Raw genomic sequence first — 72089 nt, forward strand, 5'->3', positions numbered from 1 at the left:
GGACAAAGACAACAGGCATATAAAAGTTATGACACTGGAAGATGAGCCCCTCAGGTCGGAAGGTGTCCAACATGCTACTGGGGAAGAGCGGAGGACAAGTACAAGTAGATCCAGAGCTGATGAAGCGGCTGGGCCAAAGCCGAAAGGACGCTCAGTTGTGGATATGCCTGGAAGCGAAAGGAAAGTCCAATGCTGTAAAGAAAAATATTGCATAGGAACCTGGAATGTAAGAACCATGAACCTGGGTAAGTTGGATGTGGTCAAAAATGAGATGGCAAGAATAAATATTGACATCCTGGGCATCAGTGAGCTAAAATGGACGGGAATGGGCGAATTCAGTTCGGATGACTATCATATCTACTACTGTGGGCAAGAAACCCGTAAGAGAAATGGAGTGGCCCTCATAGTCAACAAAAGAGTGGCGAAAGCTGTACTGGGATGCAGTCTCAAAAATGATAGAATGATCTCGATACGAATCCAAGGCAGACCTTTTAACATCACAGTAATCCAAGTTTATGCACCAACTACTAGTGCTGAAGAAACTGAAATTGACCAGTTCTATGAAGACTTACAAGACCTTATCGAAGTGACACCAAAGAAGGATGTTCTGCTCATTATAGGGGATTGGAATGCTAAAGTAGGGAATCAAGAGATAAAAGGAACAACTGGCAAGTTTGGCCTTGGAGATCAAAACGAAGCAGGGCAAAGGCTAATAGAGTTCTGTCAAGAGAACAAGCTGGTCATCACAAACACGCTTTTCCAACAACACAAGAGACGACTCTACACATGGACATCCCCAGATGGGCAACATCGAAATCAGATTGATTATATTCTCTGCAGCCAAAGATGGAGAAGCTCTATACAGTCAGCAAAAACAAGACCTGGAGCTGACTGTGGCTCAGATCATCAGCTTCTTATAGCAAAATTCAAGCTTAAACTGAAGAAAGTAGGAAAAACCACTGGACAGGTAAGATACAATCTAAACCAAATCCCTTATGAATACACAGTGGAAGTGAGGAACAGGTTTAAGGATTTAGATTTGCTGGACAGAGTGCCTGAAGAACTATGGATGGAGGCTCGCAACATTATACAGGAGGCAGCAACTAAAACCATCCCAATGAAAAAGAAATGCAAGAAAGCAAAGTGGCTGTCCAACGAGGCCTTACAAATAGCGGGGGAGAGAAGGCAAGCAAAATGCAAGGGAGATAGTGAAAGATACAGGAAACTGAATGCAGATTTCCAAAGAACAGCAAGGAGAGACAAGAAGGCCTTCTTAAACGAGCAATGCAAAGAAATAGAGGAAAGCAACAGAATGGGAAGAACCAGAGATCTGTTCAAGAAAATCGGAAATATGAAAGGAACATTTCGTACAAAAATTACCATAATAAAGGACAAAAGTGGTAAAGATCTAACTGAAGCAGAAGACATCAAGAAGAGGTGGCAAGAATACACAGAGGAATTATACCAGAAAGATATGGATGTCTCGTACACCCCAGGTAGTGTGGTTGCTGACCTTGAGCCAGACATCCTGGAGAGTGAAGTCAAATGGGCCTTAGAAAGCACTGCAAATAACAAGGCCAGTGGAAGTGATGGTATTCCAGCTGAACTGTTTAAAATTTTAAAAGATGATGCTGTTAAGGTGCTACACTCAATATGCCAGCAAGTTTGGAAAACTCAGCAGTGGCCAGAGGATTGGAGAAGATCAGTCTACATTCCAATCCCAAAGAAAGGCAGTGCCAAAGAATGCTCCAACTACCGCACAATTGCACTCATTTCACATGCTAGCAAGGTTATGCTTAAAATTCTACAAGGAAGGCTCAAGCAGTATGTGGACCGAGAACTCCCAGAAGTGCAAGCTGGATTTAGAAGAGGCAGAGGAACCAGAGACCAAATTGCAAACATGCGCTGGATTATGGAGAAAGCTAGAGAGTTCCAGAAAGACATCTACTTCTGCTTCATTGACTATGCAAAAGCCTTTGACTGTGTTGACCACAGCAAACTATGGCAAGTTCTTAAAGAAATGGGAGTGCCTGATCACCTCATCTGTCTCCTGCGAAATCTCTATGTGGGACAAGAAGCTACAGTTAGAACTGGATATGGAACAACTGATTGGTTCCAAATTGGGAAAGGAGTACGGCAAGGCTGTATATTGTCTCCCTGCTTATTTAACTTATATGCAGAATTCATCATGCGAAAGGCTGGGCTGGATGAATCCCAAGCCGGAATTAAGATTGCCGGAAGAAATATCAACAACCTCAGATATGCAGATGACACAACCTTGATGGCAGAAAGTGAAGAGGAATTAAAGAACCTTTTAATGAGGGTGAAAGAGGAGAGCGCAAAATATGGTCTGAAGCTCAACATCAAAAAAACGAAGATCATGGCCACTGGGCCCATCACCTCCTGGCAAATAGATGGGGAAGAAATGGAGGCAGTGAGAGATTTTACTTTCTTGGGCTCCATGATCAGTGCAGATGGTGACAGCAGTCACGAAATTAAAAGACGCCTGCTCCTTGGGAGAAAGGCGATGGCAAACCTAGACAACATCTTAAAAAGCAGAGACATCACCTTGCCAACAAAGGTCCGTATAGTAAAAGCCATGGTTTTCCCAGTAGTGATGTATGGAAGTGAAAGCTGGACCATAAAGAAGGCTGATCGCCGAAGAATTGATGCTTTTGAATTATGGTGCTGGAGGAGACTCTTGAGAGTCCCATGGACTGCAAGAAGATCAAACCTCTCCATTCTGAAGGAAATCAGCCCTGAGTGCTCACTGGAAGGACAGATCGTGAAGCTGAGGCTCCAATACTTTGGCCACCTCATGAGAAGAGAAGACTCCCTGGAAAAGACCCTGATGTTGGGAAAGATGGAGGGCACAAGGAGAAGGGGACGACAGAGAATGAGATGGTTGGATGGTGTTCTTGAAGCTACTAGCATGAGCTTGATCAAACTGCAGGAGGCAGTGGAGGACAGAAGTGCCTGGCGTGCTCTGGTCCATGGGGTCACGAAGAGTCGGACACGACTAAACGACTAAACAACAAAACAACAACATGTATATCTAAGGATGGTTGAACCTGTCAATCCTGGTTACTCTGTTTTGGTTTCCCAATTTTAAGCTCAGTTCTCCAAATATGCATATCAACTTGTGATTTTTTTAAAAGTCCTTGTGAAAATTCATCAGCATTTTAGAACAGCTTTCTTACAATATGCACTTTTTGTATGCAATTTTGCCCGAAATACACATTTTTGTAAAGCACTTCCCTCCTAATACAATGCATATTTGTATGATGCTGTCATGAATAGATGAATTTTAATGCACTTTTTGCCCCAGCAGATGTGCTTTGGGGCACACAAGTTGGCTGGAGAGCTGCATTGCAACATTCAGGATCAGATTATCAGAAAAGTTGACTATTTCTCTTCTTGCACTGCTAGTACAATTGAACCAAGTTTGCCTTTAAAGGCAAACTGAATCAAATTTCTCCCCCATCTCTCTTTCTGCCACAGGGTTGTCATACACCCATTAAACTGTCTCCTCAGGTTCACTGAATGCTATTTTGTCGCCAGTATTGAAGGAGGACTCAATTGTCAGTGCTGTCAGGCTTAGTACATGGACTGGAGAACTGCCATCTTTTCCTTCATGTCAAGCAGCAGAGCGTTACCTTGGGCTGGCCCTGGGCTGAGTCCTTAAAGAAAACAGTTTCTTTTTTAGGGGTTTTGGAATTGTCTACTCTTTAACCACACTCTGTTTGACATGGTCCATGGAGCGGTTTTATTACCAGGAAAAACCACTGTGACAAAGCTTTGTGGAAAATATTTTTTTATTATAAAACATACAGTATACTGATCTTAATATTTATATAAAACACAGTAGAAGTATCAGAGTCTTGTAAAGACCAATAATTTATACACTGAGACACAGGTCACTGTATTCTTCCAGTCTCATAGTCCGAAACAAACACCATACAAAATACAGAAGGACTGAAGTCAGCTAGGGGTTCCCCTGCTGTGAGGCATTTGCATTGTTACAGTAATTATTGCTGTGCTGTGGTGGAAAAAAATCAGGGTTGTTGCTAACTGAAGAGTTGATCCCAGAGAGCTGATAGAAGAATGGTTAGAGAGTAAGTTAGTAATCATATTCTATAAAGGCTTGGCTATGTCAAAAGTATTGCAGGGGATTATGGAAATAATTTTGTGTCCAGCAAAAATAATAATGAAATAACTTCTCTTGCATCAGCTCTTTTGTTATATTTAATACTACTTTGGTACGCTTTAAGGTGCATGTTGCATAAAGGAACAGATTTGCACTATCAGTGGTCATAGTACTTTATATCATAGGCAGAACCAAAATTGATTGGGGTAAGGAGAATTATCAACATGTTTCTCTCAGTTTGAGCTTTCTTGCGAAAGATGCACATTTATGTTCCTATTTTCTCCCTCAAAATAAAGCCATAGGGCATGGAAAGGGAACATGTGGCCCTTTAGGTGTTGCTGGACTACAACTCCCATTAACCTGACTATTGGCCATGCTGCCCAGGGCTGATGGGAGTTGGAGTCCAACGATTGACTGGCTAGAGGTTTCCCAGTCCTGCCACCGGAGTTTTAAAATAGCACAAGGTGTGAAAATATTAATTTGACAAGCTAATGCTATACTTAGGACAGAATTACTTGTTACATGCCCTACAAGACTGCTTCTGAGAATAGCATTCCTGGATCAAGTATTCTCCTCTTCCCCAATACCACCCAATGATGTTGAGTAGGAAACTCACATTAGGGTAAGTGTTCTGAGAAGTTATCCAGGAGAGGAGAACTTGACAGGGGGATTCAGTGGTCAGGGATGATGGGAATTACACTCCATCAACATGTGGAGGGTTACAGGTTCCCCACCTGCTTTGTGCCCCCCTAGATGTTCTTGAGTTACACCTCTCATCATTTCTGACTGTGTTGGCTGGGACCAATGAGCAGTGTTGAGTCCAACAGTGGGGTTCCTCATTCCTGACCTTAAGGTTGTGCTCCACAATCCAGCCACTTATTAGGTTCCACTGATCACAGTGGTTAACTCTTCCACTGAAATCAATGAGTCCTGAAAGTACTTAACTTTGGCTGAATTGCACTATATACCCTAGATAGGTATATGGCAGGATTAAAGCACACGCCTCTAAATCAAAAGCAAAACTGAAAAATGTTTAAAGTTCACCACATTGAGATGAAAGATTGTGGGCTATTAAATCCATAGCCCCCAAGGTCAGATTTCAAGACAAGTGGCAAGAAGCCATCTTACATCACAGAGAGCGTGTAGACGGCTTCTCAGATCTGCTACCTGCCTGAATAGTATTTTGACATTTCATGAAGGTAAAGCTGTGATCCACCATTTCTGGCACAACACTGTTCTTCTCTCAGTACAACTGTTTTCATTTAGCAACTGTATTTTCCTAGCTGTGCTCACTTGGCAGGGACTTTAGATATTTTTGTGTATTCAATGGCATTTTTTAAAAACTTTAGAATATGTGTATGTAGGTTGCTTTTGAATCACTGCCTAGTATATTTTTAGCAGTGCATTTATAGAAGCCTGCATCCTTTTGTGTAGCCTGCTGGATGATTAATGAGCCCTGAGGGTGAAGGAATTTGTTTCCATACAGACGGGATTGAGCTCCCGTTGTCAGATGTGATTTGTCTGGGAGATCCCACGTTATTTCTGCTTTAGGGATCCCAATGGCCATGCAGTTCAGCTTCACTGTGTTGCCTGGCCTTGCGTAAATGATGGGAGCCGGTTCGCTTGTGATCCGGGGTGGGTAGGCTATCACAATCACTGGGACATTCATAAGGGAAGAGCCATACTCGGTCGTGACCTTGCACAGGTAAGTACCTCTGTCAAACACGGATGCTTCACGCACTGTGAGAGAGCCATTCTCTAACAGGGAAAATCGCCCAACAGCCTGGGGGCCATCCAACACCATCCCATTGGGTAGAGTCCAAGTTATGCGAGCTTGCTGGCTGGGCTGGGTGATGCAGTGAAGCTGCAGGGTCTCCCCATTGATGATGCTCACTAAGTTGTTATACTGATTGCTGATTTCTGGTTTCAACCCCACTTTGAGGAAGACCACCCTTTCTGCATAGCCACCTGGGTTCCTGGCTGTGCAGCGGTAAGTCCCAGCATCTGCTGCAGACAAGGCACTGATGTGTAATATTCCATCCTTCTTGTGGTAGAATCGGTGCAAATGGCTGCTCTTCTGCAGCTCGGTGCCATTGGGAAGGATCCAGGCTGTGCTAGGTTGAGGAGTCCCATACACTGAGCAGTTCAGATTGATACTGTGTCCTGCTGCCGCAGTGATCCTTTCAGTGACTGGATCCCGAAAGGCTGGCTTTTCTACGTGGTCCATGACCTGCAGCTGCACAATCAGCCTGCCCTCTCCCCCTTCATTCCTGCCAATGCACACCAACTGCACTGAGTCTGTCTGTCTCACTCCTCGGATGTCTAGTGTGCCATTGCGGTGCACAGTAATTCTATTCCCATAATAGGGAGCAGGCAGGATCACTCCTTCTGGGAAAGCCCACATGACCCGTGGAGTTGGGATGCCTTCAGCTTTACAGTCAATGAGCTTCCGGCTGTCTCTCAGGGCCATTTCTCTCACTGAGGTGATGGCACTGGGGTGCCCATTTATTTTTGGAGGTTGAACATTGACATGGATCCAGACAACTTTCCGGTCTTCCCCAGCAGTATTCCGGGCTACACATGTGTAGTTGCCACTGTCAGATCTTTGGGCCTTCTGTATGAGAAGTGTCCCATCCCTATACACCTGATATTTATCTGACAAAAGTGGGATAGGTCTGTTGCTTGGAGACAACCACATCACTTTGGGTGTGGGCTCTCCTTTTGCTTCACATCCTACAGATACCACATCTCCATATGGGATGTTGAGAACCAAGTAGGTTTTATTCCTAATTGTAGCAGGTTCGGCCACTACTTTGACCCGCACTTTCATCTCATCTTTACCAATCTGGTTTTCGGCGTAGCAGGTGTAGTCTCCCTCTTCTCTCAGCCCTACGTCATTGAAGTACAGTGTCCCATTGTTGAATACGACATATCTCTTTGTTCGGCTCCCACTGTCATCTGCTAGCATGAGGGTATTGATCATGCTGCCATCTGGAAGGCCCCAGGAGATCTCAGGGTTCGGCAGACCTGTAGCTACACAGTCAACTTTCAGGTCCCCTCCATACATCACCTTGCGGTTATTCTCATTCTTGTGTTCGATTTTGGCAGGTTTCATCATCACATTCACCTTAAGAACCACGTAATCATCTCCAATCTTGTTGCGGGCCACACACAGATAGTCTCCTGCATCCCTTTCAGTGATGGAATGAACAACCAAAGTTCCATTGCCAAATACCTTGATTCTGCTGTCCAAACTAATTTAGAAAAAGGAAAGAAAACAAAACATATGTTTTAAGTTTATGTTCATAAACCATCATATTTTGAGCCAGAAAACAAACAAGAACAATTATCTTCATTTGCAATCAAACAATTCTACCCTGCAACTGACTTTCTTCTAGTGGAAGGATGTTTTTACATCATTATGCTTCTTCTGAAGATCCAGATTTTATTTACAGTATTCTATGCTGCATTTAGACATGGAAATACAAAGGAGGTGGGGGAATCTCCTGTATATATACACACCACAGATAAATCCCATGTAAGCTTATATGCATGGATACATATGTTTATAAAGTGAACAGGATATTGACAATATACTCCATATGGCAAGATATACATACTGTTATTCCATAGAGAGCCACATTGCTTTGGTATAAAACAGACCAGAGAATTTATTAGCTATTATATAGCTATTATATAGATATATTACCTATTATATTGTACATACGAGTGCCCACCTTCAGAATGCAGTCCTATGCACATTTACCTGGAAGTCAACCACACAGAACTTAATGGGGCTTACTGCTGAGCAGACATGCATAGGATTGTGCTGCCAATTCCCAAATAGTTACCGTGGGGCCTCTGGGAGCAGAAGATAATGGTTGTTTGGGTCTCACTAACAGGATACAAAATATTTACATGGAGCAATCTAAAAAGTTTATAAAGCCTAACTACTTAATGCATAAGAGCATTTATCCTCTCTGCAACAGTAAAATGTATGATCAATCTATTTTAAATGGTTATAAACATCCAGTGATACCATAAATAAGATGTTTGCCTGGGATGCTGCTCTGCAGGAATACCTAGTCTTTCTAGCTATGTCCAATTCAGGAGTTACCCCCGTTATTCTCAGATCAGAGAGATGGAAGAATTGCAAACTTTTCTCTTTGAGTTACTTTGGCGATTACTGTGTGTAGTCCTTTCTGCATTCACTGAACAAAGGAGCTTCAGGCAGAGTTCAAAGGAAAACTTGTGTGTGGTGTATCTAAATCCTATGCATGCTCCACTTCAAATGTTAAAACCAGCACTGCCAATCAGATGCAAACCACTCTCAAAACTTTCTTAAACTAAGGGATCTTTTTCATCCCTGCTACCAAGGAGCCTAAAAGTGGAACAAGATGTTATGGAAGGTCTAGGGCTGCTGCTGCAAAAAAATAAAAAATGACACCCCTACACCTTTTAATCTATTGTTAGGAAAGACTAATGAGATTCGGTGCATGGTGTGATACAATTGCACTGTGACAGTCTTCACTCTCACTAGTGAGAGTGGCAGCCCATGATGTAGAGCCCAAGTTGGGGAAATTCATAGTATGATGTCCTATTGTGACTTCCTTACATGTTACAGGGAACGGGGAAGAATAGGCGGGTGATCCCATGTCTTCTGTAATATCTAATTCCACAGTATGTTTATAGAAAAGTCCTATAGAATCCATCTAAAAAACCAGGCGCCTCACGAGTTCTACACTTTGAATGTTAAAGTTTGCCATACTCATCCTATTATAGTTCCATGACCTCAGGTATAATAAATGCATTTTATATGATGGGTGAATAAGCGTCCTTTATGAAACTCACATTCCTGAAAAAATTACCGTACAGTCATAAATGCTTAATGCCCTTCTCTTAAGGCTAACAATTTTTACATAACTTTTTGTAAGGCAGGGTCAATGCAAAAAATACGCACACACAACTATGTACAGTGGTACCTCAGGTTACATATGCTTCAGGTTACATACGCTTCAGGTTACAGACTCCGCTAACCCAGAAATAGTGCTTCAGGTTAAGAACTTTGCTTCAGGATGAGAACAGAAATCTTGCTCTGGCGGTGCGGCAGCAGGAGGAGGCCCCATTAGCTAAAGTGGTGCTTCAGGTTAAGAACAGTTTCAGGTTAAGTACGGACCTCCAGAACGAATTAAGTACTTAACCAGAGGTACCACTGTATTTTAAAACAACATTGCAATCGCAAACCAATGTGAAGTAGCATTAGTACAAATATAAATCAAGTGCAAGCATTTCGCCATACCTGAAACTCTTGGAAAACATAAATAATTGTATTTATGTTTAATATAAATATCAACGCTGAATTTCACTAGATGTACACAAGCATGAACAGCAAAATCAAATCTCATATTGCTGTTCTAGCATACATGGCCACAATCTGGTCAAAATGAAATACATTAAGCCCTGCTGGTTTAAGTGAGGAGTTCACTACACAATTATCTCTCCTCAAGTCAATGCACTGAAGAATGCTTCACTCTGGATACACTATAGCCTTTTTTTCAGATGGAGAAAAGTTGGACAAATAATGTGGATAGCTATGCAGGCCAATTTTAGCTTCTCTACCCTCTTCATTAGAACTATTTCAAGGCATTCTACCTTAATTTAACCCATCCATAGCCAGAGGAATTTCTTTGTGACCTATACTGGTCTAAATGAAAATTTCTGCCTTTAAGATACCTTTTCCACAGTGCTTTGCTCCCTGCAGAATCCTGCATGCTGTGCACTGCAAGACATTCAAAAGCATAATCTAGCTCCATAGTATGGCACTTTGAATTTCACTGCTGATATTCATAAATAAGAGTGTACTGAGAACACACCAAACACCCTGCCGCTCCTTTGCAAGGCAAGGGAAGATTGACAGTGTTGGGCCACCTGTCTTTCAGGGATACTTTTCCATTGAGGAAACTCTGATAAGACTGCAAGGAACCTTAAAGGTAAAGGTACCCCTGACCTAGATCCAGTTGCGGACGACTCTGGGGTTGCACGCTCATCTCGCTCTATAGCTTCCAGGTCATGTGGCCAGCATGACTAAGCCATTTCTGGTGAACCAGAGCAGCACACAGAAACACCATTTACCTTCCTGCCAGAGCGGTACCTATTTATCTACTTGCACTTGACGTGCTTTCGAACTGCTAGGTGGGCAGGAGCAGGGACTGGACAACGGGAGCTTACCTCGCCGCAGGGATTCGAACTGCTGACCACCTGATCGGCAAGCCCTAGGCTCTGTGGTTTAGGCCACAGCGCCACCTTTATAAAACAGGTATTCTAAACAAATGGTCTTAGGTTGGAATCCTATACATCTTTCATAGGAAGTGTTATTGAACTCGGTGCAATTTGTTTCTGGGTGGCCATGGTGCACAATCAAGCACTTAAGTCCAATATGTCATTACAGTGCCAACTGTCATGGATGCTTTAGCTGAGATACCTGCATTGCAGAGGATTGGACTAGATGACGCTCAGGGTCCCATGCAACTCTACTATTTTAGGATTCTATGCATGCAAGAGAATTGAAATGCTGTGAAAGGTATAACACTATTGCTGGTAGTTTACATTCTGAAACCATGTGCAATATACAGCGCTAAACTGCACTCTTCTCAGAAGTAGCCCAGAGAGAGCTATTTCCGTGTAAATGTGTATAGGATTGCAGCCTAAAGGAAGCAACATTAAAATGACTACAGCTATAGTGCTAATTTGAAGAGTTGTTATATTTAAACTAATCCAAAACAATTAAATACATATCTATGGTCATTTTTATTTTTTTACCTTTGTAGAGAATCCACCATCCTTTTTGAAGGCAGCCTCCAGAGTATCCGTGGCCAGGGGTCCCCAGAGGCGCTGCAGTCCAGTCTCAGGGTGCTGCCATAGGTCACATCTGTTCTCTGAGGAGAGCTCCCAGTAATCTTGGCATTTGTGGACTGCTTTCTGACATGCAACCATACGGTTCTCCTGGCAGCCCCAACCATGTTGGCTGCAATGCATTCGTAGCTCCCACTGTCTTTGGGAGAGACGTTCCGTATGTAAAGAGTTCCATTTGGAAAAACAAACAGATTGCCGCGTACAAACTGGGAAGTGCGGATCTGGGTTCCATCAAAAAGCACCCAGCGGATGCCAGGCAGAGGAGCTGCTTTGGCACTACAGTGAATGTTAATGTTCTGTCCCACACTGAGGGTAATGTTTTCCTGTTTCTCCTGCTGGATAATAGGTGGCAAGGCAGCAATGTGAAGTCTCACGGCAAGACTGTCAGTTCCTGCAGCGTTGCTGGCTATACACTTATATACTCCACGATCTGAGAAGTTAGTGTCCTTGAGGGACAAGGTTCGGTTTTCATATAGCATCACTCTTCCCTCTGTAGTGCTCACAGTTTGTAATATTTTCCTGTCGGGAAAAATCCAAGAAATATGGGGACTTGGAATACCACTGGCTTGGCACTCCATGATCACTTTTTCTCCAAAATAAACAGTCACATCTCTGAAGCGGGAACCCAGCATTCTGGGCTGCTGAGCTAAGACGGTCATCGAGACTATCATTTTATCAACACCATGCAGGTTCTGAGCAGTGCACAAATACTGTCCACGGTCCTGAAGCTGAACATTGCGAACGAGGAACGTACCATTTTTCAAGACTTCAAATCGTTGTATCCTTGTATTGGCTGTCATGACAGCTCCTGAAAGGCAAAGCAGGAAGGAAAAAGAAGAAAAGCATTTTTGGGGATACCTTTTTTTCTGAAAAGGAACATAGAAACTGTAGTAAACTGCAATATTCAAGATTATTATTATTTTATTATGCATTAGTATTATATCTTGTATATTTTATAAAATTTAAATAAATAAATTTCTAATTTAAATAAATTAGAAAAGGCCAAGACAAATCACTTTATTCCTTTTTTGCTGCACAATAGTACTCTGGCAGGACCTTATAAGAAGCAGAGGTATGAAGATCCAATCTAGTCAGTCATGTCAGAACACCCAATGGTCCCAGATGCAGTTTTATGTCCTTGTTTGCATCATAAGAATTTTCTGGCACTACCAACAGACATTCATCACAGTGCAGATGAGAATGGGCAGCCAGACACACAGAGGGTATAACCGGATGGGTGCAACAGTTGTGCCAAAACAGGTACAGCCAAACCCTATTATTAGGTAAAAAAAAAAATCAGTGCACACCTAAATTAATGGGGAAATGGACACTGTACCCTCCAAATAGGTTCCTAAAGGGAATGAAAATGTATGTTTATTGTACATAAAACATACTGTTCATGGGGGGGGGGGGGTATAGAGAATGCCTTACTGAAGAGGTTGCCAACCTGGCACCTGTGGGCAGCAGCCCCAAACTCTGAATTTGCATTTAAAAAGTAAGTCTCTAGCCCTCCTACAAAGAAAGGTAAGAAGCAAAATATGCAGGTACTCTTCTATGTGATTTCTCTGAGATGAGCAAGCCTGGCTTCTTCTTCCTGTCAATGTTTTTTAGCCAATGACTGACATCAAAGCTGTAGTGGATAAGTGAGTTGTTTGGAATCCCTGGGATCCTGAATAACTAACGCTCCTCTCCCCATGAATGCACTTTTCCTGTTTCCGTCTAATCTTCTAGGCTGATATTCAATAGGATACGTCTTTTTCCCCACGGTTGTACTTTTCACCATGTACCTTTGCTCATTTTGTGGTCTGCCACACCCTCATGACAGTCATATTGTGAGTGGCACCCCCAGCTCTCAAAATTAAAAATGGTTGGTGGCCTCTGCCTTACTGTGACTGGATCAAAATTAAATGCTTTAATACAAGCTGTGGGAAAATGGCCTCTAAAAATTATCTGCCCTATTTAAGGGCAGAGAAACTGGTTGGGGGGGGGGATGACTGAATTTCTCCAGAGGGGAAGATAAATTCCTCGCCAGTTTCTCAGGGGCAGGACTCAACATTAGGGGTGGGAGTAGGGCAACTTTTATGTTCCTTGTTTATTTCTTTTTGTTTCTATAACAATTGGCGGGGCAGTAACTACTGTGCAGCCTGGTCACCATTTTGCATCCTCCACAATTCTCTGGTTCTAGCATCATTCCAAGAGAAAGGGTAGTAGCAGCAGTGCTTTTTTCTGGGGGGAACACAGGGATACACAGACCCCTAAACATTTTGTGAATCTAAGTTTGGCCTCAATGAGGGGCAACATTTCAATATGAGTAGGAAAATGAGAGTACCCCTAAACATCTTTTTAGGGGGAAAAGTAGCAGTCACAAAAAAGTTAAACAACAGTTCATAATATTTAAAGAAAATTCTGTAAACATGCCTTTTCTAAGGGCAGGGGAAGAAGAAAAACATCAGGGTTGTTGTTTTTTTAAGAAAGAAAAGTATTCTGAGTAAATCTAACTAGTTTAAATATCTTACCGGTGGATACTTTTGTCCAAGAAAGGAGAGGCTTGGGTTCACCCGTGGCATCACATGGGATAACAGCATCTGATTCAGCAAGGATGGATAGACTGTTAGATCCTTTTGTTGTAATCTTAGGCCTCTCTCCTTGTATCTTGAAATGTGTTGAAGGCTGGATCATGCTGGAATTAAGTGCCTTCACTCCTCCAATTTTAGGCACAAATAGCACATTAGGATTATTGTAGTGGATGTTTCTGGAGGACTGCAATGTGGAAGTCCCTTGTGGCTTAATACTAGGAGTAGTACTCTCAGGTGGCAGTGTAGTATCAAGGGGCACAGGAGGCACTGGGGTAGCAGCAGCCCTTAGAGGAGTGCTTTGTGTGATCACCCTGGTTGGAGAGACAAATTTCTTCTCTGTTGTGCTAACTGGGTAAAGCGGATTAGGCACTATAGGTCTAGAGTTTACTCCCAATTGTTGGAATACCCTAGTTCTGTTCAACAGGAATGGTATTCTGGAATTAGGGAAGTAGGGTACAGCTTGATTTATTGTTCTTCCAGGCTTGTCTCTGGTGTCAGGAAGGTAGTTATTGGCAAAAACTCTGGAGTGACTGTTGAGTCTGTTTTCTCCCTGGTTGCCAAATCTGCTGGGGGTCTGCAACTTAGGTCTGTATAATGGAGCAACAGTTGTGGTGGGAAAGGTCTCTGTGTGAGGAGAAGAGGTTCTTTTGTCCTGTGTGGTATGTGCTGCGTAAGCTGTAATTTCTGGCTTATTGGTATAGTGAAGGGGGGCCTGGTGAGTTACAAAATGGTGATACAGACCTGGTGCAATGAGATATGGAGGCCTCATGGTCCCTCTTGCAGGGATCTGTTTTGGAGGTGCAAAAGCAGGTGCCTGATTAAAAATGGGTATAATTCCAATTGGCTGGTTGGGAATATTTGGATTCAGTGTATTGTATCTCCTACCACCATATGGTTCTTTCAGTTGCTTTTGTTGTGAGGTTATTCTGTTGTAGTTTGAATGGGAAGTGGAAAGTTCATTCTGTCGTGGGCTGAGACTGAATCTTTTGATGTCTGGAACTGCTACTTGACCAGGTGTGTAATTTTCTTTTGTAGACAAATTAAGAGTGCTAGGCTTTGATGGAGGAAGAGTAGTGGCTAATGGTGCAGATGGAATGGGTAATACTGGGGGATAGTTTTTTTCAGTTCTATATACATTAGTCTGATCATGATGATCATGTAACTGAGTAATACTTTCCTTTGTGTGCCTTGAAGATGGTGGTATAAGTGTTTTATTATGCCAAAGGCTGATCACTTGTTTAGTTTTTGCAGGTGTGGAAATGTGATCACCCACTGTACCATGGTGAGATGAAGTCAGTATTTCTCTTTGATGAGGAGATGTTGCCACTGTACTTATCTTTAGAGAGTCTGAAAATTTCTCCTGTTCATCTACAGTTGGAGGATCCTTAAAGCGTTCCCCCATGCCATCAGCAGTACTTAAACGCTGTACCTGGGAAGGTCTTGACTGAGCTACCCTTAAGTCAACTTCATTCCTTGAAGCTGATGAGCCAGTAAGAAAAGCTTCTTCTTTGAATTCTGGAATCTTTGAGAAACTAAGCTCAGAAAGTGACACTGGTCTAGTGATACTTTCTATAGATACTGACATGCTTGTTGTATGAGTGTTTCTAACTTGGTTATTTGCTGAAACAGTATTATCTTCCAAGACTTTGATGAATTCATTGCCTGCAGATGTTGCAAGCATATGTCCTGAGCTTTGAGGCAAATGTGGTTGTCTACCAGGGGCTGTAGTTAGAGAATCTGGTGTTGGTGTTGTCACCATGTGACTTTTCCAGTCCTTGGCAGCATTGGAAAGAGTTACAGGTATTTTAGGTGGTAAAGTAGAAAGATGAAGAAATGAAGCTTCTTCTGTGTCTTGGACCCCAGTAGACTTCCTTAAGGCAGTAGTACTTGTAGCTAGTGGAGAACTTACTTCAGGAGGCTTATATTCATTTCCATGTTGTGTTTCAGCATCAGATTTATGATGACCTTTAAAAATGGAACCCTGCAAACTTTGGGTAGCAGCTTCCGATTTAGATATTTTTCTAATAAAAGGTGTCTCTTCTATGGTGAAGGCAGTAGGAGGGATAAGTTTTGGTCTTCTGAACCTATTTGGTCTTAATCTCCTTCTCCCATATGGTCGTCTTCTAGGATGATGGATGACCTGTGAGTTAGAGGTAGTAGTTTTGCTTGTAATCATGGTCGCTGTGGTCAATTTGTTACTGGGAGCAGCAGTCATTGTTTGGGTTTTCTTGTTAAGTGGAACAGTGGTACTTTCTACAATAAAAGTGGCTTTGGGTTTTTGAGCATCTGTTTTTTCAAGTATTATACCTTCAGAACCCCTGAAAAGGTCAGAAGAAATTATTCCTTGCTGGTGCTCTATACTACCACTCTCTGTAGCTACAGAAGCAAAAGTAGTAGTAGAGGCTATTGAATTAATATAATTTTCAGTTTGAGAATGTGTGGGATGTTTTACAGCATGATGTAGCTTATTCATACTTTTGTGTTGTAAATTTGTTCCTGAACCTTCAGTTTTTGCAGGGACAGGTGCTTTAGGTGATAGTTCCACAGATGATAATGGATAAGGCAAGCTGCTTGTTACTTCTTCATTTGAAGGGTCTTGGGTGAAGCTATCTATGCCTTTTCGTGCCCCTGATGGATCATCTTTCCTCAAATCACTATGTGTCTGTACAGTTGGAGAAATCAGAGCATCTCCTCCAGTGGGTGTTTCTCCCCTGTTTGACAATCCACTTGCTATGGAAGACTCAGTACCCATTGCTGTAGACAGTGTGTGGTCTTGGTTATTATTCTGGGCGTTGACAGTGGGAAGAATTGTGACTGAGAACATTTCTCCCTCACCCAGCTGCAATGAATCTGCAGAAGACTCCTCTCCATTGACTTCCACAGCAGTGTTTGGTGGAGGGCTGATAATGGGAGGGCTGATAATGGGCGGAGCGTTGGTGGTTTGGTGCATGGACGGCGTCTCTGTTGTAGTCCTGAAGGAAGTGCCTGGTACCACTGTTGTTCTAGGGAAATTTTTCCCACGGACTTTTGCCAAAATGTTGGCCCAGTGCTGTGGATTAATTTGTTTGTTGGCCATATTTATTCTCCTTCGGGATTCAAATACCCTACGGCCCTCTGCAACATTGATCTCTTCAGTCCTGTCCATGCCTTTCCATAATTTCATTTTGTGCCTTCCTTTTTTGTTCTTCTTAACCTGAACCTGAGGAACATTGTCATTCTTTTCTTTAAGGGGCACTTCACGGTCCTTCAGGTGGAATTTTTTGCTCCGAGTATCATCAGCTTCTTCAGCACCTGATCCCTCATCATCTTCTATGACCCGCCCCTTTGCTTTTACAGAGGTTCTTGAACCAAGGCGTTTTTTTAGTTTCACCCTTTTTGAGGATCTGTCAGAGACCATTTTATTTACTGTGACTTTAACAGCAAATTGATCTGATCCTTGCTGGTTTATAGCCACACACCTGTAGTACCCACTGTCACTGACATGGCTGCGTGGAATTAAGAGGGTGCCATTGTCTAACAGGTACTGGTTGGATGAGTTTGATAAATCATGAAGGACATGGCTGCTTGGGAGTACCCAGCTTATGTGCGCATCTGGTACAGCCACTGCACTGCAGGGCAGAAGTATGGAATCCCCCACATTTTTTTCAATTTTCATTGTCTCAGAGTCAGCTGGCTGGATGACTGCGGGTTGTACCAGAAGTCTGTAGGCCATTGTGTCTGCATCACTCCTCACTTGAGCAACACAGTGGTACACACCAGAATCAGCATAGGCCACGGATTTGATGACTAACTGACCGCTGCTGAGGACAGAAAACCTGCTGTCTTCCATTCTGAATGGAGCTTTTAGTTTAGTTCCATCTGGAAGCATCCACACGATGGAGGGACTTTCTGATGCTTTCACATTGCAACTTAGCTGAGCATCCGAACCTTCCACTACACTCTGAGCTGCCTTTGTGTGCTGGTCTTGCTCTATCATAACCCAGCTGCTTCTCTGCTGTCTGTTTTCTTGAATCTGAATTGTTTGAGAAATTTGGGTAGAAAAAGAGAGCACGACTTTATTCCCTGTGCTCTGGCGCCTGTTCAGTTGGATATGTATCAGTGGCTGCATCACCCAGGAAGGCTCAGCAAGGATTCTCCCTTTGACACCTGTGTAGTAAAGAGCATCATAATCAGAACCTTGCTTGTAATGATAGCTTAATTTGGGTTTGTGGCTGAGCACATGCTCCCTTTCTAACTTGACAGGCACTTCACTATAATAAGCAATAAGCTTCCACAATTTTTCATAGTTTTCTCGGTTCATGGGGCATTCCAGATCCAAGGAAATGGTTGCGTTGATTTCAATTTCTTGAGGTGAGTTCTGGCTCCACTGAATTTGGGTGGTGTTTGTTGGCTTCTTGATTTCACACTTCAGATTCACTATGTTGCCATGCTCATCTGTCAGGTTCAGAGTAATGTTCCATGGAGACAGCTGAAATTCTTCCATGGGAAGCTCAGAGACATCATCTTCCTCTACCTCCTCCACCTCCTCGAGGCCAATGCTCTGTTTTAGTGGAGACTGTATGATAGGCTTTGTGCAGGAAACATTTTTCACATTTTGAATGTCTTGTTTCTGAAATTGCTTAGGGAAGGCGCATTTAGGGCAAAGCTGGCCTTCTTCATAGGCTTTGTCTTTTTTACACTTTAAAACAGCTGGAAGACAAAAAATAATAATAATCTAAAAGTCAGATGGAATTTTGACAGAGAAATATTTTATCTGAAAGTTTTGCCTATACAACACTCTATCAATTGGCCTGTACAGCCTATTGGTATATTTTTTTTTCCAGATGCCTTGGTTTAGAGGATAGAACTAGGAAGAGAATTATCACTGAAGGTATCATCATATGGAATAAGAAATGCAAGAACTTTCCTTCTGACTATTCATATCCTTCGGCCCTATCATACTACTGTCTTCCAGAAATTCGGCCCAACAGCAATAGCTATTGGTTTCACAAGCATTAATTCTGCAGCTTTGGGAGCTTGATACATGCTGTTTAAAACATTTAAATGAGGAATAGGGAGCCTCCAGTTTATGGGTCAAACTTGGCCTACCAGGCACCTCCATTTGATCCAAGATGCCATTTTTCTCATGCTGTGGCCACTTTCCCCACATCTGACATCTTATGTGATATTCGGTATGGGACAGGTAGAGATATGGCTGCTCCGAGGAGGGTTGAACTTCCTGAGCACCTGAAATGGTACAGTCCCCTCTGCCATTTCTGAACTGGGCCACCACATTCTGAAACATGTGTATGCCTGACTGCTATCATTGTCCCAAAGAGAAGAGATAGAAAATACCCTTTTCTTTAGAATGGAAAGTTCCCCAATTAAGTTGGTTCTGTTGAGGTAACTGCTCTACAACATTAGAAATACATGAAAGAATCAGCCTCCCCACACCCAAATCATGCCTTTAATGCCCAGTATGTAGCCTGCAGCTGTGTCTTCAATTTTGGCACTTTTCCCCCTAAGCCTTGTAACTATGTGGTTTGTCTAGACTGCATCTGGGGAGGGATACCAGCAGAACTGGGACCCACAGAAGGGAAGACAGAACGACATGCTATGTATTTAGCATAATGTGTAGTTTGGCCCTTATAGTGAACTTTGCTATTCAAATAGTGCCCAATTGGCTTGGAGAAATATCTTAGGACCAGTTCAGGTGTATTCACTTATATATTTTTAACACTTTCCATTGGTTTGGTTGGTTGGTCAGGTCCTAGACTATGTGTGCCATTGGCATGAAATTGCAGGGTCTTCTTATGTTCTTATGAATTATGGAAAGGCAGTTTTTAAGGTTTAGAAATATAAACAAACAAACAAACAAACAAATAAATAAATAAATAAATAAATAAATAAATAAATAAATAAATAACCCAGCCCCTGAGTATAGGCCAAAAAAGGAAGGCAATATTTCTGTGATAATTTCTGCCGGAGTCTATTTCTAATGTAGTAAAACAACAACTATGATCTTCCCTTACCTGCAAACTTCTGATTCCATTCAAGGAACCATTTCAACCTGCAGTCACAAGACCAGGGGTTCCCATGAAGATAAACATTCTCTAGGAGTGGCATTTTTTGAAAAATGCCCATAGGCAGTGTTCTAATGGCATTTTCAGACAAGTAGAGGTGCTTTATTGTCGACAGCCTGAAATAATCAAGGACCAAAAATGTAGAAAACGTGTTGGGGTGAAGCTGTTGGAGCAAGTTTCCTTCCAAATGGAGAAGTCTGAGGGAAGTTAATCCATTAAAAGCATTTGGGTGGATGAATTCAATTCGGTTGTGGTCCATGTGCAATCTCATAAGGCTGGAAAGCCCTTGGAGGGTTTGACCAGTTATAACCTGCAGCTTGTTGTAGCTTATTTTGAATACCTAAATGGCCAGGTAAAATGAATAGGTTAATACTTTTTAGTAGTAACATGGCACTGCAGAAGAGGCACACATAAAGCAATACAGGAGAATATATTGGCCCAGACTAGACAAATGTAGCCACACTTCAGTCCCTTCAAAATAAGCAGAATTTACTTAAGACACAGCAAAATGGATTTCAGTAGGATGTACATACAGTATGATTGCCTTTATGTGGATTAGAGCCACAGAACTGTAAGTCTGATTCAGGAACTCCTACATACGTGAGGAATGAAAGTGACTGCTCTACTGTGTGCTACTGTATGTGTGTGTATGTGTGTATGTGTACCCACTAACAAACATGGTTCAATAATACAGACTACAGATGTGGGTGGGTGGGTTTTGTGGGTCTATGCAGGAGCTTCTGATCATGTATCTTATATAGCTTTCTCCAATGCCACCAACAACCAGGCAGTCACTGTTTATACTAATTCCATAGAAGCATACAAAGCTGCCTTTGGACCATCAGTTAACCCAGCTCAGTATTGCCAGTCAGCAGCTCTCTAGGGTTTTGGGCAATGGACACCCCCAGCCCTGTGTGGAGATGTCACAGATTGAACTTGGGGGTCTTCTGTATGCAACACAGATGCTCTACTCCTTCCCCATGTATGCACATCTGGGCTTTGTGGGAACACAGCTAATAGACTGAAACTGTTGTTATTTTAAGAAGAAACATTTTGACTCAACCTGTAGTGATGTCAGATCTTTTAAGGCTCCGTTAGGTATGTTTTGGATGTCATTCCCATGAAGCATGAGCAGTTCCAGTTTTGCAAGGCCTGCAAACGAGTTTCCAGATATTGCCTGTATGCTGTTAAACCTGGAGGGGGGATGGGGAGAACCACATTTAAGTGTTGAATCATCATTTTGCATTGAGTAAACCAGACATTTTTAGGCACCTTTGGGTTATTCATAAATCATACACTTAACCTGACAAAGTTAATGAAGCATTTTAACAAGACCTGGTGTTTCATGTGTTAAAAGTCAATGCTTCTTTGACTACACACACACACACACACACACACACACACACACACACTTCAGTTGCAGCTTAAATTAATGGAATTATCAATTAATTAGAAAAGGCTTTTCTGGACAGTGTTCTCCATGTGCTGGATATATTAGTCAGTGGCAGGGATCCAACCTATGATGATATGGGGACTGGCAACCAGTAGGCATGCAAGGATGCCAACAGAACATGTAACAATAAATGAATAATGTTTTGTGCAGAGGACATTTAAACATGGATGCCTGCCAAGCAGTTTCTGGAACCAGAAAACCACAGCTACTAGCTAAACTGCTAGATTTGCACATATAGCATGTAATTAGGTATTTAACTGTTAAGATAAATATGTGGTTTTGAAATTGCAAAACTGTGAATGTAGAAACTCAGGCTGCAAACTGATTAAAAATTGCTTAGTAGATTAATCGCTTGCCCTTTGACAGGCCAATCAATTAACTCTCAGTACATTTGCATTTTACTAAAGTTTCACTGCAGTTGTCTCAGCTACTGAAGGGAGCATATAAAATAAAGAAAGCCATGGTTCATTATTAGAAGGCCATCTTTTAACCTCTGTCCCAATCACAGTAGCACAGCAGAACAACTAATGAAGAGAAACATGAAAATGCTCTCATGACTTCTATGGCTCCTCTTCTTGAATGCTACACAGCAGCCACTGTGGAGGGTTGTGGTTATTCTCTTGGTTTTTGTAGGCTACCATTACAATATGGCATCATTTAGGGAAGCAGCATCAGAGACAGTAGTACAGCAATTATTTCTGTATATTTTGAGTCAAAATGGGGCAAAATGGGATGCTGTTGTCTAAGGGGCAAAATGGGATGCTGTTGAGGCAAAATGGGATGCTGTTGTCTAAGTGGTCTGTGCACACATTTAGCAATTGATTTGGGGAGAACCCCAATGTAGGCAGGAGGAGTGTCACAACCCAGGTAAACAGAGGCAGAAGAAAGGATGAAAGCAATAGCAATGGTGGTAGTAAGAGCAGATGCTCTAGAGGAAGTAGGAAATTCTGGAGCAAAGCGAGGGAAGGAAATTGCTGGGACATGGACACAGAGAGAGAACAGCTTATCAAATAGTCCATGACCAAGGCAGGTGTGGTAAATATAAAATTAGTTGGGTAAGGTCTTTGTTTAAGAGCTTAGAAGAAACAAGACTGGTAGGGTTGGCACGTAAGACATGAGCAAGAAAGCAAGTTCAACTGAAGCTGGAGATCTATTTTCCAAAAAGGATAAGAAGTGATTATTAGTGCTTCAACAATTGTTATCTCCTCTCTGAAAATGAAGTGATCGTGATGTGGGCAGGAGAAAGGTACTTGTAGCAAGACAGCAAATGCTAATGCACATTCACCATTGGCTCATTGTGTTGGTCATATACTGAAGACAATCAGTAGGATTTATCTGGGTCTCACAAAAATGTTAAATATAAATGTAGGTAGATCACAGTAGTTTTAGATCAATTCCCATAAATGCTCCTCTTTATGGAAGGCTTTTAATCTGTACAGTAATGGTATCACATTGCAGCTCATGTGATGCACAATGCTTCAAACTAGTGGGATGAACTCTCAAAGAATGTAAAATGCCGCAGTAAAATTGCAATACAAACCCCAAATTGATTCGTTCCACATGTTTAGAGATTCTTGTTGGCACAGCTGCTAAGGACCGAAATGTGCAGTGAACTTCAGTGGGAACATAACAGGCACATGGATGAGGACACGCAAGTGTAGTTTCCGGAAGCCCGAGAGAGAGAATCAGCACCACGGATAGTGCCCCCAAATATGTTTGCTTTAGCATCTTCACCAATTTATTCATCTCACTATACCTGTTTAATTCAAAAGACAGAGAACTAGTTTAATTTTTAAATAGATGTCAAACATGGCTATTTAGATACTCTGCATTTCATGTGGCCAGTTTGACGACCTCACTACATCCTTAAGTGTGTGAAATCCCTTCATGGAGTAACATGTGAAGGCGGCTAAGGAAGAACCCAGATCCATCACGCTTAAAACACTGCTACCAAATTGGACCCAACATGGAAGAAAACACCCACAAGCACTCTTCTCATAAACATACACAAAGGAAGTAACAAGTGGGAGCAGAACACACCCATATACTTAAGACTTAACACAAGTTCACACCCATTAAATAACCAAAAGGCAGATCTTAAACATTTAGAGCCAATGAATGAGGTTTAGATAAAGTACTGCAAGCATTTACTTGCTCTGCTGCAGCTGAAGCATGGCTGTATGGATGGATAACTCCTAATACTACCCGTGGCTGGTGCAAAGTATGAAAAAGACCGATGACATGTCAAGCAAGGAAGGGGATCTTCCCCATTCTCCTTGAACTTCCTTAGAATAATCTGACCTATTTCCTCAAACAACAAGCCAACGGCTTTGCTTACTCTGAGCCACTCTGAGTTAAATCAGAGCTCAACCTCCTATGTGCCTCTAAAATTCCTCCTATTCACCACTTAGCCCCACCCGCTCTTCGGATGTAAGCTCCCCCCAGGCCATTTTGATCTAACAGACTCTTGCCTGTTTCTGTTTACTTGTTCCCTTCCTGTTTGCCCTTCCCTTGATTCTGCTATGCCATCCATGACCTGGTTTGTTTTCCGTCAACAGACATCCTTACATGGCTGTGTGTGAGTCAAGGAGTAGCACAAGAGCGGCTTTGCCATAAGCTTGTTTGAAGCTCTGGAGCAACTGGCGAGTTATAGTCTCTGGAGCAACTGGTGAGTTACAGTCTCACATCCATGCTGGAATTCTCATTCCTGATCCCTACAAGCTGCTTCCTCAGAAAAATGGCTCATGGGATTGAGCCATTAGCCTCTACAAAGCTATTTCTTTGTGTATACTCCGAAGTTCTTAGATCTGCAAGCAATAAGGCTGTCATTCCTTTCCTATCAGCATCATATGCAAGCCATTATGACTCTAAAGCAGCAGTTCAAGAGGCTGAAGGGGCTTCTCAAATGTCTGTGGTCAGGTTAACACAATAGTTGCCCCTTCTTTAAAAAATAACTCCATGGCACGTCAAAGAACTTTGTACTTAACACAGTGTTTCTTTAATGCATATCAATATTTACATATTTTCTTTTCTTTAGAGGACTAATAAACATTTACTTCTATTCATATAATTCCTGCTTAGAGTCAGACAGAAGTTACAACATCAAAAGATGACTTCCTACTCAAAATCCTGGGCTCAGGCCTCTAAGTGGAAAATGATGTACCGCAAGGTTTCTTTCTTCCTTTTAAATAAGAAGATCCATAACAATGGAAAATGCATTATGCTGTCACAATGCCTTCCACCCCTACAGATGGAAGACCCTAGGGAAAAGCTGTAGCTCTGTGACAGAGCACATGCTTTGTATGCAAAAATATCCCAGGTTCCATCCCTGGCATCTTCAGACTCCTGTCTGAACCCGTGAAGAGCAGCTGCCAAACAGTACAGACACGACTAAGCTAGATGGACCAATAGTCTGACTTGGTATTAGGCAGGTTCCTATGTTTCCTACATTTGGCACAATGGCAAACACGCACTGACTAGAAATAATGGCTTTTTAAAGTTCGCAAGTTCTTATTACACAGAAATGAACATTTAAAATATGAATGATGGAGAAGCTATATATGAAGAGCAACAATTGTAGCAGGATATCAACTACTAATTTAACCAAAGAGTTCTGTGTGATGTTATCTAACCCCATCACAGTATAAATGCTGGCATTTGCACTGGTTCTGGGTTTAGAAGATGATTGCAATGAGAATAATTGTTGAATCACACAGGGACTACATATAGGTATTTCTGTTCCTTAATTGGTGCCTTCTCTTAATATTCTTTGTAATATGCTGCTTATCTATGTCTTTTCCTCGAGAAGATGTGTGATAAAAAAGAAGAAGCAACTTATTCAAACATTCAAAAACACAATTACCGGTGGACAGAACAATCCAAATCCCAGGTGGGCAGCAGAGACATCATCACCTCTGCACCCCTGTTGCTTTCACCAGTCAGGGTGGAAGGCGGAGTACAGGGGAACTGCTGTGCCAACCTGGAGCTTGCACAGAGATCAGGCTCAATGCTGATGAGTGAAAGCAGTGAGGCCAGTTCACTCCTTCCCCCAGAATGCCTCATTTAGAGACTTTCTGCAGGTGGGGATCCCACAGGTGGTACTTTCTTCTGACTGCACATTTGGGAGGCAGAATGGGGAGCTCCATGCCAGAAGAGTGGCACTCCAGTCTCTGATGGCAGAGATTGGCATGGAGGGACACAGATGCTCAAGTTAGGGTCTGGTAGTGGTGGTGGTGAGGGATGCACACACAATGCCTGGACCCAATGTCCAGGTGAGTTCTGACGCACCTGCTCATTTCGTGATCCTTCCCTTTGTTGAGCAGGAGAGGTCTGAAGGTGTTTCTTTTACTCATATTTGCTTGAGCTATCAGGGATCCTGATGAAGCAGGGTGCCCAATCACACAGAGGTTTCTACTCGCTTTCAAGGAAACTCTAGTTCAAGTCTCATTCAGACGGCTCAACAGGACAAGGTTGGGGACTGAGCAGGAGGGGATGTGCATGTTAGGTGTAGGGTCAGCAGAGACAACACCGTGCCTCTTAAACATACCTTGATGATGGATACCTGGAAGTTGGGTCAAAGCCAATAATGGACATGTAAATGCTTCAAATGAGCCAAATGACAGGACACTTCCATACAGCAGTTTATTGAGGATTTGGTGATGCTCATGCATGGAAGACTTTGCAGGGTCCTCATCAAAATGCCATCTCAGCTTCCCCTCCCCATTTAATGTGAATTTACCAGTTTAGTGGTTTGTTTGGTGTTTTTTTTAACTTCATTGAGTTTTCTGTGGAAAATCTGATTTAAATGGAAAAAATAATGTAGGGTGGAATTTGAGAGGAACAATGCCAAGTGAACGTTGCACAAAACATGCATTCATGAGCACCACCAGGTCCACAATAAACAGCAGCACTTGATATCATTTGCTACGGGAATCTGCTACTCAGTAGTTGGGAAATACAGTGAAACCTGCTTCATGGATGTGAGTGACCAGTGAGGCTGCTATTGAGTTTCTAGTAAGGTTGAAGGTGAATTTGAACTTTTTAATAATCACAGGGCAGAAAGAATGTACCTGCACTGTGTCCTGTCCTGTACCTGCACTGTGCTTAACAGGAAAAAACACTTCTCCTAAATTTCTCTAGCTTGTAATGGATAAACAGCATTGAAAGGGCCAAGGACCTTGTTTTATTAGCAGTTTGGTGGTTGGTGACTGCTAGGGTGCTTAACCCTCATACAGAAGAAGGAATTTCAGCAAAGGCAGCATGTCATGCTATTATGTTACATGAGTAAGAAAAGGAGCCCCTGCCAAAATCTGCAAGCTTATGTAGCATTTAGAGCAGAGATTTCCATAATGTGTGCCGTGACATGTTAGTGTGTCAGCTACAGTGTGTAGGTGTGTCACGCGAATGCTCCCCACACTCCTCCCAGGGCTGGAAAGGGGTTAGCTTAGCCTCCGGTTTGCTAGTAAAGCTGGATTACTGTATAGCGAAATGAGGCATGTCCAAAAAATGTGTCACCAACATGAAAAATTTGGAAAGCTCTGTTTTAAGAGTTACAGGAGCCCGTTTCCCCTTTGTTTCTAGCCAACCTGATGTTGACTTTGAAAAGTGGTGATCAATAGAAGGAAGCCAAGTAGCATGCTAGATAGAGTCAAGTCTAGGAATCTGGGCTTGGTGCACAGGAGAGCAAAAAACAGAGGATGTGTAAAGAGAGGTTGTGGGTTGAAGAGCAGCAGACCACATTACAAGCAGAGATCCAGTCTACATCAGAGGGGGTGTTGTGGTTAGAAGGGCACAAACAAGTAGTAAAATACAATCAACAGTGAATAATCACCATTCTAGATAGAAAGCTTTAAATTCGTACCTCGGAAGTCGAATGGAATACATTCCGGAAGTCCGTTCGACTTCCAAAACATTCAAAAACCAAATAATAGAATCATAGAATCATAGAGTTGGAAGAGACCACAAGGGCCATCGAGTCCAACCCCCTGCCAAGCAGGAAACACCATCAGAGCACTCCTGACATATGGTTGTCAAGCCTCTGCTTAAAGACCTCCAAAGCAGGAGACTCCACCACACTCCTTGGCAGCAAATTCCACTGTCGAACAGCTCTCACTGTCAGGAAGTTCTTCCTAATGTTTAGGTGGAATCTTCTTTCTTGTAGTTTGGATCCATTGCTCTGTGTCCGCTTCTCTGGAGCAGCAGAAAACAACCTTTCTCCCTCCTCTATGTGACATCCTTTTATATATTTGAACATGGCTATCATATCACCCCTTAACCTCCTCTTCTCCAGGCTAAACATGCCCAGCTCCCTTAGCCGTTCCTCATAAGGCATAGTTTCCAAGCCTTTGAAATCGCAGCTTCTGATTGGCTGCAGGAAGCTCTTGCAGCCAATCAAGCTGTGGAAGCCCCGCTGGACATTCAGGTTCCAAAAGAACATTTGCAAACCGGAACAAACATTTCCGCGTTTGTGGTGTTTGGAAGCCAAAAAGTCTGAGTCCCATGGCATTTGGGATCCAAGGTACGACTGTACACTTGTCTCCGACCTATAAAGATTAATTAGTGGGCAAGTCACTGGAACTCAGAGGCTCAGGGATGCCGGCTCCTGGGGGCTGAGCTGTTTTGTCCCCCCTAATATCTTTTGGGAGGGGATCAGGGCTGCCCAGTGATGAGCTGAGTGTGGCACAGTTCCAGTGGCAAACTCTTCCTCCTCCTGCCATGGAAGAGAAGGAGGTTGGAAGCAGCCTTCTGTCGGTGGTGGAGCCAGGAGGAGGTGGAGTGACTGGCCACTGAAGCCTCACAGCAGCCACATTTGGCTCTGTTCCCAGCTCCTCCCGATGTCACATGTGTTACATCAGGATGTTGCATCACATGTGATGTCACCCTCATCATGTTGGACCCCCAATCGCCCTCGCAAGCTGGTGATCTATATACATTACTCTGAGCTCATCAGCAGAAGCGTGGGATGCAACTGTAATAAATGAAATAACTGAAATATTAATTTAAGCTCTGTGGAGGTAGGCTCTGTGGAGAGGGAAAGAGGTTTGAACTAGATGACTTTTGATCTCTTCCAAGCCTGTAACTCTATAAAACTAGTGAAGCAATGAACAAGCAATTCCAAGGGTACCAAAGTAACAGAATGAATATAATACTTGGATCTAATTACCAAAGCTCTCCTATTGAAAAGTGGCCTATAATTGATGGCGATGTGCAAAGGCACTAACATGTGACAGGGATAAAGAGTTCTTGGCTTAAATTGGGGCGACCCTCCATTTTCAGCTTGAGGGCCACACTGACAGCCACCCTTCTGAGGGCCACATGTAAACACTGCCCTAGATGTGTGCCCCTGAGGGTAGAAAACTTTGGCAAAGTGGTACAAACTGGTGGGTGATGTGCTTGAATTGGATTATTAGAAGCATCCCTGCATCTGCAGGGGACATTCTGCAACTCCAAACATCTTCCTTGCTCTCTAGAACAGAGACGTTGGGGGAAAGGGTGAGAAAAAGAGGAAACGTAAGACAGGACGGGAAATTACTGCTTTGAAATTGCTTTGAAATCCTGCTTGCCCCATTCCATCTCAGCATTCATACTGTTTCCCACCGCCCCCTAGGGATTGTTTAGAGTTATTACCTAGGCAGAGACCTTAAGGGTCAAGAAAGCAGGATTATTGAGATAATGTATGAGGTGCTACGAAGGCTCTGAATGCTCCAAAGGGCTATATATAAACACAGTGCTGATGATGAAGAGGAAGACACATTGAATCTGGGCGGCCAGACAGGGTGAAGTCAGAGAGAGCTTAACTTCTGAATGGGCAAAGGACCGTCTTGTGTCGATCCCTCTGCAGATGATTTCATGACATGACACTCCATCCTGCATGTGCCTTTTGTCTGGGCAGGGGCTGTGGTGGGATCAAGTCCAAGGATTTATCCCCCAAGGTGGCCTCAGGTTTCCTCCTGGAGGCGGGAGAACGAGTAGGTGGTGAAGGAAGGAAGGCTGATTATTTCCCCAGCCCTTCTCAGGGCAGCTGAAGGCGATGTGCCTGAGAGCTACACTGTTTAAGGGATACCTGAGCTAGATGTGCTTTCCACTCCTAGCTTCATTTGGAGGGCACATGCTTCTCATTAGAGAAGAATGTCCTTAATTCACTGAGTCATTACAGCGATATACCCCTTGGGGAAAGAAAGAGAGAGGAAAGAAAAAGAGAGAGAAAGAAAAAGAGAGGGGGGAGGGAGAAAGCCCCACTTCCATCCCTATAAAGTGAGTTTCTATTCCACATTTCATCCCGACCTTTCAAACACAACAACAACAAAGGGGGGGGGGGGATTGTGAAATTCAAACTAAGCCAGACAAAGTTCCAATCCTTTCTAATCGTTCCAAAGCAACAACTGCAAGTCCACTAGCTTGTGCAATTTATTCTCTCTCTTTCAAACAAAATATAATGACAAAAGCAGTTGAGGCTGTTTGACTACGGGGCAGGAGGAGTCTCCTTCAGCAAGATTGCCTTCGGGAGGCGCAGCAAGCCATGCAAGAGGTGGAGAGCACGAGAGAGATTACCTACTGTTGGCCAAGAGTGTCAGACACCGTTGCTTGCAGGATCCATCCTGTCGACGAATAGCAAAGAACAGCTAGTGCCACGGGCGGGCGCTTCGCCTGCCTGCCCGAGCAACACCCCACCCCCGCCTCGAGCGCCTTTCTGGGTCTCCTCTTCCGTAGACTCCAGAGCTGCGCGCAAACGTAGTTCACACCCCACCCCGAAGGTGCGCGCTTTGAGCCGAGCTCAGCAGTCTTCCTTCCTGGTTCTGCAACTCCCAGTTCTGAGATGCATCAATCCGGGGAAAGTGGGGATGTGAGGAGAAGAAGGGGCGGGAAATAGATACACATCTTAAGATTTAAAAAAAAAATGGGGAGGGAAACAAAACAAAACGGGAGCTCAGGAATCCTTCCCAAGATCTATTCTCTGTTTTCCTCACCCCTGTTAGGCAGTAAATCCAGGAACTCTTATTGAAGAGCCAAGTGAAAAGCGAAGAAATGGAAAGCAGGGTAACAGAACAGGGAACTTGGAGCGCTTCTGTCCTTTCGGCGCTTCTCTCTTTGAACACTTCGAAACAAGAGGCACCAGCACCAGCGAGCTTGGGGCTTTCTTTCTTTCTTTCCCTCCCTACTTCCCCACCGAGGCGCTTCCGCAGCCAAACTCTTGCCCCGGGGACGGACTCTGCCCCTCCGGCTCCCTCCGCAGCTGCTGCGTCTCGGGACCAGCAAGAGGAGCGCGCCCCGCGCCAAGCATGCCCCGCGCTGGCTCTCTGCCTCCTGCGTCTTGCGCGGCGCGTTTGCAAGCAGGCGCGAGCGGCGGCTCTCCTTTGCCTGGTGGGCGGCTCTGGGAGGCGGAGGGGAGCGCGCGGCGGACTGAGCTTCACGGGAGGAGACGTCGAAGGGGCGCCCCTCGGTTGCCCATTGGCTGAGCGCGCGAGCGGCGTGGGGAGATCCCCTTTCGCGCAAAAGCGCAACTTAACTTGCCGTCCTTTTTCCAGCGCGCCCGCCTTTCTGCGATCCATGCGCCCACGTGGGCCACGCCGCCTGCAAGGGGCATAGAATCGCAGAATGGTACAGCTGGAAGGGATCCGTGGGGGTCATCTAGTCCAACCCCCTGCCATGTGCCACCAGAACTCGTCTTGGTGCTCCTGGCTGTCCGCCACCATTCCCCCTCTCCACAGAAGCCCCTGCCAAAGCAACTCTGTATCATTGCACCAGATACTTTAAGGGTGTTCACAAATACGATTTCCCCCCATGGTTTATTGTCATAGATCATGATAGAGCAGTTGGCATAACCTGATATAAAATAAGGAGTCTATTATCTGGTACTAGTCCTTATCTTCTGCATGTCCTGGCAGTTATGAGTAAATATCCTGAGCTAATGCCTAAAGGAAAGATCAGCAATCCTGCGCTACCAGCCAACTTTAATTACCATCTCCTGTAGGTAAAACACATGATTCAAGAAACATACAAGGTAACTAGGTAGAGGTAGCAAAATAGGAAACAGGGATTTGTACGAAATAATGGAAGAAAGGAATAAATATATTTTAGCACTCACCCCAAAAGACCCCTCTCATCTCCGTAAGGTTGCATTGATTTAAAAGACTACCAAAACCCTAGATTTTCAATGGCTAGGTAGCTCAAAACAGCAATGGGCCCCCCTGTTTGCTCTGCAAAAAAAGGACCAGCTTCATACCCCACTGGACCTGGACCAAAAGAATGGGCGAGAAATCTCTGTTGCCTGGTTTGTATGGGATTTTAAGGGAAGAATTTAACTCTTGCAGGAGGTCCAGATTTTGCATTCCATGAGGCTTCGAAGTTGAGTTGAGCCCTTTCTTTTCTTCTTGTGAGCATGGGTACTTTGGCAAATTGTCACTCTCCAGGCTCTGGGGATAGTTAGGGGTCTTGTTTTTTTTTTAACTTCATATTAAGGTGTGTTTATGCTGTATGATTTCCTTCTCCCTTAGATTCTAACCTTGCTATTGAAAATAGCATCCCGGTACACTGTCTCTTTCTGTTCATGTAATAAACCAAGCCTGCTTTATTCCTCTTGCGTGTGAACTTTGTGGAGCATAACACGTATTAACTCCAGCAAAAGATCCTAAACCTCTTGGGAGTGTGCATAGGTGAGTGCTGGACACATATGTAGGGACTCAGACTCATACCTTGTAACAAGAGCTTTTGGGAGAAAAATGACAACAGCCTGTTTGTGGCTGCTAGGAGTTATGGCAACACAGGTGAGGTCAGTGGAGAGTTTTACACACTCCCAAAGTTCAGTCCCTTGCTTCCCTCAGAGTTAGATTGAACTATAAAGAGATTCCGCATCATGCACCATTAGGTAAACATAAGGATGGCACCAAATCCATCCTGTGGATTTTAAAGAGGAAATCTGTTAAAAATCTATGCTGATGCGCTAAGGTAAAAATGAACAAATAAATGTACTTTTGAAGTGGTCTGAAGTTTGCAGCACTACTTTTGGTCCTCCTAAGATATTTCTTTCCTTTTGAAAACAGGCAACCACAAGAAAACATGGCTCCCCCATGTAAACAAGCAAGCAAGCAAACAAACAAACCTGGGGCTAGACATGCTTTTATTTTATTTTCTGTACAATTCCCCCTGAGTTTGAGAGAACATCAAGTCCTGTTGCTCCCAGGGGAAATGTTGCACATTTTGGTCAAACTGTGTGATATGTTCTAGCTCCACCAGACTATAGGCAACAGGATTACCTGTTTTTAAAGTTTAAAGCAGGAAATGGAATCTGGCTGGTGGGCCAGGACATTAATTTTCCCATCCCTTGCAGGCCAAGTATGACAGGGAGTTGCCCAATGATGTCAGGTGATCTCCTCCCCTACCCACAGGGGTATTCTAAATCCTCTTTCAAAGAACTGTCTTGCCCAGCAATTCATGTTAGCTGTGAGTGAGTACTGAAGGGCTCCAATACTCAGTGAAGGCTGGGTCATTTGGGCGAATGGGGCACTGCTCCAACTACCTCAGTCTGCCATCAGCCAGCCTCCACCTATCTGCCTTGCTGCTTCCTGTCCAGGGGGTGGCACTGCTTGTCAGCTTCCTCCTCATTAGTCTCAGTTTCGGCCTTGTAGAACTTGGCAGGAGGGAGGATGGGGACAAAGCGAAAATTCATTGGTTCTTGCTGTCATTGGCTCTGACTCCACTTACCTTCTTCCCTTCTGTCCCACAATTTCCAGAGGGCATCAGCCACCACTGCTGATATTTCATGGTGCGACGGCTCTACAATGAACCACACATCTAATAACGAACAATCTTTGGCTCTATAGTGAGCAGGGCAGTATAAGGTTTCACCCCAGCTGTTGGCAGTCCTATCTTCAACACTGAATAAAAGAAGGAATAAGTATAGAATAGGAACAAATGACTGGTATTGTCAAAACTGGTGCTGATGTTTAAAGCTCAGCGCAAAACCACCCGTCAGCTTTTTAATCTCACATTTTGTCATTGCAAATTGTTACCGTATTTTTCGCTCTATAAGACACACTTTTTTTCCTCCTAAAAAATAAGGGGAAATGTGTGTGTGTCTTATGGAGCTGTGATGGCCTGGGAATCTGATTCAGAAGCTGAACCTGAGGAGTCCCAGCCTGCACAGGAGCCCCCGCCTCCAGGGCTGGCTGAGCCGGGGCAGGGGCTTGAATCTGAAGGGTCTGCACCTCAGGAGCAGACACCAGATGAATCCACTCTGGCTCTGGAGGTGGTTGAGGACCCATTGCCTGCAGGTGCGCCTCTCCCAGCCCTGTCAGGGGAAGGTGAGCCTTCCCCTGGGTCCAGTAACCCTCCAGCCTCTCCTGAGCTGCAGAGGCTCAGGGGAGAGAGGCGGAGGGAACTGGGTTCTCTCAGGAGGACTGCTTGCCTTAAGGCCAGGAGAGGCGGGTCACCTGTGGGCCGGGACCGCCCCTGGCCTCAGAGAAGATAAAGGTCAGTCAGCCCAGTCCCAGGTTGTGGGAGCAACGTCGTTGGAAACCTGTTTCTGCCAGCACCCAGACCTGTTCTTCCGGAGTTCCCGACCACGCCCGGCTTCTTGCTTTGGACCCCGCTTTGCCCTTGGTGGACAGACTCCAGACCCTCGACCCAGGACCGGACTCTGACCACGCCTCACGGTAACCCCCTCCCCCGGGACCAGCACAGGAGAGAATGCAGGCTGCACAGCTCTCCCTCTTGCTGTTCTGGCTTCAGGGATAGCCACACAAAGCCTCTTCAGTGAAGTGGGAGTGTTCCTCCTGCTTCGCTGAAGAGGCTTTGCGCTGCTCCGCTGAACCCAGCACAGCAAGAGGGAGAGCTGCCTCTTGTTGTGATGCCTTAGGCTGATCCTCCCTCCTCCTATCTCTTCAACAACATTTGATTCAGAATATTTTTTTTCTTGTTTTCCTCCTCTAAAAACTAGGTGTGTCTTATGGTCGGGTGCATCTTATAGAGCAAAAAATATGGTAAATAGTATCTGAAATCATTTTATGACTGGCAAGAGTGGAGCTTATGCCTGCAATGCCCGGGAAGGGGTGTGGAGGCATTCTCCCGTGCACTACAGTTCAGGGTAGGAGAGGGGTGAGGAAGCTTCTGCCCACTCACCTCCTGCTCTCTGGGTCAGGCAGAGCTACTGTAGCCGAGTGTAAGACGCTTCACAGGTAAGGAGGGTGGGCTACAGCATTACCTCCCACTTGCCTGCTCTTTCCCCCAGGGTCAGGCTTGACCTGGGACAGAGCTACGGCAGGTACAAGTGCCGCCGCCAAGGCACCGCTCCCTCTGGTGCAGGCTCCGATGAAGGAGTCTGCTGTGAGGGCACCTATTTGTGCCCCCTCTCAAAATTGCACCCGGGGTCACGGCATGAGCCATTCAAGACTGAAGAATTCTTTCCGTCCTCATACCATTTCACTGTGTTGAATTGCCTGCCCCCCCTTTCTCTGTGTGTATGTAAGTGATAGCACAGTTAATTCTTCAAAGATGTGCTTATTAATACGAAATTATGGTGAGTCTGTTTCATAATGTTTTAATTTGAAAGTAGACTTTTGTGGCTCAGTTAAATGGCAAGATGCTTTTTTATAGGTCTGTCAAGCAAGAACAGGAGACACTGCTGTTTTGTTTATTTTTAAATGTTGTCCCCATCTCCCCCCCCCCCCCATTAGAAGAAAATTAAATGGAAATCCCTGTCACAATGAATGTGGAACTGCTACTAAAGACAGCATTTCCCATGCCAAGCTATGGGAGCAGATGCGGCTCAGTGAGTGCGTGCAATGACAGTATATCCAAAAGAGCATCTCCACCTCGATTATCGAGCCCCGACACTGAGGTTCACTTCCAAGGGCCTTCTGGTGGTTCCCTCACTGTGAGAAGTGAAGTTACAGGGAACCAAGCAGAGGGCCTTCTCGGCAGTGGCACCCTTCCTGCAGAATGCTCTTCCATCAGATGTCAAACAGATTTTTGTAAAAAAACTAAACAACATTCCAAAGGCATCTGAAGGCAACTCTATTGGGACGACATCCATATTGGGAAGTTTTTAATGTTTGATGTTTTATTATGTTTTTATATGTGCTGGAAGCCACCCAGAGTGGGGGAACCCAGTCAGATGAGTGGGGAATAATAATAATAATAATAATAATAATAATAATAATAATAATAATACCCAGCATCTCCAGGTAGGGCTAGGAATCTCTCTCTGCCTGAAACCCTGGGAGGATGTTGCTAATAATTCTTTGTCATCCTACCACCAATTCCCTGGCTCTGAGCCTTCTTCCGCTGGGGGTTCCCTAGGGGTTCCCTGGCTGGTGTCTTCCATCACTCCTCTGCATCGAGCCAGTCCATGACATTCAGTTCTATGACTAAATATTCCAATGCATGAATGAATATGTTAGAAAAATGTAAAGGACGGGGATCATGATTCAGGGCAAAATCTACATCCACTTAACAGAAGCACAGGAATTATGAATGTTTATCGTCACTAGTGAACAGACTGCATCCGTAGGGGGCTGTGGCTTCTCGCTCACATGAGTAGTATAGTCCCTTTGTGTGGAGGCCAGCTGTCTTTGCTCTGGGACATCATAAAGCAGATGCATCAAAAAAGTCGCATTGTATATGATAGCTGGTGAGATAAACCAATGGTCTCTGGCTCGCTATAAAAGAAGCTCCCCATATTCCTATATTATTTCCCTCTGGAGCATGCAGTAATACTTGCCCTGCTTTCTAGATATCCTTGTGTTGAACATTTCCCTGCTCCATATCACTGGATGCTGTGGGTGGAGAAACACACATCTGACAGATCAAGGAAACAAGGGATATGCCTGAATTTAATTATTTAATCCCGTGCTGTACATCAGCTATAAGTCTGCATTATGTTGTTTCTCCACAAGAATATATGTATATATATACACACACTCGGGTTACATATGCTTCAGGTTACATATGCTTCAGGTTACAGACTCCGCTAATCCAGAAATAGTGCTTCAGGTTAAGAACTTTGCTTCAGGATGAGAACAGAAATCATGCTCTGGCAGTGCAGCGGCAGCAGGAGGCCCCATTAGCTAAAGTGGTGCTTCAGGTTAAGAACAGTTTCAGGTTAAGAACGGACCTCCAGAACGAATTAAGTAGTTAAACTGAGGTATCACTGTATATATGGGCAAGCATGTCCTGTGTCTCCAGAGAAGGTAGACTGACTTTTCCCCATGGGATTTCTTCAACAGTGCTAATAACTTCCGGACCCTGCTTTGTATCACAGTGCTTCTCAGGAAGGAGTAAAGCTCAGATATGACGGACAGGTTCAAGCTTGTCAGCATATCAATGTTTTTGATGTGCATGTCTGCTTATCCTCTTAGGGTTTACTCCTTTGTGTTTTGTATGGCTGGAGTGTTTTAATATTGGAAGAATGCAATCAACGAACCCTTGCCAGCTTTTACTCATCTTTCTCTCACCTACCAGGATGATTGATATATCACCCAGCCAACAAATTATCATTATCATTGTTATATCATATTTAGATATCCCCAGGTATCTAGGAATGAAGAAATGAAATGTTGTCTCATTTTTCATAGATTTAATCCACTATCCAATATTTCTGTTTAGACAAGAAAGTAAAAAGAGAGAGAGAGACGTCTTAGAATTATCTACTTTCCCCCCCTCAAAACAATAAAAGTTTCAAAGAAGTATAAAACCTCACTTTTATGGAATCAAAAGTATTGTGATTCACTTAGAACAGTGCTTTTCAATTTTCCATTAACTCTGTTCACATTGGCTGACCATGGAACATTTGTGTCTTCGAGAAGATCCTAGGGCATCTTCTAAGATGCAGAGAAATCACATGAAGCACTGGCAAAGCATATGGGCTTATCGTCACCCCATGTGAACAGGGAACACACTCTGGAATAGACCCAGCAAGCTCTGTGGCTCTACATTGATAGGGAGATCAGGATTTGCCTTATATTTCTGGTCTTCTCATTGAGCACCCCATGGTAAACTGCATGCCCAGGTGCATGATGCCTGCAGCCTGGTGAGGCGCTAACCATAGAAATAAGACACAGGACATTTGTATTCGGTCAAAATTGGCTACAACTTTATTGACTACAGATGTTAGTAGAGATCCCACAACAATTTCTGCTGTAAGGGAGAGAACCTCCAGATGTGGTCCTCTCTTTATACCACAAAGGTGGAGTCGGCTACGGCTGGGTCAGCCTCACCCCAGCTGTGCCCTGGTTGGCCTGTTCCAATGGGCCTTTGGCATCAAGCCAGCATGGCCCCCAACAGTTGTGAGGAGAAGAAAAATATGCTTCTTGGAGCTGGGCCATGACTGCACCAAGGCAACAAACACTGCTTCTCTGGAGCACCAGGTAAACGGTAATGTCCAAGGAACCCAGAGTTTTCTAGAACACACTTTGAAAAGCACTAATATAGAACCACCTGTGGTTGCCAGAAAAAAAATATTCCTTGGTTTGGAAGTACACATTCTGGTGACTTTTAAAATGGGTTCCGATACATACATTGTAACAGCTTGTAATGCTTTCTTCTGAGTTGAGTATTGGGGAAGTCTGTAGTTCTGGAAAAAATGACATTTAGCACCATCCTGGCACCCAGCACATAGCTGTAGTGTAGTTTGAAAGGTGGGTCCAGTTCTTCTCACCCAATTGTTGATCAGCTAAGAAGGGGGAGCAGTGATCAGATAAGAAGGACCTACACATGTTTCCCCTAGCATTTGGTTTTCAACATAAGGAGCACAGATGAAGTCACTGAAATGTAGATGCTGAGCTACAGAAACTTATGAAGGGGAGTCTCATTCATTCAGGAAATGTCACGACAAAGAGTAGCCAATCTTAATTTTAAAATTATTATGTGAATAAATCCTATTTAAATGTCTGGAAGATAATAATAGGGGTGCCTCAGATTTGCAATCCAAGTTGTGAGTTGTCCTTCTGAATGCTGGATGGTATCCACATATTGAGGCTCCTGTCTTCTCCCAAAATGTCCCCCCCCCCCCCGGTTTCCTGCAGAAGCGTCACTTGATCTGCAACTATATTTTCAGGTTGGTGCTTGGCTACTTTATCGTACTGATCTGGAGGACAGGATTAAAATAACTGTTCTGCACATACACATGCCATCACCATTGGCAAAGGAGGGCTTTTTTCCCTCCTTGCAAGTGAAAATCTGTTCCAAATGGACCTCCATTTGTGACGGATCTGGTTCTTTTTAGGCGGGCAGATTGTTGCAAGGGTTTCCCCTCCCCAAAAATTATGATAGGCAGCTTCCAGTTAAGGGATCCAGTTGCTTGGAGAGTGTCTTTACTGCCAATAACTTTCCTCAGTCCAGCTTGGGGTGGGGGCAGGAAGAGAAAGAAGAGAAGAGCTTTAGTTTCTCAAAGCCAGAACTTAAGAAAAGCTTGTGAACTATCCTTAGAATGCAAAGAGGTAGATTTGCAAGCATGCAATCTAGCATGTGGGGATGATTTTAGTGAGAAGTTCCAGAAAATAGCCTTTTAAAAACCAATAAAGGCAAATGTAAAAACATATGGAATTTTACTAGAGAATAAGAAAGGGAGGGGGAAAAGGAAGGAAATGGAAAGGCATCAAAATTGCACTTGCATAGACTTGCAAATGAGAAACAAAGCTCAGTTTAAATTAGCAACTCACCATTTCCTTGCTTAAGCAGAGTCTTGGATTTCAGAGCATGTACAGAGGTCCTGAAAGATAGGATGTTCTGAAAGACAGCAACTTTGGAGTCCTGATTAGATAAGGAATATAAAATACTACACTGATGCTTCACATTTATATGAGGATCTGAGACTGATAAAAGCTGCCCCTCTGTGACACCACTATCCAATTCCCTGGAAGACTTCATGCCACCCACACTTCTCATATTTTACTCAAAGAGGCTGGCAAATCAGGTACTATGGTTGTCACAAACCACTTAGACTAATATGAAAGGCTGAGAGACAACACTCAACACCAACACATTTTGCAGGCAATTGTCTTTGTTTGATCCTACCAAAGGAATTACACAGCTTCCTATAGTGCCAACTCTACAAGCTTCAATTTGCTTGTAAATAAAATAAAATAAAATCCATTTTTTCCTTACGATCAATTTTATAGTATTCCCAAGTAATGGGTACTGTTGGATTTAAGAAGTTGGGGGCAGCGGAGGAGAAACAAAGCGTAAAAGTATTGAATATGTTGATCCTGGACCTTATTGAATTAACTTAAATCACGATGAAATTGTATTTTTGTCCTTCAAAAAAAATATTTCCGAGTCAGATTTCAGTGCAGCAAAAGAGATCTGTGCATGGAAACTGGCTTCTGCATATGGGCCACTGTTCTAAATTAGATCCATGCACGCAAAGGGGTACACATTGGACACTTCTGCACACCATACACTCTGCCAAACAAATGGTTGGCAGTATTAGGGACAGTGGATTGGATCCAGAATTCCTGTGAGTGAAGCTGAACTCATGGGGCACTCTCGCTAGGAAAGAAGGAAGGGGCTGATATTGATTCCTCTATCCTCCTTGCAGTCCCATGAAAATATGTTCTGGAGAATTGCATGATGCTGCATCCAGGAGGGGGAATCTGCCAGAATTTCCTCTACAGGATTTCAATCCGTTCCATGAATCCAATGAGTCCATCCATTTTTGGAAATGCAACTCTGGAGCTAATCCAGTGTCAATGATAGAGGAATGAGGAAATGTTTCCCTTTCTCTCCTTCTTCTCCAACACATGATCAGTATTTTCTCTCTAGCATGAAAGTTGTGCTTAGATCTGTGCATGCAGCCTGATCCTGAGGCAGAGAGTCTCAAAGTCTAGAAAACTCATATTATTCATAATGTTGATTTTTCACTTCTCTTCTACCTTCATGCCTTTCTTTCAAGTTGTTTCCCTCTGGAGAAATGTAATGTTGCCTCTGCTATTTCCTGGATTAACACATTATTATTAACGTCACAGATGTCTATGGAACAACTTGTTCTTACTTTTACACACTAGCTACAGAAATGATGTTGGAATTAAATTCTAAATGTGTCACTTCATCAATTAAAAGGGACACAGTGGGCAAAAAAACCAAGTTGTGGTTCAGAGCTTGAACATGTGCTTCCCTGAATTTTCAAACAGCTGTTAGCATTTTCATCTGTCTTCATGACTGGCTGGTGTGAATTCAGCTTCACTAGCTAAATGCATTCTCTGAATAGATAGAAATCTACAGCTGGTTCTTAAGGTTGCCACCTCCCAGCCTGGATAGGTTAAACCCTTCCATGTTGTGCATGGAATAGTCCAGTGTTTCCCAACCTTTTTTGGGCAAAGGCACACTTGTTTCATGAAAAAAATCTCGAGGCACACCACCATGCCAGATGGGGAAAGGTCACTTTTTACTTATATAAAAAAAAAAAAAAAAAAATAGTAACAGCATAGAAGGTAATGGTTAGGCTAGCATCCCTCTTCCAAATATGCTAGGTTTTTATTTGCAGGGACTGTTCTACATGGGAAAGCATTCAGCACTGTCATTCTCCCATCTGCCATCTGAATTGGTACTATTCTGGGTCAGCTTACTCTGCTGCATGTGTAGATGAAAATGGCACCAAGTGTGGGGGAGGGGGCAGAACAGGTTTCAGATACAGGATATTAAGCATACACGTACTTCAGATTGAACTGGTTGCTTGCTTTGCAAGTTTTCATTTCCCAAATGACTGCCTTGGCAAGCGCAATACCTACCAGGCTCAACGCCGGTCTCGCGCTGCCGCTTCCCGCGCTCTCAAGGACCCGGGAGGAGGAAGGCGTGAAGGGAATCCCGAAGGCGCAAAAACCTCGCGCATGCGCAGGCCTTCCGCCTGCGACAGCCCAGTAGGCCGGCCGAAGCGAGCGGCGATGGGATGTGGGAGGGCGCTCGCTCACCGCCCCGCGTGTGCCTATGTGGGGCACGTTACAGCCCCGTGACGTCAGCGCCACGCAGGCAGCCAGGCAGGCAGACGGCGAGAGCCCCGCGCTGGGCGGCCTCTCCTTGCCGCCGCCGCCCCGCCTCTCGCCGCCCGACTTGCCCGCCTCCCTCCCACGGCACACCAGGCAACGTCTCGCGGCACACTAGTGTGCCGCGGAACACCGGTTGGGAAACACTGGAATAGTCACATATTGCAAGCTTGTTAAGTATCTTTGTTACCATGAACATTTCTAAAAGCTGTCTAAAATGTATAAATAAAAATAAATGAAAACTAGAGGGCTCCAAAAAGTGGGTTGATTCTTCTCAGACCCATCCGGAGGACTATAGCTTCACACTGGGTCTGAATCAGAACCTCACTTGTCTCCCCATTGACTATTAGAGGAAATCAGCTCATAGTTTTGGACTTTTCGCTTTGTGGCAAAACTGACTGAAATTTGCATGCTTAATATCCCCTTCCAAGTGGATGATGCATGTCAAATGTCAGACAAATAGGTGCAGAGGGGGTTGTTTGCGTATGTGCAAGTAGCCCTTGAATTTTGGTGGTGTTTTTTTTTTAGGTAAATGCTATTATAAATATTTTGTCATAATTTGATGAATTCTGTAGGCACAGTAGCCTTTTACATGTAGAGGGATACTGTCAAATTTCAGACGGATAGGTGCAAAAGATGTTGTGCTAGATGCCTTTGAATTGGATTGGGGGTTACGAAAACCAGATCTGTCTCATTTCTGTTTAATGGATCACAATACTATCTATTTGGAAACTGAGTGAGCCAAACCTTTTTGGAGGTGGTATAGTCCTGTTATAGAACTGTTCTGTCTTCATTTACATTTGAAGAATTTGAAAGCAGACTTGTGTGAAAATTCAGTTGACCACTTTCAGGTTAAACTGTCAAGTTAACAAGTTGTAGGGTTTCTCAGGCATTTTAAAGCCTTTATTGATTTTAAAAGGCAAAATTCTGTGGTAACTCTAGAACTCCCCTGACGACTCCCTCCAAGCCTGGTTAGGAGTGAAGAAAGCTTAAAAGATTTATTTTGTAACTGATCTTCAGATTATGAGTCATTTTAATTGGCTGCATTTTAAGCAAAGGTCCCATCATGCTTCTGATGTTACAGGCAGTGCAATGTGACCTAGGGACCTCTGCCTCCAATACCAACAATATTTCACATTGTTCTCAGTGGCCCCTGAATGCTGTTGTGAACTTGCAGTTCCACAGAGACCCCACAGCAGTATCTTTTGCTAGCCTTTACCACTAAATAAATGTCGAAGGAAGAGGACAGTCAGGATGATAAGGGCTCGTGGTAGAAGCCGGGCATTTTGGGGTCCATTCAGACTCACGTGCAAATTTCAAAGGATCACAATTTGAAACAGGCTTGAGAGAGAGAGAGAGAGAGAGAGAGAGAGAGAGAGAGAGAGAGAGAGATTTGTGACATTTAGGATACAAATGCTTGAATGACATGCAGTACCATTACTTGTTGTTGTTGTTCTTTAGTTGTTTAGTCGTGTCCGACTCTTCGTGACCCCGTGGACCAGAGCACGCCAGGCACTCCTGTCTTCCACTGCCTCTCGCATTTTGGTCAAATTCACGCTGGTAGCTTCGAGAACACTATCCAACCATCTCGTCTTCTGTCGTCCCCTTCTCCTTGTGCCCTCCATCTTTCCCAACATCTGGGTCTTTTCCAGGGAGTCTTCTCTTCTCATGAGGTGGCCAAAGTATTGGAGCCTCAGCTTCACGATCTGTCCTTCCAGTGAGCACTCAGGGCTGATTTCGTTCAGAATGGAGAGGTTTGATCTTCTTGCAGTCCATGAAACTCTCAAGAGTCTCCTCCAGCACCATAATTCAAAAGCATCAATTCTTCGGCAATCAGCCTTCTTTATGGTCCAGCTCTCACTTCCATACATCACTACTGGTAGTGCCATTACTACCGGGAGCTAAAACTTTTGCAGCAGAATATAAAGACAGAGACACTGTGTGTGATGATGGCTTTTGTTATACATACCTTGGAATCATGTGACTTGGGATATCACACCATTACTATTAATCTACAATTTGATCCCACAGCCATAAGAAAGTAATCTACAACTGGCTGTAACTGGAGATTTTTCGACAGCAGCAGTAATTGGAGCTGACATGTATGTTTTCTGTTTTTGAAAAGGATGGCAAAAGAAATGCAGAGAGGATAAACAAAGAAAAACAAAACAGTCTGATATATTTGGAATTGACAACTACTAGTAAGTTGAGAAACCCACTTCCTGGATTTATTTTACTACTTGGAAGAATTAGCATCAGTAAGCCAATTCTTATAGTCCCCACCTCCAAAGGCCAGATCCCCGTCTCCCCAACTCCCACCTTACAAATTCGTTTTCCTACTTTTCAAACCATTTAACACCTGAGAATTTATAGTAGAAGAAAACAATGTTCCATCTGTATTTTAACTTGTCAATCTGTATTTTGCTTACCTTTAAGTGAATAGACACAGACCTCATTTTAATAATTGCCTGCATATTAATTTCCATTTATACTCAATTATGGCAAGGCAATGCATGCCAACAGAATAAAAATTAAAATCAAGTCATTAGAATATTTCAAAGTAATACAACATACGTTGAATCTTAAACCATCCAGCATTGTATATCTAGGCAACTGATTCAGGATCAATTAAGCATGTAAAAATGATGTAATGAGCATCTTCATTGAAGACTAAAAATTAAGGTGCAGTAAAGGTAAAACTGCAGGGCTTACAGTAGCTTCTTTCTATGATTGAGGGTTGCGGTGCACAGAGGCTATATCATGAAGAACGTTTATTTGACTTGTTGTTTATGTTAGCACACATTCATCATGGAAGTTATTGGTGTCTTTCTGCCCTGTAGCCTAACAAACCTCTATAAGATGGGAGCTTACTGTTCACATTGGATGTATTTTACATGTAGGTAATTGAGTCTGAGAGAGAACAACTTGTTCAAAGTCACTTGGGCTGAACCTGGCGGTAAATAACAGACCACTGAAGTAGTTCCATCATGCTTCTATTCCAGCAAAACAGTTTCATGGATTGTCTTCAAGACTGCTGCATTAGATAAGTCAGGAGCACAGATCCTTGGAGCAGGGGCAGACTTTGGCACCCTGTGTGACACAAAAATCCAGAGTTTCCTGCCTCTCGCTTTCTATTGCTCATCATTGTTGTGGCACCTCCTGCAGCACTTCCTCTCAGCTTGGCCTAGTGCAGGCAAACCTGTCACACTACCCTAAAACCATCTCTGCATTTAGGATGGTTTATAGTGGCATGGTGAAAAAGTAAGGCCAGCCATCTGGCACTGAGGAAGGTATTAAACACAGCAACCAAGCCCACAGGGCAGATGTTAGAATGAAAATAGATAATTTATGGTGCTAGTAACCCCAGGACATGTGTAGCTATCATAGGATAACAAGACCCTAAGGAATTATGAAATACAAGGAAAGAGACAGGAGATATATATACACAAATCCAGTAATCATATTTACCTTACTTTTCACGCCAGCAATGATCTCATAGACTGTAGGGTTGTTAACTGTACAACACTAGGTCCTATTTAAATGAATGCGGACTTCTTTGCCTGCAAATTTCAGTACTCCTAGATCAACTCATAAGAGGTGAAGACAAATAAAACAGGGGAAAGAATTAGATGTCCTGTATTTAACAATACTGTAGAAACTATTTTCATATGTGTAAACTAAAGGATTGCTCATGAAGGACTGTATTTATTTTCTCTCTCCCTTTATTGCCACCCTTTGGGTTCCTGGGGAGGAAAGAGAGATCCTGTCCCCATCAGGATATCCCATTTTTTACATGCTCTAGTGTGAGAACATTGTTGGTGAATCAAAGTGGATTTTATCACTAGAATCCCCTAGTTACTCCATTTCCCCATTTTTGTTTGTTAAGCTATTTGGATTATGATGGTGATTTCAACATAACATTAAGGATTCTAATATGCGAAATCCTGTACAAATATTATTGTCCATATCCTGTGGAAAACAAACATTTATTTGGCAAACTGCCCCCCCCGAATCATGTAGAATGGCATTCCTTTTATACCTCTGTTGACAGATTTCTGAATTAATTGTGCTGTTGAATGAGTAGGAGTGACTTGTTTGCCTCTTTTAAATATTGACATTAGGCTTCTGGTTCACCTGTAATATCTTCTATTCATGCCCATAGTGCTATGGCACAGCCTCAATTTTGTTCATTTAGTTCCTCAAAGAAATTCCTGCCTTATTTGTACTCTCCCATTTCTAAAAAATAATAATAATAAAAAAATAAAAAGCCACTGGGCAGGAACGAGAGAGCGAAAGGCAGTTATTCAAAGCCAAGGGGGCTTTGAGTTTCTGTGTCTTAAATATCACCTCCAGCCCCAAATACCAACCTCATACCACCTTTGAAAATGAGGGGACTTTGAAAAGCAGTTTGTGGCATGGCAGCCAGGGAAGTCAGCTGTTCAAAGGCGGAGACCCAAAAATCCCAGTGGGTATACCCAACCAATAGGCATGTTGATTCCAACCACTGCTACAATTTTGAAATACTGAAACATCTAGTGAACAATGTTTCACAAAAGAAAAGGGTCTACTAGAAACTCATTTTAAAAAAATGTAATATGGGTTCAGCCCAAACACATTTCTCATTTAAACTTACCCACTAAAAAGCCATCAGAAAATGCAGTTATTGTTTTATATGTGCTCCCTGGTTCAAACAGAAATGTTCTAGCTGAGTTGTCAACAGCAAAGATAGCCAGCGCTGAATCTCCAGAAGAAGTGAAATGAATGGATTTCAGATAAAAATCACAAATGTTGACAATGGCAGCTGAGTCAATTATGCCATGAATAATGAAATCAATACATAGAACTGGTGTGCATGTAACACTTAGCTTAGGACAAACAGATCAGCATGAGGGTTCCTGAAAAGGCTCATGGACTCTCCATTCTTTCCGTAATTCTTCCTATTCTGTGCTAAGCCATGGTTTGGCTTTGTTTGTCAACCTGGACTTTTGGTTTGTGCACATTGCTTGACCGGAGAGCTGCACTGCAAAATTCAGATTTGATAGATCACCTTTTTTCGTTCACTTATTGTTTCGCAAAGTGCGAATTAAGTGGGTTTCCCTTAAAATGCCAACTGAATCATCCCTAGCTGTGTGACTTGGGAGCGCCCAAGGACAGGAACTTGCCAGCAATTCCCCGGAGTATAACATCTCAAAGTGCTGCTATCAACATGGAATATTTCCTCCTGACTATTACAGTTCTATAACTGGAGAGGGCAGGTCACAAATTAAGTCTTCCACACAACTGCTTGCAGGCAAGACTGAGAGACAGCTTTGACAGCATCAAGGGAAATAAGTTGTGATTTGGTGAGTTGGCTCAAGTCCCATTTTCTTGTCAATATTTTCAACAAACTAGCTTTATTCAGCTTCGTACTCCCCAAGCTAGCTGGCCACACACACCTTCTTAGGATATACTTAAACACTCTTTTCCTCTAGTTGACATCACTTCTTAAAGATGCTTTGATTTCCATGACAGCAGGGATGGTGAACCCCTGGCCATTCAGATATTACTGAAATTTTTCCATGCATCCATGTATTTGCACCTCTTCTGAAACGTTAAGTGCTCATCGCTTTAAAAAACAAAAACTCATAAAGTCTGAATGCACCACAAATCTAACCTCTCTTTCTTCTGCTACAATATTGCATCATAGTTGTTCTATTCATCTAGGCTATTTCATTAGCTGTCCTCCTTTATTCGAGAGGAGATTATGGAAATTAGGAAATTAACTTGAGCAGCCTTTCCCCTCCTTTCTTTTCAAAAGTGATCCAATTAATCAAATTAAAAACTGTTGTTTTGGAACCCATCTGTCAGTTTGGTACCTTTCCAAACTATCTGAGTAGATCAGTTGGTTTAACAGAATCTCTGGAATTCAAACTTACTCTTTTATGCTGTTGCCACATGTTCATTTGGTTAAAAAACACGTCAGGGAAAAAAAATCCCAAAAGGCAATGAGCTAGCTGTCTGTACCTTTCATGCATAGTCATAGTAATTTATTCAGAGAACTAGGGAACAATGTTTCTTAGCTCTGTGGAGATATGGAAAGGAGGAAGAAAAACTGCCTTCCTTGAAAATATATATACATCTTACATCTCACAGCATGTTCCCCATAAACAACTACTGTGTGTCTCCTCCCATTTCATAGCGTTGAACTTCGGCATGTTCTTTTATTCTCTGTTGCTCTGTTGCTTCTCTGGATAAAATGTGTTTCCTGTAAATAAGAACATTTTTTTGGTTGACTAATATGTTGGAGGAGCCACATCTGTGTATATCATTTCAGGCCATAGGAACAGCAGTTGGCCTGCTGGATATCAAGACTTGAAACAATACACTTAAAGGCTGTCATTGAAATAGCAATGATTTGAAAAACATTCTCCGTTCCTCTAGAAACTGCTTAATTATACATGCTTTCAGGAGAGGCCCTTTCTGTTATAAGACAGTAAGACAGCTAGAGAAAGACAGCCAGGAGCAGCCCAGGTCAAGCCATTTTGCTGTCTGAGGTGGACAAGATGGCACTCCACACCTTCCATTCCACATACTAGACAGGCTGTTGAATCTTAGGCCCCATTTGCCCTGTAATAATAAATAATAATAAATAATAAATTTTATTTATATCCCGCCCTCCCCAGCCGAAGCCGGGCTCAGGGCGGCTAACAACACTAAAATAGTGCAACATTATAAAACATCATAAGAATTAATTAAAATCAAAATTGATGGCAACCATAAACTAAAGTATTGTAAAGATTGCCAAAGGAGGGAGTCAGGCTGTGCCCTAACCAAAGGCCTGGTGGAACAGCTCTGTCTTGCAGGCCCTGCGGAAAGATGTCAAGTCCTGCAGGGCCCTTGTCTCTTGTGACAGAGCGTTCCACCAGGTTGGAGCCGCAGCCGAAAAAGCCCTGGCTCTAGTTGAGGCCAGCCTAACCTCTCTGTGGCCTGGGACCTTCAAGATGTTTTTATTTGAGGACCGTAAGTTCCTCTGTGGGGCATACCAGGAGAGGCGGTCCCGTAGATACGAGGGTCCTAGGCCGTGTAGGGCTTTGAAGGTTAAAACCAGCACCTTAAACCTGGTCCTGTACTCCACCGGGAGCCAGTGCAGCTGGTATAGCACCGGATGAATGTGATCCCGCAGCGAAGACCCCGTAAGGAGTCTCGCCGCGGCATTCTGCACCCGCTGGAGTTTCTGGGTCAGTCTCAAGGGCAGCCCCACGTAGAGCAAGTTACAATAATCCAGTCTGGAGGTGACCGTCGCGTGGATCACAGTGGCTAGGTCAGGGCGAGAGAGGTAAGGAGCCAACTGCTTAGCTTGGCGGAGATGAAAAAATGCCGCCTTTGTTATAGCTGCAATCTGCGCCTCCATGGAGAGGGAGGTATCGAAGATTACACCCAAACTCTTAACGGACGGTGCTGGCACTAATTGCACCCCCGCAAGAGATGGGAGTTGCCCCCTCAATCCCATATCGTCCTGTCCCAGCCAGAGGACCTCTGTCTTCGAAGGATTTAACTTCAACCGGCTCCCACGTAACCATCCAGCCACAGCTTCCAAGCATCTGATCAGTGTGTCTGGGGCCGAGTCAGGATGGCCATCCATCAACAGATAGAGTTGGGTGTCATCAGCATACTGATGGCAGCCCAGCCCAAAACTCCGGACAAGCTGGGCGAGGGGGCGCATAAAGATGTTAAAAAGCATCGGGGAGAGAATCGCACCCTGAGGCACTCCACACACCAAGGAGTGGCGGGATGACAGTTCCCCCCCAAGCGCCACCCTCTGTCCCCGACCAGAGAGAAACGAGCGCAGCCATTGAAGGACTGTGCCCTGGATCCGCACGTCGGCGAGGCGGTGGTCCAGAAGTTCATGATCAACCATGTCGAAAGCTGCTGACAGATCTAGAAGAATCAGCAGCCCCGACCCGCCTCGATCCAGCTGTCTACGAAGATCATCTGTTAGGGCGACCAGAGCCGTCTCGGTCCCATGACCAGCGCGGAAGCCGGACTGGAATGGATCCAGAGCCGATGTTTCATCCAGAAACCTACCATTACATTGAAGGTGGTGTCATGCATGACTTCCCCCAAAGAATCATGGGAGTTTTAGTTTGTAAAGGGTGCTGAGAGTTATGAGGAGACCTCTATTCCATCCACAGAGCTACAATTCTTAGAGTTCCTTAGCAAGGCAGATTGAATGTTAAACAGATTGAATGAGTATTGAACTGCCTTGGGGGAAAGGAGGAATATAAATATGACAACAAGAAGGAGGAGGAGGAGGAGAGGAAGAAGCTCTCTGAGTGGAATAAGGACTACCTAGCAATTCTCTATGAGTCTCAACCCTTAACAAACTGCAGTCCCAGGATTCTTTGGGAGAAGCCATGACTATTTAAAATGTTGCCATTCCATGTCAAATGTATGGCATAGATGGGGCCTTACTTCAGTGCTGGCGAGAGGACATTGATCCTCACTGCACCTACAGACAGCAGGTTGTCTTAGGAGGGGCAGGCCATGCCATGTGGCACACACAGCTCTGTTCTCCACCAGTTCTTGACCCCTGTCCCCTGGCTTCTGTCATGGGAGGAGACTTAGTAACAGTATGGCTGGCCCTGGAGATAGTCGTAATGGGTGGGATGTGTGGTAGGTTTTATAGATGAAATTGGAAACAATTGTAAATGCTTTCCTAAGTGTTTCACTAACCTTTACTAAATGGTGATGCCAGAAGTTAGCCTCAATATGTAGCACTGCCTGTTTGGGCAAAGAAACTGGCATAAGTGAACACAATCAATAGAAAGGTAGAGATGTTGTAGGAGAGTCTCTTATATCAAAGTTACTGGGGAAATATGATGAACTGCTGAGATGTCCCTTCCAGCAGTTTATTGCTGTGGACTATTAATTCTCCACAGGAATTTGTTCTAGAGCAAGGTGCAAGGTTCAAGACTTTCCCCAAGTAAGGTTTGAAATTCTTTTTATCCCCTGAATCTGCTCTTATTCCTTTCTTTTCCAACTTTTTCCATACTGTCCCTATTCTATTCCCCACTTTTTCTGGTTGTCGATCACATTTTCTTTTGACTTTATGCTTCCTTATGATCACCACATCCATTGTTCTCACCATTGACTGTAGCACAGATACCATTCATGTTGCTCCACTCCTGTTCCTGTTGCAACCAGCTGAACAGTCTACTCTGTATATCTTTCTTCTTCTGGGACCTGATGTGATGGGGTCTGAGCCAGGAAAACACTCTCCTGTGCCTTTTCTTTCAGATGCAACTTAATCATGAGGGAACATTTTAACGAATTCTTCTCCATGAGCCATTTGCAACTACAGAATCTGCACATCCTGGTCTTCCATACTGGCCTAGGCACTGTTGCTTGCAGTGCTGTTGTAACATTCCTGTGGGGCAGAACATCATGCCTTGTGGCATTGCACTGGCACAGATGTTGGTTCACCCCATACAGGTCTTTTCTTTTCTGGGGCAGCAAGTCTTGGCAAACATTGTGAGAAATGGTTCCTGTACTTAAAACAAGCACAGGCCTGCTTGGAAGAAAAGCTTAACAATGTCTATAGACAATGTTGGGTTTTATGAAAAGCTATCTCTGTTTCAGGGATGTAGAAATTGTGGCCCTGCAGATGTTCCAGTACTGAGTGAGAATATCTGAGGAGGGATTCCTCACCCACTCAGGTGAATATGCTTAGAATCTTCCCCATGGCCAGGAACCCTGCATTACCAGGGTTCATGGTCATGCGAAGTCTTCTAAGTCAATGCAGCTGTATCTGCTTGGAATCCCTCTTCAGATCTTTCCATTCAGTGAAGGAAGGTCAGGTGGAGTAGAAGAGGACATTAGGGACAACACCTGTACTATCCAGTGCCCCTTTATGTTCTGTGTACCTTCACACATTTGTTAAGTGCCTGAACGGGTTTGTGACTCCAGAAGTTGTCTCACCAAAATGAGACAGTTACAAAACTTAGCAGTGAATCCCCCCTAACAAAAAGTGTGAATGTTGCATGTTAACTGATGCAAAACAGGCTTCCCAGTGAATCATGTTTAAATGGAGCAAGTCACTGCTTGGCGGTAGTAAACTTTATGGCTCCTTCAATAGGAATAGACATTGCCTCAAGAAAAATCTGGCTCCTGGTGAGTAAGAAGCAAAGAAGCAGTAGCCAGTTAAGCAAAATAAATGTGTGTGTCTTTTTCCAGTCTGGTACATTTCACTAGCTCAGTCAATGAATATAGTATTGGGGTAAGCTAAGGTAATGAATCTTCTGGAGAAAGGTTTTTTTAAAAATAAAAATCATAATAATCTTTACTTACAAAGAAAAACACTGATCTGTCACCTTCACTGATGTGTCCTTAGTTTAGGGCATCTTTTAATAATTATCTCTATTCCCTCCCCTACCTCAGCCACCAGAAATTAGATTATTTTGATCACTATTTCTCCATGTCTCTTTACTATAACGCAAAAGCACAATAGTTGTAATGGGCAATGATTTATTTATTTGCTATCATTTTCATATATATATTTATATATTTATTTATTGAATTTATATACCACCCTATACCCACAGGTCTCAGGGAGGTTCACAGAATAAAATCAGAATATAAAATCACAAAATACATACCGTATTGGCTCATATATAAGCCGCACTCCCACCCCACCCACCAATTCCAACTGTCGAAAGTTAAAGTGAGGCTTATATTCAAGACCTTATACCGCTGGCAAAGTGGCATGCCCCCCCCCCCCTGGAAGCAGCCCAGGAGCACGGGGGGATGGTACCCGTACTTGGGTATTGTCTCCCCTCCCCCATGAATTTTAAAGGTGCAGCTTATTTGCAGGTGCAGCTTATATTCGGGCCAATACGGTAATCAAAATAAAACAACAACCCAATAACCCCTTCCATAACACATTTTTAAAAAGCCTTGCCCCTTTAGTTTACTCAAGAACAGTGCTTAAGACTGCAGTTCTATACACACATACCTGGAGCAAGTCCCACTGAATTCAGTGAGGTTTATTTCTAATCAGACACACACTGAATTGTAAAGAAAGCAGTTTGTTTCTGTGACCAAACCATCAAGCGACTGGTAGAGCTGGATTCTGTCTTTTTTTGCAGGACTCCACAGGTTCACGATATCTGCCATCTGTAAGAAATGGTTCTTAATAGGAACATTATATTAAAAGTCAATATTATATTGTACTCTAAAGAGCCACTTCAGTGTTTTTGAGAACCAGTGCAATCTCTCAGGCAGCAGACTCAGGTTTCCATCTTCATTATTCTGGCATTCTGGCCAAACCGCAACGAAGCCTTGCTATGTCAACGATTGCATAAAAGCAGGTACTTAACTGTATTCTTCCAGAAATCAGTTAGATCAAATATTAAAAATAATCTTGGGAACATTTCAGCTAACGTTGCCAATAATTTGGAAAGCACAGCAATGGCAGTCAGGTAGTTCCTGTTTCAACCTTCTGGAAATTCTATCAGGAAACAGGAATGACTGAAGCAGGAATGCAAACATGGAAAAAAATTTACTGTCAGATATTGATTGCTGAAGCTACTGGAGCCATCTAAGGTTTGGAATTTTGCTGATCTTTTCCTCAACTTTAAATCAAACAGGAGTGGTGCAAACCTATAGACCAAGAATAGGGGAACCCAGGCCTGGGCCCCAAATATTGATCTCCTGCTCTCTCTGTGTGTCCCTCAGAATGTGGTCCCAGGCCACACACCCTCCTTCACTGTGCCCCTTCTTTCCAGACCACACCCCTCACTAGTCCTGCTTTTCACACTCCTTGTGTGTTTTTGCCTGCCTAGAATATGCCATTGAACTGTGACAATACTTCTTCATTGCCTGGATGAAGGAAAGAGAGGGATGTGTGAGCAAATTAGCATTTGGTTCTCCACTCACTTTTGCTTCTGGCATGGTGGTTGCTTAAAGGTTGCCTGGAAGAGAATGCAGCCCTCAGGTTGAAAAAGATGCTTCATACAGTAGTAAGGGAGAGGAATCATAAGTCTCTCAGCCAGGAACGCCAGGGTGGAGCAGCAGTTTGACTGCTGCATCTGAAGGCCGACCTGTTCTCAACACACAGTGCAAAGTGGAGGACCATTTCTATCTTTCTTGCTGCTCCAGCTCCGAGTTCTAGCCTTCTAAGGGGAATGGATTAGTTTAGTATTCAGCAGATTCATGGCTGACTCTGCTCTACCCCAGCCCCATAACACCCTATTTTGGGGACCTATACTGGTTACTGTGAAGATACCACCAGTGGCATAATTCCATCCACACCCTCAACAGTGGAGCCTGGCGCCTAGGCATGACACCTGCTATATTCTAACTCAGCAGCACTGCTCAGGAGGGTTAGGACTGCACTCTTAGCCTGCCTGTGAAAGAAGCATGGATAATCTTGCATTCACTGTGCAATAAAGATAATTTTAAGATCACCAGCATACAGTAGTCAAGCAAGATAGTAAATACATTTCTGCGCTGCCAATAATGTTTTTGAAAGAGAGATATTACAAAGACGTTTCATTCCCTGTGCTATGATGATTTAAGCAGATGTCGTCATTTACATTTGAATAACTGAACAGCCAGTTCAGTAGCAAGTTGCCCTAGTGGACTACTTCAGAGTAAGAGACTCTTGATTTGGCTTATGGTGGCACTGTGGGTTAAACCACAGAGCCTAGGGCTTGCCGATCAGAAGGTCAGCGGTTTGAATCCCCACGACGGGGTGAGCTCCCATTGCTCGGTCCCTGCTCCTGCCAACCTAGCAGTTTGAAAGCACATCAAAGTGCAAGTAGATAAATAGGTACCGCTCCGGTGGGAAGGTAAATGGTGTTTCCGTGCACTGCTCTGGTTTCACCAGAAGCGGCTTAGTCATGCTGGCCACATGACCCAGAAGCTATACGCCGGCTTCCTTGGCCAGTAAAGCGAGATGAGCGCCACAACCCTTGTGCGCCGCAATCCTAGAGTCGTCCACGACTGGACCTAATGGTCAGGGGTCCCGTTACCTTTACCTTTACCAATGTCTTGGTTTGCTAGATCATGCAATTATTATTATTACTATTATTACTAAAGAACTTTCCAGGACTCTTCCATGTGTTTATTTCAATGTAGTTAGTAGAATCTGGTTTCATATCAGGGTAGCAGCAAAGAGTACAAAAATGCAATAAAAAAGTACATTACACATTATGTGTAATGTACATCTTGTTCATGATGTCTAAGCTTCAAGTGTGGACATACATCTCCGTTTACATGGCACATGAGATCTGGTGAGTTCCAGATGGAAAAAAAAAAAGCCCTGCTAATGTGATACCAATTAGGATAAAACCAATGTGAGATCAATTATGGGAAATCAAAACAAATATCTCAACTGCATAATCTAAATAACTGAAGAATGCATTTGGATGGATTTTTAAGCATTTAACTCTCAATAAGCCCTAACAGTAAAAAGAAAGTTCTGGTTTCCAGGGAGACTAAGACTCAGTCCACTTGGAAACAGAGGTCTGGGGCAACCCAGCCAGATGGTCAGGGTATACACACACACACACACACACACACACACACACACACACACACTGGTACCTTAATAAAAAAATTCCTTCCAGTAGCACCTTAAAGACCAACTAAGTTAGTTCTTGGTATGAGCTTTCGTGTGCATGCACACTTCTTCAGATACACTGAAACAGAAGTTGCCAGATCCTTCTATATAGTGAGAAGGTGGGGAGGGGTGTTACTCAGAAGGGTGGTGGGAATGGGAGATAGGCAGATAGCTGAGAGAGCCTCTTGATGACTCTTAACGACTGTAATAGGTCTTACAGGAAAAGGCAAGGGGTGGGAAGGTGAGAAATGGTTTAGTTATGTATAGTGATATAAGAATCCAATGTCTTTGTTCAGCCCAGGTCTTTTCATGGTTTTAAGTTTGGTAATGAGTTGTAATTCAGCAGCTTCTCTTTAAATTCTTACACAGTGCTGTCTTAGCATAACTAAGTATGAGATGCTACCGCTTTATGGAATAAGTAGAATTAACCACTCAAAGGCCCAGATCTGCAAGATTTCCAGGTATTATCGAGGGATGAGGGGGGCAATTGCTGGGCACCACCCAAATTTCCTCAAGATAATGATTGTCTTACATGATATGGCAATACAGTTTTCCGTATTAAAATATTGAGTGCTGTAAGCCAGCCAGATACATGCAACCAGGTTGGTTAGATAGTTTTGTGTGATGGGCTTGTAGGGTAGGATTAAGACTGTCCCTCTATAGTACTCCAAACAGATAATGAAATACAAATGAACAACATTGTGTGTCTGTTGAAATCAGTCAATTGTGTCATCTCCAAAAAATCCATGTAGCCTTCCAAACTAATTGGCACCTTTTGTAAGCACCATTTGTAAAATCAACATATGCACAATTTGTATTTCCTTATTTGAAGTATCATACTATATCCTGACTGATGCAATCTTCTTTTCAAGTTCTGTTATAAAAAGTCTTAAAATATTTCTCTTCAGATCTTAGAAACAAAGGAAGAAATTTAGAAGGAAATTACATTTATATCTATCAGCACGTGGGAGTGTGCAGCTTTCGGAAAAACGGATATCAAAGAAGAAATATTAGAACAGTTTGGTAGAGACTACAAAGACATTGTTTTATGATTGTTTTGATATGGACTGAATGTCTATATATAGTTCATATACTGAGGAAATTTAATGAAGGAACACTCTGCCCAGGTTGAAAGATGCTCAATGGCTACAAGGTAAAATACAAAGGAGTAACCAAATGATTTAGTGGTCAGAGTTTCATTGGAAATCACATGCATGTTCAGTTGCCTGCTGTGAATCACAAATCACAAGAATAGGCATTTCGTATATACTCTTAAATCACTAAGCAGCCCCTTTGACCTCACTGGATTGTCTCTGAATGTGATGAGAATCTGGCCACTTGTGGCAAAGTTCAAGCCTAAAGACTATTTTCACATTGCCAAAATTGAGTCTGACTAAATGCTCTGTGCTTCCCATAAACAAGATGACAGTTAGATGATAGATTGATGGTTAGGTTCTCTATGGAATTTTCAGGAAGGTCTTTTTACTTCCTGACATGTAGTGATGGATAACTGTTGCTGAAGTATGCACAGGAAAAAAAATCACATGTCGTCTTCTTATTGAGGTCAAGCATTTTGATGACTTTATGGTTCATAAGACCATAGGAAGGCCCATCTATTCCAGCATTCTGTTCTCACAGTGGCCATCCAGACACCCATGGAAATTCTGCAAGCAGAATCTGAGCATAATAGCACTCGCCTCAGCTGTGATTCGCAACAACTGATATTCAGAACCATACTGCCTCCAATGGTAGAGGTAGAACATGGTTTCAGGGAACCGTGAAGCCACTGGAGGGTATGAGCTATCACTGGTTCTTTTGAAGCTGGGCTCATATGAGACATGGCTTCCAGATTTGGTTTAGTACCTAGTATTCTGTTATTGCATTTTAGTGTGGCTTTATATATTTTCCTTCAAAGCTACATTTACTTACCTGGGAGTAAGCCTCACTGAAGTCAAAGACAATGATTTTTAAGTAGAAATATCTGTCTGTCTATCTATCTATCTATCTATCTATCTATCTATCTATCTATCTATGTGCCACTAAGAGTATTTTTCTTGTTTTATTCTTTTAGACTGCAATTTCTAAAGCATTCATTCAAGCTAACTAACTAACTAACTATTTTTATACTGCTTTTCTTTAAATTCCCAAAGTGGTCTACAACATACAACAAAATAGCACTGATATCACATGTAGGAACAACTATGTTGTCCTCCAAATTGGTAAGGTACATCTAATGTTAACACGAAACTGATCCTTCATTGTTATTGGCCCGGTCTTGTGGAATGCCCTGCCTATAGATATTCAGCAGGTGACTTCAGTATTAATTTTTAAATGTTTGCTGATAACTTTTCTATGCTGTTTGGCTTATGCAGACTGCACAGTAAGGTATATTTCTGTCACAGTTAGCTGGTGAACTGTGGTTTGTTTTTCTTTAATGTGGTTTTATACTATAGATATTTGTTATACTCTTCTATTTTTATGAGATTGCAGAACATAAATATTTTGTTAAATAAATGAAGAAATATATTGCAATTAAAACCAACACATATACAATTATGATATTAAAAAAACCCAGCAGTAACATACCACAACAAATTTAGAATCAACTGATACTATCAGAAAAGGTTTGCTAAAAAATGAGTTTTCAGAAGGTGCTGAAATATTGTCAGTATCAACACCTTTCACAACTCAGAGGTAGTTAGTCCCATAGAGAGGGTGCCACAAAAGAGAAGGCCCTCCTCCTGGTTTCTGCAAGATGGACCTCTGTAGGTGGTAACACATTACAGAGGCCTTCACTTGCTGACCTCAGTGTCTAATCCAGGTGATATGGAAGAAGGTGCTCCCTTAGAGAATCTTGTCCCAAAATAGGACTTTGTAAATCAGTTCAAGAAACTTGAACCTACCTAGGTAGTATATCCCCGGGCAATGCAGCTCCTCACACACATTGTCATCACATGTAAGGTGCTTTAATTACATTCTAGCTACAGCTTTTTGCATTCAATGTATATTCCGAAGCAGCCTCAAATGTCACCCCAGATAGAGTGCACAGGCTTTTACTTTGAACTGGTTAAGTATTTGTTGCTCTGTTTATCTCTTCTGTGGATTTGAAATGCTACAGAATAGTAATAAAGAAATCTATGTGTAAAAAGCAGCTCCCTGCATTCTGTTATGTGCAAGAAACAGACCTAAGGGACCGATCTATGTCTGGATTTGTTTATCTTAAAAAAAGAAAAGAAAAAAGGAATCCAGAGAAGGCAGTAAACAGAAAACTCGATGGTATCCCAGTACACAGCTTTTTCCAATTCCTCATAGTATGGTTCATCATTGCTTTGTGTTTACAGTCATGCTAGTGTTTAAACCACACAGCAGTCTTCCAGGCCAAACCAATTTGGAACGCATAAAAACTTTGATTATGTTTTCTGAGGCATGGAATTAAATATTAATTGGCAAGAGTCAAACTACAAACCTTCTTCCCACCATGACCATTGTCAACACTGCTTGTTAGATTTCCTCCTGCTTCCTATTTTTAGTGTAGTCTATCATGCAAATAATCTGGCCTCACAATTTGTAGCTATTGTGTCTTGTCTCGTCTTGTCAGCTGATGCAAGAGTGTGGTGTCAACATGACTAACTATGGTAGATTGCAACAATTATGAAGTCAAACCTTATCAATCTTTTAGGCTGAAGATTTCCAGCTTGCATCTCAACTAATATCACTTTTTTGTTTGTGGTGGGCCATGATTTCAAATTCTTGCCCAGCAGGCTGTCATTAGCCCACATTGATGTCCAAAGTACCCTGAGATGACTGATACTACTCTCAGATAGTATAACCATCTTGAATCATGCTGACAGGAGTTGGAGTTGAACAACATATTGAATGCCATGGAGTCCCCATTGCTCTAGAAAGCTGTTACACACACACACACACACACACACACACACACAAAAGGAGCCTGCTGGATCAAGCCAACAGCCCATCTATTTCAGCATTCCATTATCACAATGGCCAACCAGATGCCTGGACCTGAGCCCAGCACTCTCCTATCCTGTGGCTTTGAGAACCTGGTGTTCAGAAGCATACTGCCTTTGACAGTGGAGGTAGAATACAGCTACTGTGGTTAGCAGCCATTCATAGTCTTATCCTACATGAATTTGTCTAATCCTCTTGAGGGAGCAAATTCCATGCACTGTGGTAAGAAGTACCGTATTTTTCACCCCATAGGACGCACCGTCCCATAAGACGCACCTAGTTTTTTGGGGGGGAAATAAAGGGAAAAAAATTATTTCCCCCCCAGGCACGGGGCTGGGGCAGCCCGAGCTTCCCCCGACCCCAGCCCCCAAACAGGCAGCTCTCAGCAAGCCGTGGGAGCCCAGCGGTGGCCCCCGCTGCTTGAGGAGAGATCCGCGAAGCCTGGACGCGCTGAGATCAGCGCGCGCAGGCTTCGGGATGCCGGCAACTCTCCCCAAGCAGCGGGAACGTTCCCGCTGCTTGGGGAGAGATCCGCGAAGCCTGGACGCGCTGAGATCAGCGCGCGCAGGCTTCGGGATGCCGGCAACTCTCCCCAAGCAGCGGGAACGTTCCCGCTGCTTGGGGAGAGATCCGCGAAGCCTGGACGCGCTGAGATCAGCGCGCGCAGGCTTCGGGATGCCGGCAACTCTCCCCAAGCAGCGGGAGCGTTCCCGCTGCTTGGGGAGAGATCCGCGAAGCCTGGACGCGCTGAGATCAGCGCGCGCAGGCTTCGGGATGCCGGCAACTCTCCCCAAGCAGCGGGAGCGTTCCCGCTGCTTGGGGAGAGATCCGCGAAGCCTGGACGCGCTGAGATCAGCGCGCGCAGGCTTCGGGATGCCGGCAACTCTCCCCAAGCAGCGGGAGCGTTCCCGCTGCTTGGGGAGAGATCCGCGAAGCCTGGACGCGCTGAGATCAGCGTGCGCAGGCTTCGGGATGCCGGCAACTCTCCCCAAGCAGCGGGAGCGTTCCCGCTGCTTGAGGAGAGATCCGCGAAGCCTGGACACACTGAGATAAGCGTGCGCAGGCTTCGGGATGCCGGCAACTCTCCCCAAGCAGCGGGAGCGTTTCCGCTGCTTGAGGAGAGATCCGTGAAGCCTGGAGAGCGAGAGGGGTCTCTGCTCTCGCTCTCCAGGCTTCAGCGAAAGCCTTCATTCACCCCATAGGACGCACCCACATTTCCCCTTCATTTTTGGAGGGGAAAAGGTGCGTCTTATAGGGCGAAAAATACGGTACTTTCTTTTGACTGTCTTGAATCTTCCAACATTCAGCATCATTGGATGCCCAGAAGTGAAACTTTTCTCTACAGTGGTACCTCGGGTTACATATGCTTCAGGTTACAGATGCCTCAGGTTACAGACTCCGCTAACCCAGAAATAGTACCTTGGGTTAAGAACTTTGCTTCAGAGACACAAGATTTGCCCACACTGGGAGAGTGGCAGACGCAATTGATGGACTATATGGAACTGGCTGAAATGACTGGCAGAATCCGAGATTTGGGAGAAGAAACAATGGAAGAGGACTGGGAAAAATTTAAGGACTATTTACAAAAATATTATAAGTTATATGAATGTTAAGAATTTGCAGGATTTGGAAAATCTAGCTTCAGCAACAAGATTCGGTGATATGGGAAATTAAGTTATAATTATGAAAGGACTAAAGCTTAAAGTAATATATTTATTTTAAGGCAAAGTAATCGGACAACAGGTATTTTAAACATAAAATATAACTATTTGAAAGTACAAAGGAATGCATGAAACAAGGTAATAATTTGCTGATATCTTTATTGTAAAGAATGCAGGGTGAGGGAGATGTGGGGAAGTCCGGTTGGTTATGAAAAAACGTTTTAGAAAGATGGTTTTTTTCTTTTCTTTTCTTCTTACTGTTATCTCTTCATATATTTGACTTTACATTTGTATCTGAAAAAAGCAATAAAAATATTTATAAAAAAAAAAGATCTTTGCTTCAGGATGAGAACAGAAATCATGCTCTGGTGGTGCGGCAGCAGCAGCGGGAGGCCCCATTAGCTAAAGTGGTGCTTCAGGTTAAGAAAAGTTTCAGGTTAAGAACCAACTTCCGGAACAAATTAAGCACTTAATCCGAGGTACCACCGTATATTTTCTCCATGCTAGACATAATTTATAAACTTCTATCATGTCACCTCTTACGAGCCTTTCCCCTAAACTAAAAAGTCCTAAATGCTGCAAACATTGATCCATCTTCTCTCACATTTTACTTGCCCTTTCCCAACTATACAATATCCTTTTTGAGGTGAGGTGACCAGAATAGTCTACAGTATTCCAAGTGTGGTCACACCATCGAAACAGTTAACAATAGCTCTGTTCAGTCATTTGGTACCAATGAGCACTAGATGTGTAACAGGGCTTCTGGATGGTGTAGCTTGCTACTTCCTAGACACCAATATGCCACTCCCTGATGTGCAATGGTGTCGATTTGAAGGGATCCTAGGTACAAAGGGAACTGCCTTCTATTGAGTGAGACACTTGGGTCCACCTAGCTCAGCAGCAACTCCCCAGGGTTTCAGGCAGGGCCTACCTGGAGATGGCAGGGATTAAACCTGGGATCTTATGCATGCAATGCAGTTGTACTATCTCAGAACTACAACACTTCCCAAACATATGTGTAAGTATATATGGATGTACATGCATTGGGTTCCCTGCACAGGGACACAAACTTGAATCGAAGAGGCCTGATGGCATGTTATATGGACATTTTCCCCATTTATGTGTCGGAGAAGTGAGGTTTCTGCTCTTTGAATGGACAGTTTGAATGGCATTTCAACCTGTCGGCAGACAATTTGTTATACTTAAACTCTCATCCCAATAGAACTCTTCCCTTTGATAGCCTAACAGCCATTGCCTAGGGTGAACTTCATTCTAGTGAAAGGCAGGTTTCTTGCCATGCTGTTACTTGTAGCAATAAGCACTCTTTAGATTTTAACTTCTTTGTTTTGCCCCTAACATTAATGTAACCAGGGCCACCTGGGGAAATCATAAAGAAGGTATAATTAACATTTCAAAATAATGCCTTGGTAATATTATATATTTATGTTTAATAAACTCTGGAAGTTTAAACAATTTTGTAATAAATACACATTACTGTGTTTCACATTACAGGGCAGAGACGCTAGGCTATAACTATGCAACGGGGCTTTGTTTTTGTTCCTCTTTAAGCAATCTTGCCAGCTAGGTTGTTGCTAATCCCACTGGAGACTGAGAGCAGCTTCTGACATTCTGAACATGAGACACTGACGTTCTGTGATGTCTCTTCTGCAACCGACTGGTGATCTCGCTTGTTATGTCTGGAAATGATCTCTACAAGAAAATTGCAGAGGCCGAAGTCATGTCTACAGCTCACATACCTCAATGCTCAAAACCTTCAGACATCACATACAAGCCTTGGCCTTGGAATGGAGAAATGAGTGTGGAGGTGGTTAGCAGAATTTGCATTGTAACATCCAAAGTAATAGTGAGAACTGAGAAACAGAGATCTGTACTCACTAAATACATAATCTGGTACCATGCTGGTATGTATTCTACTGCAATGGGTCATGTTTGAGGCTGCTTTGAAGGCTCAAACTTTGATTTTTTTAAAAAAATAAAAAATATAGCTGCTAGATTGCTGATAGTTACAGTTGCCTGTAACATCACTTTTGAAACAGCCTACCTGGGTTAACGTATGTTTATAAGCATGACTCAGTGTTGGTTTTAATTAGTCCTCTGCCAAAACCTATCCTCTAATTTCTCAAAAGTGTTGTTTCCCTGTGAAAGAGGCTTTATTTTTTTAACTCATGCTCAGAATGCTTTAGAATTTCCTGAGAATGCCTTTAGGATTTGGGGGATGAAAGGTTGAACTGACTTTACTGTTGCAAGGTGGCTATGGATGATGTGTGTTTTCCCCTCTCTCTTTCAGTTTAGCATTTGTGCGGCACTCTGCAACCTCCCTGGTTGCTTGCACTTCCTAATCTGAAAAAGTCACATGGGAGGAGTTACTCCATAAATTTCAAGCATGGGAAAGCTGGACAGGCCAGCTACCTTATGCTTGAGATCAGTGCACTTGCTGATGCTGTTTTTATGGGAAGTCCATTCTTTTTAACCTTCAAAGAAAAACTTTCTACATTCATTTATTTAAAAGTAAGAAAGTTTCACTTAAAAGAAAAATAACAACAATCAGCAGCTGAAAATGACATGGATTTTTTATTTTTTTTAAAAAAAGTAAAGGCATGCAGCCAGGAAGGCTGCAGAGTGCAGATCACTAGAGAGATTATTTGCAGAATGAAAGAAAGAACGCTTATCTTGGCCACTTAGAAAGCAAGGCAGGCACAAGAAAGCTCTGCACTACCCATGAGAATTTTACCCAAAAATTTCCTCTCCCATTGATAACTTCTAGTGGTAAAGAAACAAAGAAAAGTGGGAGAATTTTTCAGCACAGTACTAATTTTAACCTATAAAGCTCAGGTTTTTCAGGGACCATTTGTGTATTCACAGGTCTGAACATGCACTGACATCATCTGAATAAATCCCATTTAAGATGTTCTTATCTGCAAAGGTTAAGCAGGTGGCGATGAGAGATCCGGCCTTCTTGATAGTTGGGCCATGACTCTAGACTGCTATTCTTTAGTAGTAGTAGTAGTAGTAGTAGTAGTAGTAGTAGTAGTAGTAGTATTTATTAAATTTGTATTCACAAAATGTTTAGGGGTATGTGTCCTCCCAGAAAAAAGCACTGATTGATTGGATGAATTAATGAAATAAAAAAGGAGAACTTTGACCCATCTTTTCCCATTCAAAGCTGCCCACATTTGAACAATGTTATATTATGGTCAGTTTTCCAAATCAAAACAGTGTTACTTTAACTAGAAAACCAGTAACATTTGAGAGGACTGCTACATTCTAGCCGTTCATCCACAAATCTGAAGATGGAATCCCAGTTAGATTTCTTCCTTCATTACCGTGAAACCAGATGGGACTGAGGGAAACTGTTTCACCTCTCCAGGAGTTCATTAAATTAAACCAAATCATTCTAGGGTTTCTATGTCCTATCTAGAGAGTAAGAGAATTAGAGCCAGAGCTATTCAAAGGATAGGCAGACTAATGAATGCTTGAAAACTCTCCAGAATTCTTGAGAAGAAATATGACTAATTTGTTTCCCTGGGCAAAGAGCCACCATTTTGACAGGAACTTGCCACTTGAGGCAAGTACACTTATCCAGTAGGTGGACAAATTTTGGTCTGCTTGAAAACTAATTACACATCATGAAAAATGCATATAGGGACAAATAGGAACAAACCATAAAGAAATAGCCAGGCTTTTCCTTATAGATAATAAGCATTCACAATTGCTATATTTGAAAACAGAAAATTTCCAAAACACTCTGATGAGAGTGGAACAAGGGGAATGCAAACTTCTTCCTGCTTTTCTATCACTTCCGGGTTTTTGTTGTTGTTGGTCGCTCTTAATGCTTATTTTACAAAGTTGTAAACCACTTAGAGGGGGTTTTCTTTTCTTTTTACAACCAAGTGGTGCATAATTGTCGTTAAATAAATGAATGGATTTTATTTGGCTGTGACAAAAGCTCACAAGGATTCAAAGCCCTCTTATCTTGAAATTTGACAGCCTGGTGTTATCTTGCAGTTTGATATACAACGTAGCTCCAAATGAAGATGTAAAAGAGGGGTGGGGAAATGTTTTTCAGCCTTAGGGCCACATTACCTCATGGGGCCAAATGCCAATGGAGCAACTCTGGCAAAGCTTAGAGGTTTCTAAGCAAACATCACTCCAGGCAAACAAGAGGCATTATCAGTTGAAGGATAAATTTCAGCCAGGCAGAAGTACTCCAAGAGGGCATGGAGCAGGGCCTGCCATGGCTGGCTGGAAAAGTCCAAAGGGCTGCATTTGGCCCTCACCCTGGATACAAAGCAACTTGAAAACCCAAAACCTACATATTATGAAATGGCTTAAACTGGCTACCTTTATTTTGAGGGGAAAACAGCAATATGCCCCCCCCCCCCATTTCTGGATCAAGAATGTTTTTCAGATCGGCTTGTTGTACATTGAAAGAGAACTATATGAAAATGATTCCTATAAGCAGTGCTTTTTTTCTGGGGGGATGCAGGGGTACGCATACCCCTGAACATTTTGTGAATCTAAGTTTGGCCTCATTGAGGGTCAGTATTTCAATATGAGTAGGAAAATGAGAGTACCCCCAAACATTTTTTTAAGTGAAAAAGCACTGCCTATAAGATTAACAAAAATGTATAGAAACACTACCAATTTATGCTGGAAGTGTAAGGAAAAAGAAGGTACGTTCCACCACATGTGGTGGACATGCAAAATAACAAAAGAATTCTGGGAAATGATAGATAATGAATTGAAAAAAAATGTTTAAGATAACTTTTGTCAATAAGAAGCTTTCTTATTAGGAATAATAGGAGATGAAATACCAAAGGACTTGAAAAGACTGCTTATGTATGCATTGACAGCTGCAAGAACGCTTTTTTGCCCAGAGATGGAAAGAAGAGAAAGTCCCAACCAAAGAAGAATGGATAACCAAGATGATGGACTATGCCAAAATGGCAAAAATGACTGTGAAGATCAGATACCAGTATGATAAGAAATTCAGTAAAGAGTTGGAAAATTTTATAGAATACCCTAAAGATCACTGTAGATATTAAAAACGTTAGCAGGATTGTTATAACACTTATAATGTAATAAGGCTAAAGTTAAAAATGGATATAAAATGAATTTGAAAAATGGAATTAGATGCAGCAGAAAGAACAGATAAATATTGTAAACCAGGGGGTGGGGGGAAGTCCAGGGATTCAAGTAATCTCAGATGTGTAAAAAATTGAAAATGATTTAAATGCATAGAACACTGTTAAAAAATTAAAAATGATTTTTTTAAAAAAAGAATGCTTTTCAGATCAGGTCCCATGTGGCTGCTTTTCCTTCAAAGTATAAGCATCCAATTTAAGCACAAGTTTTTGTTTTTTGTTTTGTTTTTTAAAAAAGAACAAACAATACCCCAACTGAACAAAATCCTGACTGAATTTTAGAGAAAATCTCACTCACAGTGTTGAGAAACACCTCAGTAGCTTACAGCCAGCACTCATAATATTTTGGAAGTGGTTATGATACCTTTATAACATTTCTTTACAATAAAAAAGGCATACACTTTTGCAATCAAAGCATGCCAAAAGGGAATCACCTGGCTTGGCTGCCTTAAAGCGTAAGCCACAACTTCAATTTGCTTTTATTAAACCACCTCTTTTGCAGTCTATTATGGTAACATTTATAGATCCAAGTCTTGCACATGACTTTGTAGAGTATGTAAGATCCAGAAAACAGGTTTCACAATCCGCATTCCATCAAATCCACAAGCACCAGTGGGCATCTTGTTTCTACAATGCAAAAAGGGAAATCAGCATCCATTGTCTTTCAGTAACTGTGATAGCAAGGCATTTTATTAATTTATTTAGAACACATGTATCCTGCTTTATAACCCAAAGAGGTTTTCGAAGCAAGTGACAGAAGATTTGTATGGTTCAGTCACATTAAAGTGTACTATCAGGAAATGAAATAACAGATTTCCTACCTTTCTTCTTGGTTTTCCATGGTTTCACTCTTCAGCTACTGTCTGTGAGGCAGCTTTCCTATGAAAGACAAGTATTACACCATTATGATTCATCTTTCTTTCTTTCTTTCTTTCTTTCTTTCTTTCTTTCTTTCTTTCTTTCTTTCTTTCTAAAACATGCTTTCCAGTCACTGTCTTGAACCATGTTGCTAAAATGATGGTTACCAGAATCATGTTTAATCATTTGTGTGTGGATTTTTTAAATTAAATAATTTATTTAAATAATAATAATAACCAAAGTCATAAAATGATGTGTACCATAAGTGTTACAGTGGACATGTGCTGAGCTGTGATAACTTTGTGCCTCTGTCCACCTCATCCCCACCCACCCTAATCTTTTAAAAAAAGATTACAGTATAGTCCTACAGGCAGCTCCAGCTCTGGCAATTGAGGTTACATTTCTGTTCTGGAAAAAGACAGACTTTCTGCAGTTTGAAAAAGGAAAGACAGAAGATGTCACATGGATCTCAATTTGTTTTATGAGAGTGGCATGGCCCAATTGCAATGTGAGGTCTCTTGAATCATGAGGGTGCCCAGCCCCAGCTCTGTTTTAAACATTTTCATTCATCCTTTTGCAAAACTATCAAACAAGCTCCTACAGAACACCCTTCTCTCTGGCTGAGTAATAGTCCTGAGAGAAGCAGTGTTATTTCATTCCGGAAAGAAGCCCTAACGTCCCTACAAATACAATAGAAAAGGGCTAATTGTATCCTCCCTGAAACATCTGCAAAAATGCCTTTCTTGAGGCAAAAAGAGAGAGACTGATAAGATTTTAGTAGCAGGAGGGAAAGAAGTTGAAGCAAAGGTTTGTTCTGCAGCTTCCATGCCAGCTGGCACCACATCAAGGCCAAAACATTACTCGGTGTAGTACTCTTTAATCACCTTTCACCATAGTTGCTGTAGCTGTTTGTCCTGAAAGGCAATCACCTCCTTAGTCAGGACTCTATTAAGGGAAACCAACAAAACCACCTCTTTGCACATGGCGTTGGAGACTGTCCGGAATATATGCTGTATAAGCAGCACAAGGCATTACCATTCACTCAACCCAGATTCCGCTGGAGGTCTATTTGCACCACATTTTCAATTGCACCTCAGCAAGGAGGTCCAGCTTTACTTCTTTGAATGAGTAAAAGTGAAGAAAAGTGCTTTTGTAGGGAGCTGACATATAGTAGACAGAAATCCCCGGTTTAGGGGATTAGGGTAAACACTTTAGCAAGCCCACATGGCTCACAGAGACTCCATCATGTATCTAGAACAATAGCCTGGCTTTCTGAGGTGAGCATAGAAGTGACCCCACAGTATTTTCCCTTCTCTTCAGAGACACTACATGTTCCCAGCCATCTTCTGTGGTATTGATCCGGGAACAGTGGGAAACGGCCATTCAGGCATGCTTTGGGGTAAAGAAACAAGTCTTATGCAGTAAATCTAATGGCATGTCTACATATCAACTCTAACCCCTTCAGATTAATCTCATACTGTCCCAAACCCATGACAGAACTTAGTGCAGAAGCCAAAGTGAGTTGACAGCTTTCGAGAGCTGTCCTTTGGGCCACAGGTGACAGCGGTGGATCAAAATCTAGACATTGCTAACATTTCAGGATAGGTTAATGTTCCAGGTCTTATGTGATGATTATAACTCAGCAGCAACCATATCTCTAGATAGCTCACTGGTTCCATACTGAGAGCCTGTTAGCTAGGGACAGAAACCAGAGGGATAAACCTGTTAACTTTAAAAAGGAGTGCTTGTTTGCCCTGTACTCATAATTATAGTACTGCTTGGACAGCAGACCTAAGGAAAGGGACTGAGGGGGTGTGAGAAAAGTTGAGCAATGTAGAATATGGTTTCCATTTGGAAGGACTCCCCTGATATTTGTCTCACACCAGCAGGAAGTCAAACAACTCAATGGGTCTATGAGTGACCTGGGGAAAAAGGAGGCGCAGGGAAATTTTCTCAGGAAAACATCCAGCCTGAATGAACACAGACAAAGGACAGTAATACATTTCAGAAACAATATGTTTCAAGGCTCGGTTTGGTATTTGTCCTTACTGTGTCCAGCACCATTCACACAGTCTGGCCTGAAGGAAAATAATTCCTGATTAAATTAGCAGTCAGACAGTTTTTTGTACAGGCATGGGTAGCCAATACTTGGTAAAGCTCTGCTTCCAACAATATGTTTAGGAAATTAATTGAATGGAAATGGCACAGTGTTACTGTTTTTAAGTTGGCAGGACATTTAATTCATCCATTCATTCGACTAAACCCTTTTTTTATAAAGAAATCGAGGACAGATATCTGAAGATGCACAAGGAAAGTTAATTATAGCTGTGGACCTCAGAACATAATTTTTATCTTTTATCATTAACCATGGTGAAGTATGAACATGTGAGCATGCTTGTACTCGATAGAAAAAATTGTGACAGTTTTCCCTTCTCCCTCAGTTCTGTTGTGCTTCCAGGAACTAAGCTATGGTTTGATTTAATATTGCATTGAACCCAGGCTCATGGTTTGTAGCCTTTAGAGCAGTAAACTAAGGACAAAACTAAGCTATAGCTCATAATATGTCTTGAGCGAGAGAACCCATGAGCCTGGTTTCAGGCATAACACAAAGCCAAATCATCTTAGCTCTGAGTAGGAAAACAGCCACAAGACTGGGGAGGAGTGAAATGGCCACAATTTTTGCTGTAAGAACCTGCACATTCCCACATTCACACTTAGCCATGATTTGGTTTAGCATTGTATGTGAACCAGGCCACGGCTTCATAGAAGAATTGTGTTCCACATAAGATCAAATGTAATCATAGAAGAATTGTGTTCCGTATCAGATCAAATGTAATCATAGAAGAATTGTGTTCCGTATCAGATCAAATGTAATCATATGCAGTTCCACAAAGCTTTTTTTTAACTAGGGGAAAAAAATCTGATGTCCTGTCATTTTATAAATAACCCATGCTAAATTATATAAATTAGAAAATCTTGCTATACTCTAAAGATTAGTCCACACTGTTTTATTCTTGATGTTGTTTTAGACTTCAGATGTGTTGATAAATTAATTTTAAATGTGTTTTATGTTTGTTTCATTCTTTTAATTATAATGGACGCAGCTCTGAGGGCATTTATGGTGGAAATTTGGCTTCTAAATAACCTTAAGTATAAATAAATAAACTACTATACAATACATTACTAAGAAGCAAAAATGGGGGTGGGGTGGGGGGAATGGACAAATGACTTCCAAGTGAAATCCAGAAATCTCACTTCAGACATTAAAGTGGAAACAGGAGTCGAGGAAACATGAATCAACGTTCCTTTCCCCCCTTCTTTTAAGGAGAATGGGTCTTGACTTCACCTATTATTGGAAATGGGATCAGGCTGGACAGGTGATGTTTCCAGATTGCCCATTTTATGAGCAGAATGATTCTATTGCCTAGACGTCTTGCCTCAGAAACTGGGCCTAGAGAGCTTAAACACACCCTTCCTTAAAGCATAGCTAGGGCCTCTCAACCATGCGCTCAGTGTTATCCTTTCAAGAAATGGAAGAGAGCAAAAAAAGCCACTTACCTCATCCAAGTGATACTCTATGGGTGCCAATTTGTATCAGCCTCTCAGCAACAGTGTAACGTTCAAAAACTGGAAAGAGCTTTCTCCTCCTCCTCCTCCTTTTAAACAACTATCCAATATAATAGGGGAATCTCAAAAAAAGTAGGATCTTCAAGGCTTGCTATTGCAATACGCCCTTGTATGTATCTTGCCCTGAGCTTCCTATGCTACCATTGCGGGTAGTTATACCACAAAAAGTTGTCGTAAATGGTTTCAGGGATGGTGAAGGAAAGCAGGATGGTGTGGTTAGTTCAGATACTAGAATCCCACAAACACAGAGAGAGATCATGGTTTGTGCCACAGGAAAACCTTTTCTAGGTCTAAGGACCACATTCCATTCAGATCAACCTTCTGAGGGCCACATGCTAGTGAAGAGTGGGGCCACGGGCAAAAGTGGGAAGATCAATGAATGTACCTTTGTACAGTACAATAGTTTCTACTCACTTATGCAAGGAGCATAAAGGGCCCAATCCAGTCAGGCAAAAATGCTTGGGAGGGTTGTGGGCCTAAGGAGACTTCTAGGGACTGAATAGTGAAACCTGGAGGGCATTTGGCCCCTGGGCTTGAAATTTCCCTTTCCTGTCATTGAACATGAAACAGTTAATGATTTGGACTGAAATGAATGGAAGAATTGGATTTCCTTTGAATTTTTCATTCTGAAACTGGGACACACACCAGTTTTGCATATATTGCTAAAACATTTCCATTACAGCCTGGGGGAAAAAATTAGCTGTCTGGATTTTCCTTCTTAAAGTATGGTGTAGATTTAAGCTTAGACATTTGTGAGCTGCTATGACCATGCGGGAACCTAGAAAGGGTTCTTAATACATTTCTTATTAGACAGCTACAGTTTTATAAGTATCATTACCCTACGGCTGGAATCAATACTGGGCAAAAATCTGTACACATTGTATTTCACGTATATGTGGCTTGGCTCTGCCACAAAAAAAAGTGAGCTCAGAACTATTGAACCCAGACATATGTGGCTTTTCCTTTTGCACATTATGCATATGGAGGGATGTGCATTGCCAGCATTTAAAAGGAAAGTGTTGTTGTTTTTCCTCAACCAGCAGTAAATGGAAAGTACAGAACACTTGCATTTGCCATTCAAATAGTTTACACGTGTCTAGTGTTATTGCTCTGCTCGAGGTCTTGCTTTAATTAAAAGCTACATTTGGTGGTGTGAAGAGAAAATTGTATTGCCTCAGGAAACAGAAAGAATAATAATGATAAACTTTTCATGGATTCAGACTCTGAGAGGTAGAAATGCAAGGTGGTCTGAAAATAAATTATGTAGACTAGATATGCAATGTATGTTTTGCACCAACAGAAATATTTTGGGTTTGGTGATTCTTGACTGATAACACAGTTTTTCTTGTTATAAGTTTGCATTTTTATTGTAATTTTCATGCAGAGTTATGATAGAACAGCAGCACACAATGTCTTCAGAAATATCAGTCAATATAACTGCAGTTATGAGCATTTGGGAACTTCCACAAAGCCATTTATCACTGCATCAGCACAGTGACATCCTTACCAAAGTGCTGCCACTTATTATTTGCCCAAATAATCCAGATTTCCCATTTCCACAGAAAAGCCAATAAAGAAAGAAAGAAACCTGTGGAAATGGTGAATCTAGATTAAATTTAGGGCAGGAGGCAAAATATGGAATGCATTTTGATGAGGGTGATACCATGCGGATTCTGACCTGAGGAAAAACTGGCATACAGTATATGCCATTAAGGGGTGATATGATAGCCATGCTCAAATATATAAAAGGATGTCACATAGAGGAGGGAGAAAGGTTGTTTTCTGCTGCTCCAGAGAAGCGGACACAGAGCAATGGATCCAAACTACAAGAAAGAAGATTCCACCTAAACATTAGGAAGAACTTCCTGACAGTAAGAGCTGTTCAACAGTGGAATTTGCTGCCAAGGAGTGTGGTGGAGTCTCCTTCTTTGGAGGTCTTTAAGCAGAGGCTTGACAACCATATGTCAGGAGTGCTCTGATGGTGTTTCCTGCTTGGCAGGGGGTTGGACTCGATGGCCCTTGTGGTCTCTTCCAACTCTATGATTCTATATGAGTTGCATTGAGTCCAGAGTAAACTGCTCTGTAA

The 72089-nt window shown here is 42.8% G+C and overlaps 1 protein-coding gene and 2 long non-coding RNA genes across 5 annotated transcripts in view; all 3 read right to left on the reverse strand.

Annotated features, from left to right (window-relative positions):
• Positions 1-3797: 3797 nt before the first annotated feature.
• MXRA5 (matrix remodeling associated 5) lies at positions 3798-30522 on the reverse strand. 3 transcript variants are annotated; one of them, XM_083501779.1, is made up of 7 exons: positions 29705-30522; positions 22691-22906; positions 20761-20890; positions 19647-20037; positions 13576-18324; positions 10967-11867; positions 3798-7401 (listed from the first exon to the last, which is right to left on the reverse strand). In XM_083501779.1, the coding sequence occupies exons 2-7, from the start codon at positions 22894-22896 to the stop codon at positions 5493-5495; spliced, it is 8286 nt and encodes a 2761-aa protein (XP_083357905.1). In that variant the 5' UTR covers positions 22897-22906; positions 29705-30522; the 3' UTR covers positions 3798-5492. The 3 variants fall into 3 exon arrangements, with proteins under 3 accessions (XP_083357905.1, XP_083357906.1, XP_083357907.1); XM_083501780.1 differs by having other exon boundaries at positions 29701-30522; XM_083501781.1 differs by having other exon boundaries at positions 30117-30445.
• Positions 30523-37215: 6693 nt separating this feature from the next.
• LOC310705746 lies at positions 37216-52270 on the reverse strand. The gene is made up of 4 exons (XR_014525470.1): positions 52114-52270; positions 44592-44701; positions 38805-38885; positions 37216-38484 (listed from the first exon to the last, which is right to left on the reverse strand). It is a non-coding gene; the product is annotated as an uncharacterized lncRNA (long non-coding RNA).
• Positions 52271-65861: 13591 nt separating this feature from the next.
• LOC310705747 overlaps positions 65862-72089 on the reverse strand; it is a 7558-nt gene continuing 1330 nt past the window's right edge. Inside the window, exons 2-3 of the long non-coding RNA XR_014525471.1 lie at positions 66340-66397; positions 65862-66145 (exon numbers count right to left, since the gene is read on the reverse strand). This is a non-coding gene — a long non-coding RNA (uncharacterized lncRNA). The remainder of the gene's footprint in view (positions 66146-66339; positions 66398-72089) is intronic.

This window comes from Podarcis liolepis (assembly GCF_965112155.1).
Source record: "Podarcis liolepis genome assembly, chromosome: 4".
Lineage (NCBI taxonomy): Eukaryota > Metazoa > Chordata > Lepidosauria > Squamata > Lacertidae > Podarcis > Podarcis liolepis.

Bases quoted from the DNA above. Each gene is read 5' to 3' on its own strand.
- MXRA5 (XM_083501779.1), bottom strand. From the start codon at position 22,896: ATGAATAAATTGGTGAAGATGCTAAAGCAAACATATTTGGGGGCACTA. The intron at 20,891-22,690 runs GTTTGTATTGCA...TCCCCCCTCCAG, and splicing joins GTGGAACGAATCAATTTGGG to GTTTAACAGCATACAGGCAA. The intron at 11,868-13,575 runs GTAAGATATTTA...TTTGCCTTTCAG, and splicing joins TTGGACAAAAGTATCCACCG to GAGCTGTCATGACAGCCAAT.